The following is a 72089-nucleotide window of genomic DNA, read 5'->3' on the forward strand; positions in this document are numbered from 1 at the left end:
GGTGTACTTCAACAGTCAAATTTTGACAGTGTCTGAAAGATGCTGGATTACATTTCTGATTGCGGGCTTCGATAAACCACAAGTCACATACCTCGGAGAAAGCTTTACACTGGCGGTCTTTTCCATGTTTTGTTAACACTTTTCTCTGAATTGTTACAAATTGCTGAAAAATTAACAGAGCATTGACTTTATGTATTTGAGTGTACATATGAGATGGCTTTGAGCAAGTGGAATCAAATATCAAAGATGAAATGGAAGTCAAACACGGAGAAGTATAATGGAAAAGGTGAAATTGATATTTGTGATGCATTGAGTTATCATGGCAGAAAAAAATATGATTAATTGTTGAGCATCACACAAAGCCATTGATAAGGGCATGGAATGGAAAAGGAAAAAAAAAGTCCCCTAAAAAAACACTAGAGACTGTAGCTTTTGTCAATTGAAATTAAGATTTTTCTTGCCAGAGGTGAATGCCCTATTTATAAAGTTGATGTAGTAAATTAGGGACCCTCGTAGTATTTTAGAGTGCTTAATTATAAGTGTAAGCTGTATATATTAAAAAAGTGCACCTGCTACCACTGTCATTAAGGTTAAATATTAAACATCCCACAGGCTCGTTTTGTGGGTCATGACTAAATGTTTAGGGGACTTGGGTCAATTTGATAGAAATATTGTTCGTCTGTTGGGAGCATTTCTCTTTTTAGATATCTAAAAAAAAAAAAAAAAAAAAAGAAGTGATTTCAGTGGTATTGGGCTTTTGTCTGAAAATAAGATGGTGAATATTATCATCACAGTACATTTATGTGTATACGGAGATGATTAGAGAGCATCTCTGTAAATAGACTTGACGGATAACACTTTGCACTCCATAAAAGGGAAATATGTTCATTAAAAACATTTCTTTTCCTGAATAATCGATACAACATAAGCCCTGCAAAATATCTTTGACGTCATTTTCAAACAAGACTTTTATATATATATATCAATTTCTAATCAAGAACGGCATCTGTGTTAAAAAAAAAAAAAACAGCCCTATATTCTTCCGCATTTATAAGCTCCGGATTGATGCAAGCAGAGTCTAATTGATTGGCTGACATAGGCAAGGTAGAATGCATTAGCTGGAAATGAATGATTATATTTCGTATTAAAGAATGACAGATATATCTATATTTATTATATATTTGCTGATCAAATCATTTTCCAACACAAGTCAAGATTTTTTTAGCTCACCTGAGCTGTCAGAGCTCAAGCACAGAGTTGTCTTAATTTTTTAATCTCTGTCAGACATATGGTGTGACGAAGTCTGATGTTCCATCAGACCCAACAAAGTTAAATATATCTTATATTGAACAGTAAAAAAAAGTGAACTGCAGCAAAATGTCTTTTATTAGATTAGAGAGTTCATAATAAGCATAAATTAATAAATGATTTATATATCAATTAACCTTCACAAATTTGATCATCCCCCATATCGAAAATAAATATAAAAATAATAGATTAAAATAATACAAAAATAATACAAAAAAAGTATATTATTAATGACCAAATTTGGAACCCTTTTTATCTTGGTTCCAAATTAGGTCAAAAATAATACACTTTCTTAGAAATGAAACACAAAAAAATATATTTTTAATATACTTTATTTCTCAGTAAAAATACAAAAATAATACACTTGATGTATTTTTTCTGTATTATTTGGAGCACCTTGAAAAAAAAAGATAGGAAAATAATACAAAATGTATTAATTTTGTATCAGTCTATTATTTCTGTATTATTTGGAGCACCTTGAAAAAAATAGGAAAATAATACAAAATGTATTAATTTTGTATCAGTCTATTATTTCTGTATTATTTGGAGCACCTTGAAAAAAAAAATAGGAAAATAATACAAAATGTATTAATTTTGTATCAGTCTATTATTTCTGTATTATTTGGAGCACCTTGAAAAAAAAAAAAATAGGAAAATAATACAAAATGTATTAATTTTGTATCAGTCTATTATTTCTGTATTATTTGGAGCACCTTGAAAATTAAAATAGGAAAATAATACAAAATGTATTAATTTTGTATCAGTCTATTATTTCTGTATTATTTGGAGCACCTTGAAAAAAAAAAATAGGAAAATAATACAAAATGTATTAATTTTGTATCAGTCTATTATTTCTGTATTAAAATCGCATTTAAAACAAAAAAATCTAAAAATAAAACATTCTGAAAAATACAAAAAAAAATACATTTAGGAGTTCAAAAAAGGTACAAGAATGATAGACAAAAAGTACATAAAAAAGCTTTAAATAATACAAAGCAGTGCCTAGAAAAGTACTAAAAACGTGAAAAACTTTTTCTTAAATGCAGCTTTCAATCAGATTTTAAAGAGAAATGTCTTTAGATTACTGATTTAGTTACTTTTTGTGCAATTATCTTGATCTTTTCTGTCTTACATACAGTATTCACTCTTCAATTGTCCTCATTTCTAAGTCATGTTTTATCAATCTTATTGTCTTTGTAAATTGTACATTTATAATGAGATATGAATTCAAAAGTCTAGATCTTCTCTCTGCTTTGGGGTTTCTTTTGCACAGCACTTTACTTTGTTGAAGAAGTACATCTCCAGTTTTCTCACTGTCATCCTGCTTGGTCCTGCATAATCTACAAAATAGAATATCAAAATGTACCGAGGTGTATCAAAATTAGATGCACAGACACACACAAAAAGAAATCTTCACATGATTAGCTGATATTGTCAATGTTACACACCTGTAATGCCTCAAGGGGTAGGGTGGGAGGGTGGGTGGGTGTCCTATTCCTGTATAACTAATCAGCTTTTCTTCTATGGCTCTGCAGAGGCACTCAAACTGTAAAAGTAATGATGCTGATAAATGTTTTGCAGAACAGGTAGAAATACAGAGCATTAAAAAATGAAAATATAAAACTGCCAATACACCTGATTGGAATTTTTCATGGCAAAATATTCTACAAATTGAGCCATTATCCCCCCCTTTTATTGGGGGGGGGGGGGGGTCATTTGATTTGAAATCTTAAAGTGATATTGGGCAAGGGAAATACAGATCATCATATATTGATATAAAAAATAATTAGTTTGTGCCAAAAAAAATCTTTCTTATCACCTTCTTCTCAAGTCATTTTTGAAATAAATTATAAGTATGCTAAACCATAAATCCATGAAGTTTAGTTGCAATGATTACCCCCCCCCCCCCTTCACATTTCAAAATTTGAATGGTTGTATGCCAAGATGATTTTATCTGTTATTATTCCATGTTTAGGCCTGAGGGATAGGGTGAAATTAATTTTTAAGTCATTTTTGGTCCATGTAAAGAATATCATTTGCCATTGAAAGCCCGTAATTATCCATACAATTCAAGATAAAAAGTAGCATTACAAAACTCTCTTTCGCCACAAATCCAATATATCTGCATTTAATTTGACCTACTATAAGTCGTTTATAAAAGATAACATTTATTAATCTACATTTCACATTTTAAAAATTGAAACTACTGTGCTATTTTATGTAAATTCTTACCGCATATGGCGTTGTTTACACCAGGAAAGCCAGGGCATGATGCTTGAAAAACGCCAACCTCCTTCCGTTTTCGCTTTTCTTTGTTTATAAATGTGATACATGCTAACATGCTGTAGCTAAACATCTATTTTCTACCAATTTCATCGGCGAATATTAGCTAAATTTTATTAAACATCACCAACTCTCTCAATTCGTTTCGTCGATCTATTTTTCAAAATGGCGTGGGTAAATTACCGTTAACCAATCAGAGAAAAGCAAAGAAAAATTTTAAAATCTGACCAATCAAATAGCTCCTTATTTACGAAGATTGCCGATTTTTAAATATAAAATATATTTAACAGTCTAAGGAAATTTTACTTATGTACGAAGTCTAATAAGTAAGATGGAATCAATTTATTAGGAATCATTTCTTATAATCGTTATTTTTGTTTTTAAGAAATTTTCCGATTACAGATGAGAAAGATTTCTGGTCAGCCATATTGTTTTCTTTTTGGTTTTTTAATCACTATTATACAAGTTGACCCGTATAATAGACCATAAAGTTCAAGAAGAAGGGTCAATTTAGTGTTAAATCTAAAGCAAAATAGCAAGGCACAGAGCCATGCCCCCTTTTCTCGGCGCCATGTCCTATTTTCCTAACAAAAAATTAATAAATATTCCCAGTGTAGGCAATATTCCTTAGCTGTTCTGTTTATTCAGTGCATACTGATAATCTCTTGTTTACATAACGCAACCAAGTGTGAATTCACGACAGGAAATCACTTCACGCTTGAACACAAGCACACAGCCACCTGGCTAATTAACATGCCTCAGGCTGTCAGGGTAGAAGATTTAACTTGAGAAACTGTCATTTGATTGCATTGATTATGCAAGAATTAGCCCAAGATCAAAGATAATTAACTTGTAAATTATTAACTAATTAAAATCAGGATCGTTTTTTTTTTAAACTGAGAGTAGAATTAAACACAGAGTTGAAGAAAAACTGATATTTTATCTGAATAAAAACAACTTACATTACAACTACTAGAATAATTAAATTGACGGTACTACTACACAAATAACACAGTCCAAGCAGGTTAGAAAAATTAATACTTCCAAACTTTAATAATTTTTGCACATGTTTCAGCCAACTTTCTCTAGTGTAAATATCTAAACACACTGACTACTTGCACATCCCTTTCTAGACTTAAACATTGTCAGCTCATTTCTTGAAAGTTATTTAGGATAATTTGAATATGATTCCTTCTCTGAGTGAAAAAAATGCACATATATACTAAAATCTGAAGAAAACATCGTATGCATGGTAATAGCTAGTTGGGACTTTCCATGTGCACAGGTAAATCACGTAATTTCTGAATTGTAGTATGATGCAATCATTTGTTAGCCTGCAAGACCACCTGTTGTGTGATAGATGTAAACATGTGAAAGATGTAAACCCGCTGAAAAGTCAATGTAAACCCGCTGTAAAATCTTCATGCCCAAGACGGAAATATTTCTCTGGATTACCACTGATTGAGATTAACATAAATTTTAGTACCAATTAATTATTTAAGTTCTATATAATTGGATACCAAGATTCCTGAAAAAAATATATAATAAAATTTTTCTAAGTACCGGGTATGCTATAAACTTATAAAAAAAAGCAGCAGACATTTTGCAAGGAATTTCTCTAAAATTTATAAAGTTCATAGAGACAAATGTAAATAGAAAATATGTCTAAATTTACCCCCCCCCCCCCTAACAACAAAAAGAAATAGAGACCAAATATATGGAATTTTCTGTAAATGTACTAAAATCAAATTTGATACAAAAAATACTGACTGTCTTTCTGTAAAATTACCAAGTCCAAATTTAATATAAAAATAATACAGTCTAACTGTAAGGTCTTTTCTATAAATTTACAAAGTCCAAATTTAATATAAAAATAATACAGACAAACTCTGTAAAATTACTAAGTCTAAATTTGATATAAAAATAATACAGACAAACTGTCTGTAAAATTATTAAGTCCAAATTTAATACAGAAATGATACAGTCTAACTGTATAGACTTTTCTGTAAAATTACTAAGTTCAAATTTGATACAGAAAAAATACATCTGGAAAAAAATAAGTCCTGAAAAAATACAAAAATAATACACTGAAAATAATCTAAGTCCAAAAAAATACAAAAATAATACACTGAAAATAATCTAAGTCCAAAAAAATACAAAAATAATATACTGTACAAAATCAAAGTCAAATTTTAATACAAAAATGATATACTGAATTTTTTGTGATAGGAAAATAATATATTTTTTCTGTATTATTTTAAGAAAGTACAAAAATGAATGTATTAAAAATATATTAAAAATATACTTTTCTGTATTATTTTTTGATATGGGGGCCATCATCACAATGTGGCTAGCTAGCTCTGCTGTTTTTGTGACCTTCACCTATGCATCCCAATCTTTATCTCTTAAAAATTATTTTCACATACAATTTTTCAAATGGACATTTTGGCTAAGGTTTTCATGTAACTTATTATTCTGGACAATTTTTTACTGGTTAGCCCACAAGACTTAATTAAATTAAAGGAGAATTTACAAATTGTTCACATGAAGGGCCCAGTCCCTTTCCAAGGGGAATATATCAAGAAAAGGCAATAATTGGAAAGAGGTCCTCTGAAAATTATTTTCTTCTTAAGAACCAATGGGACAGAAAAGATTAAACTTGTGTGAAAGCATCCTGAGGAAAAGTAGATTTTAAAAAAAATTGTTCAGGACAAAGATTTCTCTTGTTTTGTGAAATCAGAGTTCTCTTAGAATTAAGAAGCATGCCATGATGTGGTAATTACTTTTCATCGGAGTAAAAAGATCTCTAATATTCTATTGGAGAAAGTTACGTAGGTGAGCATTGTGGCCCATGGGTATCTTGTATTGATGACTAGCTGGAAGGTCAGCTAAGTTTGTTTCTTTTCGTTTAATTGATGTATTATTTTTCTTTGATATAGCCCTTTGATTGAATGTTTTTTTTGTTTTGATAATTCAGTATTTTTTGCCAGGATTTTTTTTTTGCACATTTCACACACTTCACAAGTTGTATTAATTGGACGTCATTGTAAAGAGGAAAAAATGACTAAACTCCAGTATATATTGTATTAGCCCAATAGCTGCTAGTGTTAGGTTACAGGGTGCACATATACATGAATTACATTGTACTAGTTGCTATACTATAGATTGCCATGATAGTCATTAGAGGTGACTTACAGAATGTGTATTCTTAATTATTGTTCTCCCACTTTAGAGATCTATCTCCGGGGTTAATGTCCTTCAGCAATTAATTCTTTGGAGGATTAGATGACACATTATATGTTCACCTTATCTTTGATTGAATATAAACATGATGACCTTGCATGAATCAAGCAATAGCTGTCAATCATGATATCTACTGAAGGCACCCTAACCTAAGTGTACAGGTTGTATGGACATAAAGCAGCATTGTCAGTTTTGAATGATTTCTATCCTGTTTATATTATCAGTAATGTTTTATCCCTCCCCTACCCCTCCCAAATCCCCAAGCATCCCCAATGCCCCCCGCCCCCCTCCCCCCCCCCCCTTCCAAATAAAAAAGGCTGTTTCACTGGAATTCATGTTAATTAAATCAGGATTTCATGTGCAAGAAAGATCTGCAAGTTTGTGACCCTTTTACTACAAATATTAAATGCTTTGAACAATTTTATTCATGATTTTGAATAAATAAATATGGACTGTTTTTGGAGTCACAAGTAATGGCCCAAATATTTCAGATTCACCAACCAAAAGTTTTGATTTCATAAAGGAAAATATACTGAATAGGTCCCTTATTTTACTTGAGTACTTAATATCGCAGAATGACTCACAAATATTAGCTAGATCATAAGAATTTGAATTCATTTGAGAAGTGACGAGAGTTTTTACATGTATTTCAGCAATATAAATATAAACCTAGTATTCATTTTATTTTTTGCACTTTGTGCTTATGTGGTCATAAATTCCATGCATATTTTACATTATATATGTGTGATAGTTATTTTATATCTGACAGTAAATATATTAAAGTATTGCTGAGCAATAGTCCTTGGTTTTGGAGCAACTAATTTGGGGATGGGGGAGGGGGGCAGTTTCGAACATCTATAAGTATAGAGATGCTTTGACACATACAGAAATCTTAAGTTGCTTCAATGCCGGAAATATTTTTTTTTATGACATACTGCAAATATACTTCTAAAAGCAGGTTTCATATTTAAGTTGGAGCAGAAATAAATATGCACTAATTGAAGAATACTGTTGAGAAACCATTAATGAATACAATAAAGAGAGTGGGTATTGTAGCGCTAATTCATCATGAGACCGTCATACCTATTGAGTACCTCAATATACACATAAAGAATACAAGTGCAGATTCAGGATTTTGCATTAGAGGGGGCACAATTAGCTGGTGATGAGCTGAGCAACAATATCATTAAAATCCCTAGTGTTCAAAGACAATGTCTGATATGAGCCTCCATAAGCTCATGTGAACTAGTAATTTTAAAAAAAAAGTTATTTTGACACGAAAATAAAACTGTATCTCAAGTATTTTTCGGCTTAATGAAGAGGGGGTGCACACTTCATTATAACCAGTAATCCCTGTGTGTTTTACAGTATTCAGGATTGTCCCTATAAAGACCCAGAATCCATGGAATAAATCCTTGTCTTTTAGGACAGTCCCCCTGTAATTTTGGTATCCTGGGCCCTCAATGCAAGCTTATTAGCAAAGAAACCCCAGACCCTGTCCCTTCCTATTTCTATTGTTAGGGACTCTCTATAGAAATCAGATATGCTCAAGGATCTTAGTTATGAATTTGCACAATTTCTTTTGTAAATTTCAAGTAAAGTAATTTTTTCAAAGAATGTGAAAGTTGCATTACTTAGACGTTGAAATTGCAGAAGAACATCTTTTATATGATGTAGCATTATCATTACCGTGGTATCTTTTGTTCCGTCATGAATGCACCAGTTACTTGTCAACGAGAATGCTTGTTTTACTTATAAATAGATTTATTAGGCTTTGTTATTGATATAGAGCCCAGAAAATTTTAGGGAGTTGATAGAATTGAACCTGAAGATATCCACTATTGATCTGTTGGTATTTTTAGAGCAGCAGTGCCACTGTTGCTGAGGAGTATAAAGATCGAGAGACAGGGTTCTTTTACAAAGAATGGGAGCTCTAAGACTAAATAAATTAAGCTTCTGACAAAAAGAAAAAAAAAAGTAAAAAAAAACCAACGAAGGAAGTTGTCTCTGTGACCTTGATGAGCTGCCAACTAAGTTTTAGTCTGCAGCCGTCAAAACAAATTTTTTTCGGTGATGTCACTTGAAAACAAGGATTGGAGATTATGTAACATGGAGAAACAAGTGGGCTGATAGGGTTGTGGTCTTGTGTTTTAATGCTCTAGGATCAGAGATAAGGCATATTATATTATTTCTGAAGTCTGTCCATTAAATCAATCTAGGCTTTTAAGTCCTTAGTCGGAAGTGGTAGAGAATGCAGCTAAAAGAGAGGTAGATACACAGTTTTTAACCCTACCAGGGCTACTGATCTCTCTTAGATTTCTCTTTCAGCAGAAGTTGTTTTGTTTTCAAAGGCAAAGAAAAAAAGTAAACTAAGCATTTTGAAATGCATCGTACATGCCCATGATGCTGCCAGAGGAGATTGCACAGAGTTTTGTATACATAGCATTCCTTACAGACTTGGCTGGCTGGTTGAGGGTTAGGCACAGTGAAGATGTGTGCCACTTGTTGAGATAAGGCTCAATGATCTACTTGATGCATGGTGAACTCTCTTAAAAAAGCTTATAAGTTATAAGAACTTTTGTTTTAGTTAAAAATTTTGTAGCAGTTTCAAGTTTTTTGTCTTTACAAAAAGTTTGCATGGTTGTTTAATAAAAGTGTGTACCTGGTAAGATTAAATTTCACTTTTTAAAAAGAAATAGATACTGAATAGATGTATATTAATATACTTTCTTATTCAGTATCAAAAAAAGAAGAAAATTGAATGTTGAGTTTTAAAAAATCATGTATACATATACATGTATACATTCCATTAGAAGGAATTAATTTATACTAAGACTATAACATGGCCTTGACTAACGTCTTTCCCCTGTCTGCAAGTACAAATTGGGTTTGTGAGGCAGTTGTAAGACGTAAATGTTGCAAAATATATCTCTTCAGATGTGTCGGGGAATCATAGGAAAGACGCTGACAGGCAACCTATGTCATTTTTGTACCATGTTTACTCCGGAACAGCTGATGGATGATGGCATTTATTGTGAGGTATAATGATGAACACAAATTAAAGTCATGTTGGCACAGACATTTCAAAACTCATAAAATCCATCATACTCGGTCTGGATAGAATGAACTGCTGTATTATGGCCTGGTGTATTATTGCCACTGTGAAAGGATTCCTGTTGTACCAAAGGTCATGGCCACAAATCACTTAATGTCAGATAGAGTTACCTCCCTTTGGATACTAAATGTAGCCTGTAGTGTTTTTATCTTTACCGAATGATGCAACAGTTTGTAGTTTTATGTTGTTAGCTGATGCAATGTTTACATTTGTAAATAATAGCTACTGGATTGCACATTCGATAGAATTCTGGTCCCTAGAAAATATAGGCCATGTACAAAAATAAATGTAAAGAAATCGATCAAAACAATGACTCATCACTGTATAACTGGGGCCTCTTAGATTAATGATTTGGGTTTATATATATTTTTGCCTGAATCAATCTCATGTTTTCTGCAGTATAGTCAGAACAGATTGGGAGCAATGAAGGACTTAAGATTGGAGGTCAGGCATACTGTATTTTCCGTTAAGAAGGTCACTTTCTACGCAGTCCACTTTGCAGCTTGTTTATAATTTTGTTTATAATGATAAAATGCCTCAAGGGAGAGTTAAAGAGAGGCATTCACAAAGGTGTGTTGTTTACAAAATAAAATGAAATTTTTTATGTGCCACGGGTTAACATGGAGGGCAGAGGGGGCATATTGTAATTTCTGCCTGAAAAAGTTTGAATAATGATTTCTGCACATTACACCGACACAAACTATTTATTACTTTTTTTGACCCAGCGTTTCATGAAGATTGGTAAATATACAAACAGATTTAGCTCAGGAGAGGGTGAAGAATTGTTTTAATAAGATGAAGGTGATGAAATAATTTATACACACCATGAAACATGTGGTATATATATTCTTGATGTGTCTTCATCAGAGATAATTTACTGCAGGTTGCAGATTATCTGACTTGCATGTGAATCAGCTTTGTGCATGTATAAATGTAGGAGCTTCTGATGCTGTTCTCTTAACATGGCAAGTCAGCTCTGACAACAGGTACTTTTGCCTCCTTGTCCAGCTGATATAAGATTTTTAGATTGAACATAACAAGGGCCATATAGATTAAGGTTATTTTAAGTTTTTTTCTATGTCTAATGTCTCTGTGTACCTTAATTGGTTTTTGACACCCGGCCCATTTCAGAAAAAAACCCAAACAGAATCAGGAGTCCTAAAATTGTTTATTCTGGTCAAAATCTTTGGATAGTGTGTCAGTTTTTCTATACATGTATAATTCTCTGCAATATGTCATAATTAAGGAATATATTGAGCATTTAATACCTTGATTTTGCTGAGGAAAAGATCCTTATGCAAGAAAAATAGATAAATGAAATGAAATCCTTTGAACAAATGTTGCAAACATTTAGTTTACTGAAATACCATTTTGATCTGGTTTACTCTTGTATACACCTGTTACATTGAACAACATTCAGCCCAATGAATTTTTAAAGATTTTAAAGGTACATAATTGTTTTCAACAGAGTTTGTTTAAAAAGGTGACATTGCTTTTTTTATATATTAACTAAAAATAGTTTTATTTGTGGATATGTAAAGAACTTCCTACTACAAGCTGACAATTAAAACAAATGCCAACTCATAAATTGAGGTGGAGAAAACTTTTAATTTGTCATCACCAGTTGACTCCTTTTATTTATGTCATGTAATTTTGAAGTTCATTTTCATATTACATCAAAATAATAAACAGTAATCAAGCCCCCAAAATTGCTTAGGGGCAGAGCTAACACAGATCTCCAAATTTTTGTTTTCTTTTTTTTTTTTTTTTTTAGAAATTTCATTACTGTTGCCTATGTGGTGCAGTGGTTTGAATGTTTGTTCCAGTGTTGTGCAGTTTGAATCCCTCTGCAGAACTGGGACTACTAGGTTCCTTGTCACAGTGGGTGCTGGCACGAAAAAAATCCCTCACTGCTCAATGGTTCTCAGTGTGGAATATGGGTCTAGATTTGCAGTCCTCCACCAGCAAGTGGTGGCTTCTCAATAGGAGTGTAAAATTCGGGAAAGAGACTTTAAACAACATACAAACATAATCTATTTACTACGTGCTATACTGTATTGTATTGTGCCAATTTTTGACTCCAAAGACAACAATTATACAACTACAACTTGCTTACATGTTATATAAACATTTTGGTAATAAGAAGTATTATTTCAGCTTACTGGGGTGTTGGTGCCTTTCATTAAGGAAATGTGTCATAACACAAGAAAATAATGACACCTCCCTGCAGGTGGTTTGTTCATTAATTGACTTGATTCTTTAATCTTTTTAATAAAGGCTTGTTTATATCAGGACCTGTAGGCAGCTTGAAGCACCCCCAGAACAAAACTATTGATTTTGTGACATAAGGCCCTTTGATAAAGTGTTATTAGAGGTTTGTTTATGTTATTGAGACCCAAGACAAACCCATGATTATATAGTGGAGGACTTTTCCTGTCTATAAAGAGATGGATCCCAAATGTTTTTGTCCATAGAACTGTAGGGCGTAGAGATTGTCTTGCCAGTGGGGTATATTTGATTAATAAATCCCAGCTTATCCAGCTGCATGGGAAAAATACATGATTGTCAAGATAACAGTATTAGTTTATTTCTTATAGTAAAGTTTGTAAATCAAGATTGTGTATTCCAGTTTGTTGAACTTTGAAAAGAGAGAAATTACACTCCAAAAAATAATAATATCTACCAATACATGTTTATAATTAGTAATTTCATGTCAACAATTTGCTAAAAGACTTCCAAAATCAGCTTTACAAAAATGGATTTACAATGAATTATATAAGCTCCGTTTACATGCCGAAATATACAAGGATCAGTAAATTTACTCATATGCAAAAGTAAATTTGCATCTTGTCTTGAGTAGGTGCAAATTTACAATGGTTGTCTATTTGCACAAATGTATTTTTACTTTTGCAAATATGCAATTGTGTTCACATTTACACGGGTGTCCAGATCAATTTTGCATGCATGCAAAATTTATCAACGAATGTGAATGGAATTCAGTCATGCAATTATAGACTTTTGATTATGGATCTGAATTCAAATTGCTAGATGTAGAACTATGCACATGTTTTAGAAGAGAAACATACTGGGCACAAATTCTGCATTATTCGCTTGAGTGAAAAATATTTGTGTAATTTGGAGACTGAACAAATTTTACAGGTATCTGAGGCTTCCATCATTGGAAAGAAAAAAAAATCGCCTGTTAATTAATTAGCCAGTGTGCCTTTGGTGTCCTGTTATAATGTGATATATGTCTTAATTTGCACCCTTTATTTTCATTAACACCTTCTTTAATTTTTCACAGGATATATGAGAGTTAAATTACAAGAAAGTAATGAATTTGTCTCACATAAAACAAACCTAATTAATAAAATCTTGGAAGATGTTAATAAAGTGTAATGAATATTATGTAATGTTCCCTTCAAGGAAGACCAATCTAAGTGCAGGGAACTGTGACAGGTCATTAATTGACTGGTGTTTCTTTGGTATAGAGAAAAGTTATATAACTTTAGAGATGAGATTTTTGTATCTTTATGGAAGACATTAAGTGGAAAAATCTTCCTCATGTATGTAATTAATTCACCCCAGCTAATCTATACTGTCAAGCTGAATAAATATTTCTTGCTTTGGTAGATGGCGATTGTAAAGGAAAGGCATGAGAACTGAACTCACTGGAGAGACACCATGAGGGGAGGATTTGATGGGTGATGATGTAACATTACCACCATTCTTAACTCCACCAAAAGAAGAGCCAGCTGGAGATCTAACCATTAAGGGGTAATGACCCATGTACTAGAGAGATAAGGGTGACAACTCTGCATGCATCATTAATGGACCCACTTTGCACCTCCCTACATTGAAGATTTCCATTACTGATAGAATAACTCTGACTATAGGCTAATTATTAGGACTTGATGGGCTTTGGACCAAAAGTGAGAAAAACAACAAGTTATTATTGAAACACTCTTTGATGTTTCTTTTTAAATTACAATCTACAGGTATTAATTTTACTTAAAGACTTGGGTATGAAAAAAAGCAATAGATCATTTAAAAGGCTACCTATCATGCTGCATACTGTTTAGTTTTCACTAAAGCTCTGTTTGCCTTTTCGCATGAGGTAAAATAAAACTAGAGGTACTGTGAGCGATGAGCTCACTAAATGATATCCCCCGCCTCCCATATGGTTATAACTGGTGAAAAAGTCCATGTTTTCCTGTGGCCGGGAAACCCAAAATATGTGTCGGATCAAAAAGTAAAATAGGAGGTGCACAATGGCAATATGTAATAAAGATTCTGTGAAAGTTTCATCAAATTTCATTCAGTGGTATGAGAGGAGTTGCGGATAAGAGATGGGTACCCCAAAGCGTAACAGACGGACGGACAGACGGACGTACAGACGGACGGACGGACGGAATTAACGATTACTATATACCCTCCCGCTTTTCAAGCGGGGGGTATAATAATAAAGCGAAATAGTAGGCCCAGAAAAGTCTAGACCAGGCTTTCTTTTAATCTTTCATAGGGTGCAGTGAATAGTAGGCATAGTGCACCATGTTTGTCTAATTTCTTAATTTGGATGTTCTGAAAATATAATTTATCATTGTCAAACAGGAGTATTGCATGAAATCCTGACAAGTTTTCCTGTTGATGATTATACCAGCCAGTAAATATTGTTAGGAGGTGAAGGTCCTATGTATATAATGCTCTGTCCGTCACTCTTGTATTTATCTTTTAACCTAACTGTCACTCATTCTACCACTCGGAGCTGAAAAGTGACGAAACTAATAATGCTTCATTTGAATAATTGAATTTGTATATCCTACATGTGTGGAGAGCATTAGAAGAGGCCAAATTTCAATAGTATTTATTGATGGGTCATTAATTGACAAGGGAGAAATCTATTTTGTATTGGACATGGGGTCCTGATGTTATACTAGCAGAGAGGTTGTGCACAAAAGGCAAGATCAGAGTAAAAAGACATGAGAAGCTATGTGATGTGCATGCCAATAAATTTGATTAGGAATTTTCTTCATTCTTAATGTATGAAGAGATAGCAAGCCTTTCAGGGAAGGGAGCATTATATTCATAGTTTGAGATAAATAATAAAAAAATGTATTTAATATGTTAATTTACATGTTAAAACTTTGTCCTCATATTCAATTAATTTGGTGACACTGAGTTTCTAGCTGCTTTAGGTCAAATGACCATCAAAAATATAGTGACGTGCGTATGTGCTTTGAGATTTGAATGCTTATGTTTATTGATTTAAGGCAGATTTTAATAAATTTGTGTAAGGAAAATGCCACTTATCAAAAATAACCCAGAGTCTGTCTGAGAGGCCAACACCCCTATCAGTGTTTGTTAGTGCATATTAACTTGTAGAGATCTTTTATGGGCCATCTTCACATATATAAATTTTATGGATTTAAACTTCTTCCCAGTTTTAAGCATTATATGTCAGAATTTTGAAAAATAAATGCTATAAATTTTTTCATTATTACAGTTTTTAGCAGTATGTTTAAAGATAGGCAATTTGATTTATGTATAGTTCTGTTTTTTGTAGAGGAACTTTGGTATTTGGAAGTTCGATCTTGTATATTCCATGGGTATATTTCAAACTGATCTGGAAGTCTCAACCGGTAATTCTTTATTATGCATTTTACCCCAACATCTTGAGTCCTTGGATACAGTAAATCACTTTTTATTCGCGAGAAATTTATTTTCGTGTAATTACGCGAAACGAAATGCTCGCGAAAATTTCATTCTCGCGTATTATAGAATTCCTTAAGATTATATAGAGCAATGACCACAATGCGTGAAAATTTTGTCTCGCTAATAAAGAGTCAATGGCTATCTCGCGAAAATAAGGTGTCGCAAAAATTAAGTGATCTACAGTATATCTCACATTTTTTTTTTGCAGTCATATCAAGTTAAAGATAACAAGATTTAACCATAGTTGAAGATCAATCTCTCTCTTACCCCCCCCCCCCCCCCCCCCCCCCCCAAAAAAAAAAATGGATAAAATTTTTTACTGGTTTTTCTATTTTCTGTAAGTATTCATATACATCACAAATACGGTACATAAATGAATATTGATAAATTACGGAAAATCTTCCATTGATAGATGGTGCCAGTTACAGATCGTTCCCACACCTCCCTGTATTTGAGTGCAGTGTAGTAAATCTACCAACTGTCTCCTCTTATTCTTATTATCAGTCAGATCCAGAGAAAAAAAAGATAACGGCCTGTCAAAAAGATAGAAATCTAGCAGTCATTAAAGAGATGACCTTAATGTGCAGCGTTAACTTCTGTGCACACTTCATGAACCCTATAGTCTTTTGTGCAGTTTTACATGCACATTCAGCAAATGCAGTTTTATTGCTAGTGGAACAGAATTTTAATTAGTTTGATCGATCTTTTCTTTTAATAGTCTCTCAAGTCTGTCTTTTGTCTTGAGTTTTCATAAAAACGGCTTTCTGATGCATACAGGAATGCATTTAAGTTTTCTTTAGGTGCATGTTAAGAAGATATGCAGATGCACTCTGATATGCAGTATCTAAGTATGATCTACTTTGTGGTTTATAGAAATGTGTAGCAAGTAACAACATTTTGCCCTCTAGGCTACTAAACTGTATCTATTTAAAGACTTAGCCAATATTTGAAGATTTAATTTTCTTCTTCAACTTAAATCGAGGGGAAAGTGAGTTGTAAACTGAGTTTGACACATGATATGATCATAGAATAATAGCCTAAAAAGGAGGAAAAATGCACAAGCCTCATTAAACACTACATTGCATCAGACAACGAAAGTGTGTGAAATCGAGATTCCAGATAACCATTTAAGAATTTGTAAAATCTATTGTCTAAATATTTTTTGTACTTTGCATGTACCATAGGGTCACTTTCTAGGTCGTGGGCCCTTTGTAATCTGTGTAATTCTATGAACTTTGTGGACACAGTGTAAGGTGATTGTGTGGAGGCTAAGGCCCTCAGAACTCCAATCAAATATCAGGAATCAATCACAAGTAAATGGAATGCTACCAGATAGCATTAAAAGTCCCTTTATTCTCTTTACTTTGTGGTTTGAGGGATTCTCTTGAATTCCTTTGTATTTTTTTCCTGCACACAAATTACTTGGAGCAGAAAATAAGTGAAATGCATTGAGCACTTGATTTTTGATGATTCAGTCAAATCTTCCATTTCTTGATTTGCGATTTCTTTTTTGTTTTGCTGCCAATGAAGTGGAAACGTGGTTTTACTCTCATTACTAAATTACCAATTAAATGAAGACTAATAAAGTGTTTGTTGAACAGAAAAAGGTCACAATTCAATGAAACCCTCACAATGTGACAGATCGCAAGTAGGATGACAATTACATCTTATGCAAGAGAGATCTTAAACAAAAAAGACAAATGTTAAGTTGATCTTGTTGCAAAGAAAGGTTCTTTTATTATTGCCAATTTGCTTGAAGGACTGAACTGAATGCAATGAAAATGAGACAACTTCTCGGGATTGGCTGTGATGAGTTGTTTAAACTTGTTCGTCAAGGGCCACGTGTCCATCAGTTTCTATCTTTTCGACTTTTGGTGACCTTTTGCTAAAATTAGTAGTTTCATTTCCTTGTATTTCTGGCTAAAACTGACATCCACTGCCTTGACAGGCAAGATCAAATGCGCTCGAGCTGATGCATATTTTGTCAATTCCAAAGTTCCTCTAATGTAAATATTTTGTTCTTATGTGCCTTGTGTCCTGTTTTGTTTATAAGGTAATAAATATGAAAGGCAATTAAGGTATTGATAAGTTGTTTGAATTATTAATTAATTGGTACGTAATCCTCCCAAGAGTGTTCTGGGCTATGAACTAGATCCACTGTGTTAGATGAGTTGGTGTCTATATGTCACAAGAAAAGGTAATTAAGTACTCTAATAGGTAAAAATACTACCAAGTTATTTTATTATGATGTGTACCACGTACGGACTTAAAAAAGTATAATATGTATCCTGATATTGCCTTCACCCACATATCTTGATTTCACCCGCATATCGAGAGTTGCCGGCATGTCACAGTGGTAAGAGCATCTGTTCAAGAGTTGGAAGTAAGGAGTTGATCCACATGTTGCGGGTTCGAATCCCACCGTGGGATGTGGAGACAGTATAAACCGAGGTTCTGTGTTGCAGTTGGTGCTGGCACAAAAAATATCCCTCACTGCTCAATGGCCGTAAGTGCCGAGTATAGGACAAAATTTGCAGTTCAGCTCCAACAGCAAGTGGTGGTGTGCCCATATGAGTAAAAAAAAATCTCGAGAGGGACGTTAAACAACATACAATCAATCAATCACATGTCTTAATTGACTCTAAAATCATTATTGTTGACATTTTACATTTTAGTTGCTTTCTCAACAACACAGAATGTTATGATTTTCATGTTTTTTTAGGGCCTCACTTTGTGGGTACATTATATTGACTCAGTCTGTCTGTCCGTCCATCTGATTGCTTAATTGTTTTATTGGAGCATATTTTCTCTTTCCTTGGGCTGCCAATGGATTCAAAGTTCACGCATTGACAGAGTTTCTATTTTTAGAGGGTGTGCAATGTCCTTCAGCCAAGTTTCCAAGTTAGTCAAAGGTCAAGGTTATAAGAAGTCTGTTAAATTCTTTTATTGAGCATTTTTTCTCCCATTGGCGCTATCTCTGAAGGTCGTAAGAAAAAGTGCCTTCCATCATGTCTTTTGTCAAAAGTGCATAAAAGGGCCCTTTGAGATATTCCCATCTTAACAAATTCTAGTTTATTTTTAGCAGCAAGATGCAGGTAAATGTATAATTGTCGTGTTAAACATTTTCTTTATGAAATAAAAAATCCAATCTAGTCTAATGATAATCTCTACATTCTGTCAAATCTGCAAGAAAAATTTAACTTACATGAAAAAAACATAAAACCTATAATGTAGTTGAAATTGGTTAGAAAAGAAGAGATCAAATTTGTTTTAAAGTCGATACAAGATGTGTTTCAATTGATCAAATTTGGAATAGGTGGTTTGAGGATTAAAGTTCTCTGTAGAATGTTCAAAGTTGGCTTTTGATCTGCAGATGGGATTTGTTTGTCGTTATAATAACATAAAATACCTACTATTGTCATATGCTGTTTGTCAAAGATTGTAACTACAGTAAATTGGCCATATCGCATTTCAACCACAGAGTATTAGAGGTATTGTGTACCACGCAATCATTGTAAGTTATTTTGAACTAACATTTGGATTTTATTTGTCTGACAAAACAAAACTGTTTGAATCATAGGACCATTCAAGACTTGGATAAATTGTCCAAAATCAGTTTGCAAGGAGAGTTGAATTTGAGTCATGGGAATGTTAAATTGGTCATTTATAAACAATTGGCAGTTAATTTGTAATGTGAGGTTATCGTTGACTATCTTGACCCTGTCACATTTTGTGTTGACGCAGCACAATTTTAACTGATAAAGTTTCAAGGGAGATGTCAACACCTCTGAATTAAAGTTTTTCTAGGGTTGGAATAGATTTAAAAGTCCTTGTGATATATGTGAAAATCTTGTGACATGGCTAAAGGCACTATTGAACTTTATTAAAGTAAACCCATGTCCTCTTATCAGTAAGAATAATTAAACCACTTTGATGTGTAATGAGATAAAACTGATTCGGTTGGTTGTTTTTACGATGGATCTTTGGAGCACACATGACTAAAAATATTTCTATTGGCAGGACAAAGAATCAAATTCTAAATATACGACTGTTTTAAAAAGATTAAGTATAGCATTTCCTCTGAGACCCAAAGAAAGGAAGTATTTGTTTTAAGCAAAGTATCTTTACTCAAAGTCAGTAGGGATTAAAGGCGAATGTCGGTTAAGAAAATTTGGCTCCCATCTCATGCAACAAGGGTCATGGGCATGAGGTGAACATTTGTTCTATGGGTTTACATATTCAGAGGCCAAGATTTTTATCAAATCAACTTCAAACACATGTCTGATGGAACATGGAGCCCATACAGCCTTTATAAATTTGTATTGGTTTGTTCAGGTTTTATGGTCAGCTCCATTATGAACGTATATAAAGGTGAATTGCGCAAACTTGCTTGGTATTTAAACTCTGCTCTCTTTCATACTCTTATTAATGTTTTTTTGGGAGAATTAAACACTGAGAGCTCGCAAAGTTTATAAAACAATAAATATAGAGACCAGTAGCTGAACTTCTGATGGACAAAAAAAGCTATAGGGAAAGACTAGATGTTTATCTTGGCCAGCTCCCCATTTGTTCATAGCGAACGTCTTGAACGGTGTGTTTAAAAAATGCAAATCTCAGCAATACATAATTAGGCTTTCTATCTGTTTCAATCTCTCTCTCTCTCTCTCTCTCTCTTACATACACAATTTTGGTTTTATCAACATTTTGTGTAAAATTTTGTTTTTCCAAGTTTAACCAAGTCGAAATATTTGAATGGCGAGATTCATACCTCTATGTACTGTTGCTAACTACATTTGTTTAATAGTTTGATATAAAAGATACACAAATCATATTTTCTATGTTACATAAACAGCATTCAAGTTTCATTAGCAAACGCATGCAAAGGTTTCTGACTAGAAAGCACATAAATCTTAATAGCTTTAAGTGAATTAGTGGATTTGTTAGGTGTAAGAAAACACAATTGCCTTCGTATCTTTTATTGTGGTTTTGTTTGCACAGGTAATTGCGGATAAGATTTGATTTACCTGGAGTTCTAATTTTAAAGCTCCTCTCCTTGACATAGCCGAATTGTGCACACTAGGTGTGAGGTTACAACTGAATGCAAGAGTAATGTTCACAGTTGTGAGAGATTACTTTTTTAATGCAAGTATGAAATTGGAGCACTATCTAGTATCTAATTTAATAACGTACATCACTTCTGGAAAAAAGGAATTTAAGGCACCAATTGTAAATTAATTTCAAGGGCAAATTTCATATATATACTAAAAGGGACTTGAAATGTGTTTGATTTAAGTTGTAAAGAAAAACTCAACTATTAATATACTCTGTGTATAAATAAAATATGCTGCATTAAATAACTACACAGCAAGCAAGAATGCTTTTACGATAGGGCTACGAAGTTTTTGATCTTTTCTGAAAAAAAAACTTGGTTGGAAGAATTTTTTTTATTGGAGGAAAAGAAAATGTGCTCACTAAGAACTCCTTATAGCTATCTCTGTCTCAACATTGGCTGAAAAGTTTGGAATTCCAGCGGAGTTGTCTTTGAATGTTTTCGTGGAATTCATTAAATTGTTATAGAATCTTTTTTTGTAGCTATGTAAATTTGAGAATACAAACAACCTGTTGTTCTTCATGCTGGTGCACATTGCAAGACTTTTTGTGATTTTTTTACTGTGCATGTATGCAGGCATGCATCATTGTCGAAAAGAGTAAGCAGATTGGAAATTGATTCACTAAGATTATGCAAGACTTAAGTAGACTAAAGTTTTCTATGTACACAATACCCATGTCTCGCTATTCATGTAAAGTGTGATATTTTTTGTTTACACCAACAATTTTTAAGAAGTAAATTCCTTTGACGTATGTGTGTGTGTGTTTAGAAGAGGTAAATAAATCAAACAGGCTGTGACCTGGAAAGCATTTTAACTGTATGTATACAGGCTTTACCTAGTTGGGTCACCAAGTTGAAAATCTATCGGTCATTTTGCACGAGTTCTTGATTTATAAGGTGTGTTGATCAGTAATCTAGGGGGTCTTAAGGCGTCCAAATAGTGATGATCTTGAGCATTAATAATTAAAAGTACTAGTACTTACTACTTATAGTAGGATAAGAAAGAGTCTTTGGTTACTAATTCTAAACCATTTGTTGTTAGCAGCACATCATGCTGTACATATATTGAATTGAAGAAAATCTCATGTAATTGAAACGTGGTGGTAGTTGAAGGGAATGGATGTCTTCAATTTATGGGGAAAAAATGCTATGGGGGGAAAAATCACAAAAAATATTGGCAAAATCGACAAAGGTGAAGACTGAAACTTACCAGCTGTTAGCTACTAGGTAACCTAGGGGTACAGCTGGTCTGTCCTTCACATTTAATTTTTATATTGCAGGAGTAAAAAATTTAATCATTAGTAAGAAAGTACTAGTAGCTGGGTTTTTTTCTTCAAAAGAATTTTTGATATTATTATTTAATAGCATGTGTATTATTGAACTTAATTCTGGAATCAACTAAATTTTGCAAATTCTATGAGGGATATTCTGTTTCATAATGTCTGTTTCTTTTTAATTCAAACTGTTTTGCATACATAATGAAAATCAATTCAATAATAATCGCTTTAAGAGATGATTGGCATGAAGCACTTATAAAAAATTACTTATTTACATACTAAGAGATATGAACATTTTATGCCTCACCGAAGTCAAATATGATCCCATAAACATGATAATGGTAGCGTGGACATTTATCAAAGTGGAGGCAATTTTAGCGACCCAGTACTTGGTTGTCAAAGGTAAACAACAATAAGCATAAACATTCCTCATGTTTACAACAGTAGATTTCCCATTGATTTATGTAGAATAACAAAAACAGGGCTTAATTGTGTGGAAGAGTCATATGTGAATTCATTGACCAACATTCCATGATGAGTGTATGTAAAGGTCGTTCCCATTGGTTAAGACAGAATGGAGGGAGGGGAAGAATGGTGTTTTGTTTACATCATTGGAACCCCCCTATAGTGATACATGTACTTCTGAAAGCTGTTGTTACCATGTTTACTCCCACACTTCTGTTTGCTTCATCTAGATAATTGCTTGTCTTTTGCTACCAGCATGTTCACTTGATTGCATTGAGAGAGAGAGAGAGAAAGAGAGAGAGAGAAGCTATCAATTGCTTGTCCTTTGCTACCAGCATGTTCTCTTGGTTGCATTGAGAGAGAGAGAAAGAGGGAGAGAGAGAGAGAGAGAAGCTATCAATTTATTAAATTACATGTATTGATTTTTATAGGACATGAATTGGCCAGAGGTGGAACACAACTTGCCCAGCTTTGTCCACAGACCCACAAAATGAGGCCTTATTGGAAATCCATTCATCTCCTCTAATCAGCATGGTACAGATAAAGCTCCAAATGATTATGCAGGTAATTTTGGAAACAAAGCTCTTCCATTAGTCTCCTTGGCTGCATCTGACCCCCAGGCATTTTTTCTGTCCTGCTTTCAGAGATGGACATCTGGTCCAAACCAGGAAACAACTTTACATCCCCATTGTTCAAAAGAAGAGGATTGATATAAAATACGGGGAATTGCTAAACCTAACGTGATATATCATTCAAGCATGTATATATTGAAATGGCTTACATTAAAATTCTACTTTTGTTTTTTTAAGCAATTGAAATTTTTGGTTTCTGTTGAGATTGAACAAGTGCAGAACAAATTGTTTTGGTAAGTTTTTAACGTCAGCTTATCATTTTGGAGATCCTTTTGAAAAATGACTGGTTTATCTATTTAATGAAACCGATGCAAATAAACAAATGTTTGAAGCTTCAGAAAACCTAATTATATCCTTATCTTTCTAAAAATAAGGTTAGGGAATTAGTGCTACGGGAGTCTGCATCATGTTTATGCTACAACAAAATTGTTTGGAAAACATTTGGTCAGGGCTAATCATAGAGTGCAAGTAAACATCAGATACTAAGGCTTATAGCATCAAGGAATAACTTCAATAGATCTAATTCCTGGAACATATTACCCTTCACGGCTTAACTCTAGTGTCAACATGCATTTCATACAGACCCTGTATAAGGGGGAATTCTGTATATGCTTTGATAAGGCTGAAGAAAGATTCCTTCCCTTTGGTTTTGTTGTGAACAAGTTGCCTCCTTTGTTAGATAGTGGTATCAGTTGCTGTTTTTGTTTACAGTATATTGGCAGTATGAAGATTAAATACCTTATGGACCGAAGACTACAGAAAAACTGGCTATCAAGATAATCTTGTTTCTTTTGGAAGGATTACACTGAAATGGGTGTCACAGTATTATTTAGATACACAGATTTTGTTTTTTTCTTCCATCCATCCTCTATTGTATGGTGCTGATGCACTTGAAAACTTCACCTACAAGCCCTGCATGGTCTAGCTCTTCATAAGAAAATTTGGAAATATCGGGAAAGAATGAATCCTTTGTCACATGGATGAGTTTTCCTGTCACTGTTAAGATTTGTGTTTATTTTTAACAAAGGCACACATTTTATGACCATTTTAAGTAGGGGAATTATTTGATCAATTTCAATTCAATTCTTTATTCGCTCAAAACCAGATCACTGGTACAAGAGGTACATATATACATATATACAAGCAAAAAAATATTACAGTCAAGGGTCAAGAGATAGACAAGTACATTGAATATATAGAAACTCGAAAAGAGTGAAAAAAAAAAAAAAAGACTGTAGTCATCTATAAAAAACACACGGAGGAATCAAGAAGGACAGACAGTTTTAAAAATTTTCTTTATAAATAGTGATAATGATTTTTGTATCTCTGCATTATTACTACTCATTAGTTCATTGAATTTGAAAGTGTTGGGATTATTACAAAATCTGTTTGGGAAAAATATTTCTCTGTCTTTTGAAAAGTACTTACATTCCATAATATAGTGATATTCATCACCAACAGTTTTAAAATCACACATAGTACATATTCTTAAATTTCTGTCAATATTATGCCATCTACCCTTTTCAATTGGCAAATGGTGATTACAAGTTCGAAGTTTTGTAAATGTAACTCTTAAATCTTTTGGTAAATTCATCAGATAGTTTTCTAAACCAAAATCTGTTTTAAAAATTCTATAATTAATACACTTGGATGAACTATAAACAATGCTTCTCCATTCTTGTTCGAATTGACATTTTAGGGTATCTTTAATGATTGACTTAAGCCAATTATAACTAATAAATGATTGACTTGTCCATACATAGGACAATCCACAAGAATTAAGTACGTCTTGTACACATTTTATCCATGGATGTACAAACGACCCATCATTATAACATCTATAAAAATATGAATAAATAACTTTTGTAAGCTTACTTTCGTGAGCTGTTAAAATTTTTGCCCAGTACATAACTATTCTTAATTTTATAAATGTAGACAGAGGGTATCTACCTGTTTCTCCATACACCATACAATTCGGAGTACTAGATTTAAGATTAAGAATAAATTTCAAAAATTTCAAGTGAACTTTTTCTATTATGTCTAAATTTTCGTATCCCCATACTTCACACGAATAAAGTAAAATTGGGTTGATGACTTTATCAAACAAATCTAACTGACAATTAATTGGTAAATTAAAATATCGAATTTTACGTAAGACTCCATACATTGCTTTTGATGCTTGTTGGGTTAAATGTTTTTTTGCATTGTTAAACTTCCCACTTCTTGACAGGAATAAACCCAGATAACAGAATTCTTTAACATTTTCAATAGCTACACCGTTATATAAAAATTTACGCTTTGTCATTGGACCTTTAGAAAAAATAAGGACTTTTGTTTTGGCTATGTTAACACGGAGTTTCCATACATCACAGTATTCAGCAAAAACATCAAGTGACTTTTGTAAATCAGAAGCAGATTCAGACATTAAGACCGTATCATCGGCATAAAAAAGTATACACAGTTTTAACATAACAAACATATCATCTTGCGTTTGTTGACTAGGACATGTAAAACCATTAATTTGATTTCTTGTTAAATAATCTTCTAGGTCATTAATGAACAATGAAAATAAAAAGGGTGATAAATTTTCCCCTTGTCTAACACCAACATTACACATAAAAAAGTCTGATAACTGATGACCTATTTGTACTTTTGACTTAATACCATTATACATATTTCTAATAAATCTAAAACATTTTCCATCAATACCACTTTGTAGAATTTTAGTGGTTTGAACATATTTTATTGTATAAATACTATACAAATGGTTTGAACACAAGTTCTAACAACTTACTAGGTTCTCACCATACAACTGTCAATATATATACATAGGGAAAATAAGTGAAAAGGAATATTGATGTACAAACAAGTTTGTTAAATTGAAACATACATTTGTTACATAATTATGATAAATATATAATTATATAGATATATAGAGTGTAAGTGTTAGGCAGTAATAGTTAATTAAATCTACCAGAATCTCTTATAAATTTATGAACTGACTGAAAAATATATTTATTGATTTCTACATTTTGTGACTCATCTCCCCACAGAAGTAAATGACAATCAATAATGTTCAATTTGATATTTGGTTTCGTAAGACACAGTAAATCTCTGAATAGCTTTTCTCTAGCATATTGGTACTTATTGCAGACAAAGAAAAAATGATATGGGTCTTCTGGTGTACCACATGAACAGTTAGGACTCTCGATAATGTTTCTTCTATAAAGATCATAATTTAAAATGCAATTGTGTCGTAGTTTAGTATGTATGATATTAAGTCGTCTATTACCATGGGAGAAATAAGAAGGGGGGTCTGCTGGTTTTTTATGTATGTTATTTTTAAAGCTGCTAAAAGATATGCTGTTTCTAGTGGTGATACTCAGACTATTCCATTGGTTTATTGTATCAGGAACAAAAGATTTCTTGAATATTTCAAGTCTACATCTAGGAATAGTGTAGTCCTCTCTATTGCGTGTATCGTACTTTGATTCATTACGTCTTGTTGCGGGAAAAATACTTTTTAAATAATCGGGTACTAAGTTATGATGTACCTTGTACATAGTATTAAGTTTTGCTACTTTTCGCCTATCTGCAAGAGGTTCCCATCCTGTTTCTAAATATAATGCATCTCTTGAAGCGATAATTGGTAACCCTGTAATAATTCTTGCAGCATAAAGCTGTACCATTTCTAATCGTTCAACATCTTGTAAAGAACACCCGTCCCAAACTATAGAACAATATTCAAGTAGCGGTCTAATGAATGTTATGTACATTTTAGATAAAGTTTTTCTACCGATATTGTATTTCAGCTTTTTTAAAAGACCTAGTCTTTGGTAAGCCTGTTTAACTATATTGTCTATATGATCAGACCAATTAAGATTTTGGCTCAAAAGTAAACCCAAATGCTTATGAGAGGTTATGTATTCTAGATTACATCGTTGAAATTGTAATTTTGGGAGATAATAATTGGATTTTAATGTAAAGAATAATGCTTTCGTTTTAGATGGGTTAAATTTCATAAGCCATTTGGAAGACCACTTGTCAAGAATATCTAAATCATGATTTAAAGTATATTCAATAGTTGCAACATTATAAGAGGAACTTTGCAACGAGTTGTCATCTGCAAACAATCTACACAATGAAATCATGTTTTCTGATACATCATTCACATAAATCAAAAAAAGTAAAGGACCAAGAACAGATCCTTGTGGTACACCAGCGTTAATGTTTCTGTTAGACGAAAAAATATCTTTGTACATAACTTTCTGTCTTCTATTACATAGATAACTCTCAATCCAGGTAAGAATATTTCCACATAATCCATAAGTTTTTAATTTAAAAAGTAAACCCTTATGCCATACTCTGTCGAAAGCCTTAGACAGATCACAAAATACCATGCAACAAAATTTTCCTTCGTCGATATTCTTAATTATAGTGTGATAAGTTTCAAGTAGTTGGTAAACGGTTGAGTGACCTGGCAAAAAGCCTGCTTGAAATTTGTAGAATAAATTATTCTGATGAAAGTAATTGTACACATGTTTAAAAACAATTCGTTCCTTAATTTAGAATTTTAGTCCACAGACCATGTCTCCATACCGTATCAAAGGCTTGCTTAAAATCTATAAAGGCACAAAATAATTTCTTTTTATTATTCAGGGCATATTTACTCAAAAAATCAATCACAAATATATTATCAGTAGTAGAATAACCTTTCCTAAATCCTGTTTGAGATTCATTGATTAGCTCCACTTCATCAGCAAAAGTATTTAAACGGTCACAAAGTATACTAGTAAAAAGTTTTCCTAAACAACTAAGTAAAGTAATTGGTCTGTAATTTTCAGGTTGGCTTCTATCACCTTTACCTTTATAAATAGGTTTAACTAATCCTACTAACCAGTCCTCTGGTATTATGCCACTATCAAAGATAACATTGAATAATTCTACATACAGCGGCAGAAAGCTTGAAATAGTTGTTTTCATATACTCATTCAAAACATAATCACCCCCTGGCGTTTTATTGGTTTTTAATTTATTTACTGCATTCTCTATTTCTTCACCTGTAATAGACTGATTAAGGATACGGTCATTACTTAAGTCTACGTTAAATTCTATGTCATCATCTGTGAAAATACTTTCATTTGTTTTCTTTAAAAAATCAAACATAGAATCTATATCAACACTTGTTTTATTTTTTGTATTTGAGCTATTTAAAATATGCCAATATTCTTTCGGTTTTCCATTTTGTAGTGATTTAAGTTTATCTGAAATTCCATTATTATACTCCTTAATATATTTATCCATGACTCTCTTATATTCTTTACTCATAGTCTTTAGATTCTCCTTTGATTTAGTTGACTTTTCTTTATTATTTAAGCGTTTCGCCAAATGAAAATTTCTTCTAGCTGTGCGGCAGCTATTATTAAACCATGGTTTATTTTTGTTTTGTGACTTAAAGGGTGGGTGATTTCTTCGTCTTAAAGTCTTCCCCGCCGAATCTATAAATATGTTACAAACATCTTTAGTTATTTTATCTATATCATGTTGATTTACAGACTTCTCTTTTAATTTTTCAATACTTCCCAAAACGTCATTTAATGTGTCCTCACTAATATTATTCTCAAATTCAGTAGCCTTTGAAGGATCCCAGATGAATAGTTTTGATTCTACCTTTTCACATACTTGACTAGATGTTTGAATATCTTTAGATGTAAGGTTTAAAAGTTCGAAGGTTATTGGACAATGAACATCGGAATATAGATTACAATGATCATGTATGACAAATTCCTTAATTTGCCTTAATAAAAATGCATTACATATTACATAATCAACAGTACTACTATCTTTACAAGTTAACCTATTATTTCCTATTCGACCATTTACAAGAAAAAGGTTGTTATTTTTACATAATTCAATCAATTTGTATCCATAATTATTGCAAATATTATCACTATTCATTCTTTCCAGTGAAACGTTTGAATTCAACAATACATTAACTTCTTCTAAAGATTCTTGTGTTTCTTCGTCCAACATACCATGGTTTACAAAAAAGTCATCTAAGCATACAAAGTCTTTTAATTTACCTGTCCGTGCATTAAAGTCACCCAATAAACAGATATTTTCTGAATTTTTAGAAAAAAATAACAGTTCTCGTTCAATGTCAGTAAAACTATCAACTGATGTGTATCTAGTATTTTCTGGAGGTATATACGTAATTCCAAACAATATATTTGACTGTAAATGTACAACTTCTTTCGATAACTTAAACCAAAATACATATTCACAATTTGAGGTTATAACATCAACATATTTAACTAAATTTTCTCTCACTGCAAGGATAATTCCTCCTGATTTAACTTTTGCAATATTGAATCTATTTTTCATATATACAACGAACCCTGGTATATTTATGACATCAGTGTTATCCGTTTTTGTCTCGGTAAAACATAAAACATCGTATTTACAAACAAAATTTAAAAATTCAGGATAATTCAACTTTTTACGTAGTCCACAGACATTTAAAGATAAGAATGTCAATGCCTGTGCCGCCTGGTCCCCCTTGTGTCCCTACAGTCGGTCTGGCGTCGATCCGTAGCGTGGTCTTTTTGTCGACGGCGCGGCCTGTCGATCAGCTGGGGCTCCCGAGTTGATCGCGTTACTGTACGGTGGTCGTCCCTGTTGCATGGGTTGTCGAGCAGCTGGGGCTCCTGAGTTGGTCGCGTTACGGTACGTTGGTCGTTCCCGTTGCGTGGGCTGTCGATCTGCTGAGGCTCCCGAATTGATCGCGTTACTGTATGATTGCCGTTCCGGTTGGGTAGATGTGTCTCTGTTCAGATGATATAGTTCACCGTTAATATAAAGTTGATCTCTCACTAGCTTAACGCGCTTTCTGTCCATTTTTGCCTGCCTCATGATGGGATATAATTTCTTTCTGCGCTCCTCGATTTCCGGAGGGAACTGTTCATTGACCCATACGTTAGAGCCGTTAAGTTTCTGCGGGGCGCGTGTCCTTATTAATTCCCTCTCTTTAAAGTAGGTGAATTTGGCAACGATGTTTCTGGGATATTCGCGATATTCATTCCATTTTCCTACACGGTGAACTCTTTCAAATGAAATATCGTAGTGTAGTCGGAACTTCCTCCTGATGAATTCTTGTAACACGGCCTCTGTATCCTCTCCTTCTTCTTCATATATTCCCGTAAACACAAGATTATCCCTCATGGACCGGGCCTTCAAATCAGTGACACTTTCTTGCAGGTTTGCATTAATTTCTTTTAAATCAGTGAGCTCTTTCTGTATCTTCGAATCAGAGACTTTCTGTAGCTGCGTGCACTTATCGATATCGTTTCTGTTTGCTGTAACCCCACGTTTGTTTGCCTCCGCTGTCTCCCTGACAGTGTCAAAGACATTTCCAAGAGCATTCATATTACAGTCTATTTCTTTTAGGTCATTTCTTACTGTCTTAACGTCACTGTCGAGCATATTCACATGAGATTTCACAGAACTGACCACATTACTAAGTTCATTAAAACTTGCAATTTTCTTTTCAATTTCACTTAACCGAGTTTCAAGGCTGTCATTTTTAGCTTCAATATTTGAAAGTTTTGTATCCATGTGTGTTTGCATATGTGAAAGTTGCATTAACACATCGTGAATTGATTCCAGTGTAATACGTGTGCCACCACCGCCGTCATTATGTCCTCTACCTGCATCACCGTATATGACTGCATTACTTTCAGATACAATTTTGGCAGTGTCGGCAACAGACATACTGATATCACTTTGCATACACGAAACACAATAAAAGTTACACACGTGTAAATTGACATATGCAAGGCTATACAACAATGGCAATGGCTATGGCTGAACTGAGTAGGTACTCATCGAACTGTTCAACTTTTAATTTCTGCAAACAACCTCTAAATTATACTTAAAACGCACTGTAAACATAGGTCATCTTTTCAGAGTTCTTTAGGTACTTGACTATTGGACTTAGAAAGTTCTTAAATTATTAAAAGATGACAAAATTATGAATACACACCGGAGCCAATGTGAAACACAACCTACCGGTTCGGTGACCCTTGACATTCATCCAATTCATCCCATTCAAATGGCAGTTTGCGAAATGCCCATCTGAAAGAGGCCAGCTTCACTTGTGCCAACAAGGTGTGCAATTAAATCGAAAATTTTTATAGAAACTGAATCCCATTATGTGTGATTTACAGAACTTTTTTTTTTATGCTTGCATGCCTTCCTTTCTATCTTATCATTAATTTTGCGTTGTTTATCAGTGTTCGGCTTCTGAGGTTGATTCTGTTAACAAGCAATAAATGGGGAAATGGATCAATGGGGAAAAAATCTATCTGTTACGGTGACCTAGTTTCTGCAAGAGACCCCAATCAATGGAAGCTAAAGATATTATTAGATAGCTCTGAATTCTAACACAGATGGTAACAGTAAACAAGACAGCAGCTGAAAGGTGAAAAACAAAAGTTCCAGGATCAATATATACTTATTATGCAAATCACAATACTAGTTAGGACACATTTAAATGGTGCAATTATTTCACTCCATTACCCTGCCAATTCTGAGTTTATTGCTATTTAATTTTTTTGGGCCACAATGAGCAGTTTGTTGTTGGTGTCTTTTATAGAGAACTGGTTTAGGGTAAACAGAATGAGATACTGTTTCGATATACCGTAGATAATGGCTAGATTACAACATTTTGGTGTCATTTTTCAAGGTGTTAACTTGGCACACTTACAAAAGCAAAAAAAAAAAGGCAAACAAAATTTCCCAGATCAAAAAATAAGATTGATGCAAATTTGATCTACATAATGAAACACGTTTTTTAAAAAAAAAGGGGGGGATCCTTTTACATATAAGTGACCAATGCACTGTATCTATATTCATAATGCAGAATGACATTTAGTCTTGGACTCTTGGCTCAATATATGATGCATTGATAATCACTTTCATAGCCGTTAAATTTTGTTTGTTAAAAAAGGTTCCTCAGAGCAAAATTATTTTTAATCAACACATCTCTCTCTCTCTCTCTCTCTCTCTCTCTCTCTCTCTCTCTCACTCTCTCTCTAAAGGTGTTGCTATGTCAATTTGACCCAGTACAATGTCGACCCTATTGATTTTTCCTTTGCCAGTGAATATTGGCTGCTCAGTATAGCACTAATTATGCTGTGTATCTGTACTTAACTTTTCCATTTATTAATACACTTCTGTCTTGTTGAAGATTTTGCTACCACACAGTTCACAGTTTCTGCAATATCAGATAGTTCTGTACCTTTGGTGTGATGGAGAGGGTGGGGATGTCATGTTTAGGCACATATCTGAGAAACACATGGTTTTATATTGTTAGTCTATAATCATGATAAATGGTAGGACATTATGCTTCAGTTGCAGAAGCTAGTACTTAAAAAAAATAGAAGCATGATTTTGGGGTTTTGCTTTTTAAATATAAAGTCAACATTTTGTTGCTGGAGTGCTTCAAATAAAAAAAAATCATGGCCAGCACATTTGAGTTGCAAGATAAAAAACACTTGCAGGATTTCACATTAAATGAGACCCTTGTTTGCATTGACTGTTCTGCAGCTGTTTTAAGAGCAGTTTAAAACAGGATGATGCTAATTTTAGTTTGTGAACTTGAAATGACTTTAGTATCCAGAAGAAAGGCAAAAAAAAAACCCATTGCATAAACTAAGGGGATGTGGAGATTGTATTCTCCTTGAAACTGAGAAGAGGTTAAACAATTATTGTCTGACAATAGGTGATGGATAGCAGTAATGAGGGAACGCAGCAGAAGTGATTGGTCCCTATGTAAAGCTATAAACTTCCTATGGTGTTTACTCAAAAATTTGCCTTGTTTACTCTAAAAGCAATTTCTCTGTGACCACTTCGTTGTGTGGTTTTCTGGCTGAAATTATCTTCATCTTGTTTTTCCTCCCTGTTTTTACACTGATCCCCTGCCCTTTGGTCATTCTGCATGGACAATATTGAAGCAGCATGGTTTCTTAGCTGGTGGTCCATGAAGCCTTATCAGTTGGATCAAATGACCCTGCATTATCACACATTGCAAAGACAAGCTCATCAATTTTCTTTTGATGAACATAAGTCAGCAAGCTCATCTAATAATCCTCTAGCTTTGGTGAGAGGGCTCATTAAAGAGTGTCCCTCTCCAAACAGAAAGGTGGGAACGTGGCCCTGTGTTTACTTTGAAAGACTAACCATCTGCTATCGTAACTGTTAAGAGATGCAAATCTTGCATTGTTTATTTGGCTTTTTGAGTGGAATGTTTGCATTTATTATCAGAAAGTGTGCCGATTTTAGCAGAGTATACTAAAGTACACACCATTCCCCAGTACTGAGTGCACATGAAAATTAATCCACATTTTTTCCCCCTGCCTTTTAAATTGAAATCCTTCCTCTGAAATGAAGGGCATTGTGTTTTATATATCTTACAGTCTTAAGTGAATGTGAATAAAATTCTATAGATTCTAAATTTTTCTAGGCAATCCAAAAATTAATCAGTTTAAAGAATTTATGAAATGAAAAAGTCACATGAGTTTCATGTGATGCAATTAGTACAAAAAATTTTAAAAATTAATTTTGGTGAATGCAAGAAAGTTTTCTATAGCTCATCAGAACACATGTAGTGACTAATGAAGATGCACAGAGATGTTAATTATACAGCTTTTAGAAGTAGGTATTAATTATGCATCAAGTGATGAATACTAATTAGAGCTGTCTGCTGAAGTATCACTATATAGGGGTTTGATCCTCATCAAAGATAATATTCTCTGGGGAAAACTGAAACAATAAAGTGGAAATTATTCATAAATTTTGGTTAAAATAAGCCATAATGGATGGGAAAAGGTAATAATGATAAAATTAAAAAAAAATAGAAAAATGAGTTCTTGCATATGAAGAACATAAAGGAGAACAAATGTATTCTGTACATGATGCATTATTATTGGTTTGTGATATATAGGCCTCCATTTTTAGCTCACCTCAACGAAGTTGGGGGAGCTTATGTAATACCCTCGGCGTCGATGTCGGCGTCGGCGTCCCAGGTTAAGGTTAAGTTTTTTGTAGCAGTTTTCTTTTTAAGTACTTCTATGTCCTATATTGATTAGACATGCATGGAAGATGGTTCTAGTGTGTTTCATTGTACCAGTCAAAGTTTCAGATGCTGCAATTTTAGCAAAGGAATGACCAGGTTAATGTTTTTGGAGCAGGTTAACATTTTTGGTGCAGTTTTTGGTGTAGGTTTCATTTCCAAGTAACTATAAGCCCTATGTTAACCAAACTTGCATGGATGATACATCTAAGGATGCATACTACCGGGCTTGCTTCGGATGCTGAATCTGACCTACTTTTTCAGGTTGAGTGAACAGGTTAAAGTTTTTTGGTGCAGGTTTCATTTCCAAGTATCTGTAAGTCCTATATTGACCAAACTTGCATGGATGATACATCTAAGGATGGATACTACCAGGCTTGCTTCGGATGCTGAATCTGACCTACATTTTCCGGTTGAGTGAACAGGTTAAAGTTTTTGGTGCAGGTTTCATTTCCAAGTAACTATAAGCCCTATGTTGACCAAACTTGCATGGATGATACATCTAAGGATGGATACTACTGGGCTTGCTTCAGATGCTGAATCTAACCTACATTTTCCAGTTGAGTGAACAGGTTAAAGTGTTTGGAGCAGGTTTCATTTGCAAGTAACTTTAAGCCCTATGTTGACCAAACTTGCATGGATGATAAATCTAAGGATGCACACTACCGGGCTTGCTTCGGATGCTGAATCTGACCTACATTTTCCGGTTGAGTGAACAAGTAAAAGTTTTTGGTGCAGGTTTCATTTCCAAGTAACTATGAGTTCTTTAATGACCAATCTTGCATGGATGATACATCTTTGGATGCATACTACCAGGCTTGCTTCGGATGCTGAATCTGACCTACATTTTGTGGATGAGTGAAAATGTTAGTTTTTGATGTATGTTTCATTTCCAATTAACTATGACCCTTATAATGTGCAAACTTGCATGGACGATACATCTTAGGATGCACACTAAATATAAATGGACTTGCTTCGGATGCTGAATTCGACATATATATTTTTCAGATAATAGACCAGGTTAAAGTTATGGTTGCAGGTCTATTACCAAAAAGCTTTAAGGCTTTTATAACATTGTATAAACCAAACTTGCACAAATGTTGCATCAAGAGATGAAAACTCAAATTTGCTTTAGATGCTGAATTACATTTTCATGAAGAAGAACTACTTTAAATTTTTTATGTTGGTCTACTTCAAAGTATCAGATCAAAATTGCTTAGATATTTTCATTTTTGGAATGTACATTTTTTGTTGGTTAATTGTGTGACTTTGCCTTATTTAAAGACAACATTCGTTGAGGTGAGCTCTGTAATCTCTGATTACCTATGTTAAATAAGTCACTTTGCTCTAGGGGGAGTATTAATGCCAGGAATTAACAATGGGAGATGGAGAGATGCTAGGGTTAGGAGAGGTCAAGGACCCCAGAAAAGAAAGAACTATATATAGAAACATAGCACCAAAAGCATGCAAGGCCTTATTGCAATTTAAAATAATATTCTTCCTAGTAAACATGATAATGAGTAGTAAATTAACCCTTAAGATGTAAACTGTATTAAAAATAAGTAGCTTTTGATCTTCAGAAGTTATATTTTGGAGGTAATTAGGACAAGGCAGCTAGATGTGGGGTCTCTTTTATGTGCTGTAATAGGTGTATCCATCTGTTCTTAACAGTTTTATATGATGTAATAACATTTTAAATCTGACTTCATTTTCACTTATTAATAAGGGATTGATGGTAAGGAGAAGACTTTATAAAGGGGGTCACAAAAAAATGCCCATTGTAAGATAATATTTTTTTTTCAAAACATGCCCATGGGGGATAAGATGGAGCTGCAGTGGTTGATCAAAGTGTTACATAGGTATTTAAAGGGAAAAATGTATGTTGCCTTGACGAAGAACAAAATAACTCAGGTAAGTATTGTGGCCAATGGGCCTTGTGTTTATATGGGAAAAAAATTACATACTTCTTCTTTTAAATTTCAGACCAACTGCACTTTATTTGGATAGTTGGACAAGGCCATCTATAGATTGTTGGGTCATTGATCAAAGGTCAAGGTAAGGATCAGACTCATTGAAGTGAACTGCAATGCAGATTTATTTATTTTTGTATTATAATAATTCAGTATCTTGAATATCATTTAAGGTGCCTGCATGAAATATAGGAGCCCTATGTAATCTGCATGAGCTGTCTGTCCATCTTTTGGTGTGTTTTTAGCTCTACTGGTCAGAGACCAGAAGAGCTTATGCGATAGTAATGCGTCCGGCGTCCGTCCGTCTGTCCGTCTGTCTGTCTAGCTGTCTGTTTGTCTGTAAACAATTTTTCAAAATGCTACTCCTTTTACAGTTTTGATCTGATTTCAATATAACTTGGCACACAAGTAGACTACACTAAGATACATAATTCTGTATATCGGTTTTTGATTTCGCTGAACGGTGGTGCCGTGGTAACTAAAAATAGAAATTTCTGTGAAATTCTTTCAAAATGCTACTCCTCCTACAGTTTTAGTCTGATTTCAATATAACTTGGCACACAAGTAGACTACAGTAAGATACATAATTCTGTGTATCGGTTTTTGATTTCGATGAACGTTGTTGCCGTGGTTACTAAAAATAGAAATTTCTGTGAAATTCTTTCAAAATGCTACTCCTCCTACAGTTTTGGTCTGATTTCAATATAACTTGGCACACAAGTAGACTACACTAAGATACATAATTCTGTGTATTGGTTTTTGATTTTGATAAATGGTGTTGCCGTGGTAACTAAAAATAGAAATTTCTGTGAAATTCCTTTAAAATGCTACTCCTCCTACAGTTTTGGTCTGATTTCAATTTAACTTGGCACACAAGTAGACTACACTAAGATACATAATTCTCTCTATCGGTTTTTGATTTCGATAAACGGTGTTGCCGTGGTTACTAAAAATAGAAATTTCTGTGAAATTCTTTCAAAATGCTACTCCTCCTACAGTTTTGGTCTGATTTCAATATAACTTGGCACACAAGAAGACTACACTAAGATACATAATTCTGTTTATCAGTTTTTCATTTGATGAACGTTGTTGTGGTGGTTACTAAAAATAGAAATTTCTGTGAAATTCCTTTAAAATGCTACTCCTCCTACAGTTTTGGTCTGATTTCAATATAACTTTGCACACTAGCAGACTTACACTAAGATAAAATTCTGTGTATCGGTTTTTGATTTCGATGAACGTTGTTGCTGTGGTTACTAAAAATAGAAATTTCTGTGAAATTCTTTGAAAATGCTACTCCTCCTACAGTTTTGGTCTGATTTCAATATAACTTGGCACACAAGTAGACTACACTAAGATACATAATTCTGTTTATCAGCTTTTGATTTCAATAAACGGTTTTGCCGTGGTAACTAAAAATAGAAATTTCTGTGAAATTCTTTTAAAATGCTACTCCTCCTACAGTTTTGGTCTGATTTCAATATAACTTCGCAAACTTGTAGACTACACTAAGAACATAAAGAGACTTTATCAAGGATCATTATTCTATCTATTGCTGTTGTTAAGTTTCAATTCCCAACTGCTGAAGTACTTTTCTCTTCCTTTGCTATAAGTACAAACCAGTAGAGCTTCAGGTCCCGACAGACTTCTGGTTCCATCTTGACCTTTTTGGCTCTTTCAGTCAAAAGTCAAGGTAAAAAAAATATCTATTTCTCAGTGACTAAAAAATTCAGTGTATTCTTCATGCAAGCTAAAGCAAGCTAATTCAGAGAATCCCCCCCCAGCTTAAAGAAAAAAAAGAACAGCATGCACTGGTCTAGAGGTACGGTCAAAGGAGGGACACTTTCAAAGAAAGGTTTAATAGAGGAGGCATGGGGAGTTATGGTATGGAATAAAATTTCAGTGCAAAAGCTGCTTGAAATAACCAGGAAATGAAAGTTTTACACACTGAATGTATAATAATGACCTGTTCTTTGCCCTTAAAATAAATAGAGACCTAGCTTCCTTGACCATAGGGAGTTTGGTATAAAATTTCATCGCAAAATCTCAAAGGCTGCTCAAGATATTGTGTGGGAAGGAAAGTGTTGAAAACGGAATATATGAAATGTGATCTTGACCTTTGACCTGTGTAAAATTTCATTGCAAAAGCTGTGTTCAAAGTTTCTTTAGAAATCGCCTTGAAATGAAATGAAAATATATGAATTTAAGACCTTCACCTTTTGACCTCAAAATCAGTAGGGGTCTTCTTCAGGGCATAGGGAGTTGTTATGTTAACTTTCATTGCAAAATTTGAGCTCAAAAGCTTGTAATCACCAGGAAATGAAAATTTTTACACACAGTGAGAATTATGAATTTAGGATATGACCTTTGACCTTTTAACCTTCAAATAAATAGGGGTCTTCCTAGTAAGAAATTGTGTAATTATATTTCACTGCAAAAGCTGAAAGGCTTCTTGAGATATTGTGCAGAAATAAAATGTTGAAACAGACAGAAGTTATGAATTTATATCTTTAACCTTTGCCCTTAAAATCAACAGGGGTCTTCTTCAGGCCACAGGGAGTTGATATGTAAAATTTCATTGCAAAAACTCAAAAGTTTCTCAAGACATTACATGGAAATGGAAATGAAAGTATTACAGAGAAAAACAGACAGAAGAACAGACTCAAATCATGGATATTAATATGAAGCACACTATAAGGCCCTAGATTGAATAGTGTACATTTTTTACTATGTATTTATAAGAAAAAGTAAGATACAACTGCACTATATATATATTTTTTTACTTATCTATGATTTATTTAACCTAGTTAAAAACTGCAATATGACCATTTCACACAATTGATTTTACAGTCAAATCTGATTATCTTGAGCTTGGATAGAGGAATATGCCAGATATCCGAGGATTCAAGATGTCAAGAGTTAAATGCTTTAATAAATTGTTGTTACTTCTAAATCACTTTGACATATCCATAGTTATTAGTGTTTGAGAAACCCAAGGTCAGCTGTATATGTGCCTCTTTAGTTCCTTGTGGGTTTCCTTGATAGTTTTAACTGTCATATTATTACAAAATATTTCAGTATTTGTGATACTTCTAAAGGAAATGATGTTTCTTGAAGTAATTCTACAGATCATAAACCAGGATTGGAAATTGGACTTTCCAGCATATAAATCGGAAAAGGCATGGTTTTAACTGACTAGGTGTTCTATTGATTTCAAATATTTCTAAGGGGAATAAAAAAAAAAATTTGATGATTTCTACCTTAGGCAGTATGTTTATTTTGTTTTTCTAATGTAAATGGATCTCCTCCAGTGAAATTTCATTAAATCATATTAATTATTCATCAGTTATTCTTATCTCTCCAAGTTGAAATAACTGATTGCGGTACATCAAAGTTCAGTGCTTTATAGCACAGGAGGACAGGTTAGATTCAGGTCTGTAATGTTGTTGGGTTTCAATTAATATTTATTTTTTTTTACGAGAGGAGGGAATTTCTATTCATGGCTCATAAATCAGGAAATATAAAGGGTCGATTGGAGTGATAAAAAAAATGAAGATTTACAGTTCAACTTCACTGGACTCACACATGTTGCGTTTCCTGGCAATGTTTTGATTTGCTGCTTTGTCCTCATGCAGATTTCTGGTTTTGCACGAGTAGGCATCTCATCCTTCCTTTCTTTACTTGAATAAAAAATAAATAATGGAAGTCCATTGATGTATACATGCATGTGGTACTGGTGCATACTTTCTACAGCTTTTGGTGATTTGCAATGATAGTATTTAAACTTAACGAAGGCCAAAGGTTAATAAAGTCATAAAATGTGGCTCAAGGGACCTTTAAATAATTGTGATATTTTGTTTTTTAAAATTAACCTTTTCTCAGAAGTTGATGTTATTTTTATACCATATTGAAAAGAACAGGAAAAATTATTTACATATGACACATATTTTATTACCGGTATGCATTTGATGACTACCAAAATGACAACACAATTTATACATACTAAACTTTCACTTGAGTTAAAGGACATAATAAGCCAACATACATAGAAAGGGTTAGTGTCCTCTTGGCATGAAGAGTGCAGAGTTTTTTTATATAATGGCCACACAGGCTCCTATGCATCTGTTACTTACAAATCATCCTGAGGAGGCAATAGAATTTGACAGAATTAAAGCTCTTGTCATTTTCTGGATTACTTGAGTGTTACCAAATGGACCATGTAAAATGAGGAGCCTAGCAGAACTGCATAACTGCCCTGATCATTAGCTGGGGCTTGTTAAAGAATACATTCTACACAATTTCATTAGGACTTGTCGTTGTGTTCCTTCCGTAAATATATCACAGTTGGCAGACAACAATTTTGTCATGGTCAATAAAGATTTTGACATTGCCAGATCCATTACTAAATTATACGTCAGCTTGGCATTCTTTTAGCTCAGGGTATACATGGATTTTAGCTTTTCCACTTCTAGATCCAGTTTGATATTGATGAACAGAAGTAATTAGTCTAGTGATAATAAATTTTGTAATTTGATGTATACACATAGAAGTAGACATTTTATCAAGGAGAGAGAAATGAACATTCAACAAAAGCAATAAACATTTGAACAACTTCACTTAAAATTTCTTGCAATGCAATTTCAAGTTTGACTTGTATGCAAAAAGCTATTCAAAGAAGAAATATTGTCTGCATCCATAACCGTAAAATAAATAAATGTCATGTTCTTTTTGAGGATTCTGCCATTTTATAGCCTAACTAATGGCGTTGAGTTGATTAGTGCAATTCTGTAATGTAGAATGAAATTAATGGACAGTCCTTCCAGTTAACACAAATTCTGATTTAAATCTTCAATCTGAATCATGTTCCCCCCATTATAACTACGGTTCTGGATAGTGAACAGATGAAAGGGAACATCCTCTAACTCGATTACTCTGGTACTGCCAAACAGATTCAACTGACCAAAACCAGGCTTGATCCAATAAAGTCCAGGAAACGCCCGGTGCTTGTGTCCAGATATCGAATTATGTGTCTTTTAACACAAAGATAGGACCCTGTGAAACATAATTACATGGCTATAATGTATGGGAGTGATAACCATGTGAGCTTTAACTGTAGAATCCTTTCTTGTCCTTGGTAGGACTAGATCAAGATACAGAGGATGTCAACCATATTTATACTGAAATCAGTCATCTGCACATATGAACTTCTTTTATCTGTTTTTCTATTTTTAGAAGAAGAAGTGGACAGTGGCAAAATGATTCTGAATAATAAAACTTTTTGTATTTGTACTTCATTTTATAATAGGGACCATGATAAATATGGAAGATTCTTTATCAATTATTTAAGGAATGTTTTTAAGTTTTGTGTGAGTTATTGGTGTGTGAATCACACAGACTTGTCATGTAGGCATATTTCAAAAAGCAGGCTAGCGCTTCATGAAAAATATGCCTATGTGCAAGTCTGTGTGATTCACACACCAATAGTTCACACTAAACTGAAAAACATTCCTTATATTTACATTTTACATGTTTAGAGGCAACTAAAATATACTCAATATTTGAATTTCCTCGCTGTCCTATTTCGCACATTTTTACTAACGTCGCTGCAGCCTCATTGTGACGTCACGTTAACGTACGTTTCTCCGTGTATATTTCTATGCGTGAGTATGCATAAAAATGACTTTCAAATCAATTTCACAGTTGGCTTAGTAGAAAAACACAGCCAATGTAAATACAAATGAATGAAGAAAAAATCCCTGCAGGACAATACTAGTTGAAAATGTAGTTTTCTCTCCTATACAGGTCCTGGGTTTGAAATATTGTCTGCATTGTTGCATTTCTTAAAAAGCTTTTGATACTTGGAATTGAAGAATAATGTGAGTATAAGAGGTGTCATGGTCACCTTAGCCTGCATGTGCAGACTTTCTCCATCTGCCACAAATACTTAAAATTGAGAAAGTACAACTTTAGTGGAAAAAAAAGGAGAAAGTAGGACTATTACGAGTTACGTGAAGAATCAGCCTCTCACAATAGAACAAGGGGCCTTTTAAAATTTACAAAAAAAAATATGATGAAGACCAAAAACTTTTATTAATTGTAAAATTTAGCAGAATCTATGAATCCATTTGAAATTGCTAGCATAAAAACATCTTGATAATTTCTTTTTAAAAAGATTAAAACCATTTTCAAATAAATATGAAATAGAAAGTAATAAGCAGAATTAAATTTTGGTCTTAGTGTTATTTTTGTAAAACTGGCCCCTGGACTTGAAGTCCTAGAGAGTTTCCAAGGACAATCAGAGGTCAGGATACTGATATGGATATTTAAGTGGCATAATATTAGAGTAAATTAGGTTGATGTACGTGCTGTATTTTTTTTTTTCAAAGAATAATTGATGGAAACATGAACTGATTGATTGTTTTATGATCGAAACATTTCATAATCAAGTTTTGGGAGTGAAAGACTGCAATTGAAATTTGATTTAAGAACTCATGTAAAATCCAAGTAATTACTTGTTCCATTGATTTTAGTTCAGTTGTATTTGCTGAAAAGTGGAATTGATGAAGTAAATGATGTGTGAAACCATATATTTGAGTTATTAATTGATATAATGAGAATGTTTAATGTCTCGATCTGTTTGTCAATCCCTCTTAAAATTCATGCATTCAGGAAAAATTGATGATAAGGTGGCAAATCCAGTTAACTAATTATTCATGATAGTGGGCGATCAATTTTTCATAGAAATGGATATGGAGCTTATACTTCTCAAATTTTCACGGTATTTTTTGCACACCTTGATGAGAAGTGATGTAAGTTGAGCTTCATTCTCTATATGCACAGTTTGTAACGATGTCATTTTTATAGGAATAAAGAGCATTTCACCATCCTGGTTTCACTTAATTGCATACAGTCAAACATTTTCTCAAACATCATTGGGACTGAGAAAGAAAGCTTCAAGATATATATAATGATTCAAGACACCGAGGACAAAATACTTGAAGAATAGGTGACTTGGGCTTTCAAATCACTTTGAAATAACCATGGTATTCAAGACATCAGTTTTTGGATGATTTTGAAGTCAACTTTATTCCTCCCTCCTGGATCTTTTTAAACGTGAAGGATGGACAATTGGTTCACAAAAAATTCTTATCTAGCTCACAGTAAACATAATGGTGCATGTGCTAGGATTGGACATTCAGATGAATAGTTATAATCAATAAATATAGGTGAACAAAGGTTCTACATTCATTCCATTATGTGGGAGAATTTCTGTAAAGAATTGGGAAATGTATAATTTATTACATGTATTGCAAGTAGGTGTTGATTAGGAAAAGTCAAGGTTCTAAAAGTTCTTTCCACCCAGTCTGTACACTCCATAAAAGGACAGAAATGGGAGTCAAAAAAGAGAATCGGCAGTATAACTTTGATCTTTTTCTAAATACAGGTGCCTTAATTTCCCATCCTTTTGAGTAGATCTGCTGACATGACAGATTTCCCTAATGCTTTCAAAAATTTCTTCATTTGTAAATTGAAAAATATAGCATTAATGTACAAATGATTTGAAATTGAGATGATGTGTGTGATCTTATTTTTAATTATCTAAAAGAATAGGTGAGTGTTGGCTTGGTGTAAAATGGGGAGGATGGAGGCTCCAAGATGGAGTGTCACAGAGTGCAAGGGATGGAACCTATTGTGTCTTATTTATTAGATCTGTCATTTCAATTTCTCAGTGATAGAGAATTTTTATTTTCTGGAATGGGAAGAAAGATACAGTTATTGAGGACATAGACATCTACAGAACGTATATGTAAAACAGTCTCTGACGTGTATACACGTAGAAAGCTAAATTGACCGGAGAAAGAATAGCCAGATAACAATCTCATTGTTAATTCTGTTTTGTGAAAAAAGATTAAATATATTTGGCTTTCTATTTTGGGCTTGAATAGAAACTAGACAGTAACACAGGTATTTAATTGGAAAATAAACAAACATACATCAGCTATTTTCTGGTAATGACAGTAGGTTTTGTTAACAGCACAATGGCAGAGCTTTAAAATTTTCTCGGTAAAGACACCCCCAGCTATGTCAGATCTTGATGTTTGGAGATGTGAAACACCGTAAATGCAAAAAAATCGGAGAGAAAACTCAAATCTATCTAGATTAAGTTTCAGCAAAAAGACAGTAATTATGGCTTTGCTGGCAAGGCAGAGAGCAGAAGAAGAGTGCTCGCTATGTAAAAGCTGTTTTAAATTAATGTTGAAACCCTCATCTGCAGGAGAAAATTTTGTTTGAAAAATGTATGCGGTAACAAAATGACAGGCGGTAATAAAAAGAAGATGGATAAAAATCGTTTAAAGCAGTAGAACTTTTTTTTTGCAAGGGGGACCATCTGTAAATGAAACATAAGTATATGATCCAACAAGATAAAGACTTAATTGCTGCAATGTAAATAGGATGATCAGTTTTCAATGAAACAAGAAACTGCATCAATGCTTATAAATTTGTTTAACAATACACACACATTCTCTCTCTCTCTCTCTCTCTCTCTCTCTCTCTCTCTCTCTCTCTCTCTCTCTCTCTCTCTCTCTCTCTCTCAGAGAAGGGGGAGGGGGAGATTAATTCTAAAAGGAAACAGTAGAAGTACCTGTATAACCTTGAGATTTCACATGGCAATGACTTTTTGGAGAGGTAATGACAGATCACTGCATAAATTGAATGAGTTTGATTTGTCATTGCTCCTTGCAAATTTCATAACTATTTTTAATTGGAAAGACAAATCAAGGGTAACAAGCTGAATAAGAATGGGACCACTAATTATATACAAACTAGAGATACTGTGAGCACTGAGGTCGCTAAATGATACCCCCCGCCTCCCATATGATTATAATGGCAAAATCCATGTTTTGCTTTGGGAAACCCGAAATAAGTGTCAGATCAGTAAGTAAAATAGGAGGTGCACAATGGCAATATGTAACAAAGTTTCTTTGAAAGTCTCTTAAAATTTCATTCAGCGGTATAAGAGGAGTTGCGAAAAGAGATAGGTACCCCAAAGCGTAACAGACTGACGGACATACAGACAGACGGAAGTACAGCTAGACGGAGATACAGACGGATGGACACCCCTATCACTATATACCTTCCCACTTTTCAAGCGGGGGAGGGGAGGGGGTTATGATTAAGCAGTTCTACTTTACATTTCATCAGTTTGAAGATGTGGATGTCATCTATTCTAGACTCAAAAAAATAAGTTTATAATTTTAAAAAGTGCATGAACCTGAAATATTTTTTATTTATACCATAGAATATGTGACATGAACCTTAATATTAATTTATACTCTGTAAATATACTACAAAGATCAGATTCAACACCTAGAATTTGAAGCTGATCAAAATTCCCATTGCCAGAGCTGTTCAGTGACTTGTATGACGTATGCAGCATTATTTATTGCTAATTATTTCCTTTCAGAATTTTTAAAAAGAAAATAATACTTCAGAAATGCTGAAACATTAAATCTAAAAAAAATTTCTATAACTGGAACATATATCTCTGGGAAGAATTTATTGTGGAAAAAAGAGAAAAATTCACAGTTGTCTTTAGGTATATCTTGTTTCCTTCAAAAGGTGCTGACAGTAAATCCTATAAACTGCAGCTGAGATTACGACAATCTTGTCACGGCCATGATGTATGTCAGATATTTTGTAGAATCGGTGACAGTGTGCTTCTAAGGGATTGTGACAAAGCTTATATAGACAGAATTCATTCCTCTATTCTGTTCTGATACTGAATTCTTCAACGTAAGACCATGGATCACAAAGGTTTATGAAAGATTTATGATTTCTGAGTTTAAAAGCAGCAACACCTAACCAGAAAAAATTTAGAAATTCTTTATTCCGTTTGATGTAGGAACAGTACACATATGTTCCATCATTTCTTCTGAACTGTCTTATGAATGGTATAACTCTGCTGACCTTTTCAAGTATCTGTTATTTATAGGACAGACTAGATAGGACTAGTTTTGTGTTCTAACAGAAATTCAGTGCATCTTTATAAAATCTCTCCTGCTGTGTCCTCTTCACCTTGAGTAAATCTACTGGATTGTAAGAATATTAGAGTCAAAGATTTCCCTTATTATTTCATAAAAGACAATTTAAGCACCCTCTAATTTACACAGCACACTAAAGAGTTCTGATTGAATAAGGTTATTTCATGCAGTTAGAGTGTTCTGCCCTTTGATCTAAGCTGAAGTCTACAGTAAGGCTGTGTATAAAATGACAAAAATCATCATATTTCAGAAAAATATAGCAGTATTTCACGTGTTTTATGTAGATCTCATTCTGTTGAGCTTTATTGTGTAGTTATACTCTATTACAGATTGCAACCCAAAATTCTTTTCATATTAAACTTGGAATTCTGACTTGAAGCTTGCTTGTGAATTGAAAGATGTGGCATCTAATGGCAAGGCTGTCCCTAAAAATTGAAATAGATGGGAATATTTTGGAAAATAGAAGGGAATCTGGACATTGGGGGTTTAGAAGGAATACCTAAAAAATAAAACCAGGGATTACATTATATAGGCAGGGAAATTCCACGGCCCATGGGTCCAAGGAACAACCCTGAATGGGAAAGGACTTTTCATTCTGATGAAGAAAGAGTGGTTAGAAGTTAGAGACTGGTGTTAGAATGCTTTAGGCTTGAGATTCCTGCTCTTTTGAGATCATCTGTTAATTCTCCTGACCACTTTTATGAGAATTTTACTGCAGCTTTGTAATATGATTATTATCATACAACCTTTATAGCTTGCTGCAAGCATTGGCATTGATGTCGTTTAGTTATTCATATGAATTTCCTTCATTATTTTACTATGCGAGAGTAAATAAATGTTTTAAGCAAAGAGCAACTGTAGACATTGAAGAACTCATTTGGGGGGGGGGGGGGTCAAAGACTTCTAGAAGACCAGAAAAGATTGGAGTCATCAACAGTTATGTATATCAATTGTTGAAACCCAAAGATAGCTAGGTCACAGAGACCTTGTTATGGAATTTAATATTTTACATCATGTTCCCTTACTGTACTTGCATGAGAAATGAGAGCTAGTTGAAAATAATCTTGTCAGGAAGTTGTAAGTCAAGACAATAACAATCAGTAGGTAGCTCTGATTTATATAATGAATTATGTGCTTGTTGGCCTTGAGTACTCAGATTTTGTAATTTAAGATGTAATGTAGAGAACCACTATAGCGAGTTGAATTTACAAATATCACCTGGCTTTGTAGCTATTCTTTAAAAAAAATCATATTCATCTATCATATACTGTATGTGTAGTTAAAAAAAAAAAAGGCTCAATATTTAGGGGCCTTGGAGCAAACATTGATGTGCTAATTCATGAATATTGCAAAAAAACCCTAAAATTAATACAATGTACGATGGGGAAGTGTAAAGCACTAGTTCGTGAATACACCATCAACTCAATACCTGGTGTTTGAATACACCAATTTATGCCTATGATGTCGTTTTCCTTGGAAAAGAATTGACAATTTTCAAAATGTAATTAATATGTTGTTTATTTTTAATTATGAATGAGAATTATAACTGTTTGAACATATGAATGAATATACCTTTTTAATATTTTGTTCAATATATTTTTTCAGATGAAGTCAGCTGATGGTTTCGCTGCAGGTGCTCCTTCTGGTTTCTGCTGAATCTGCTGCTACAATATGTTTTACAGACTCTATATAAGCCTCAAACTTATAAAAGCTGGTAAACTGTAAACATTCCTGTTTCATTTCCTGGTGAAAATGTGTTAAAGATGTGTTTATATATATTCATTTGTACTTCTAAGTTTTTTTAGACATTGTATGAACCTGTTGTATGTTAAAATGAATGTGTTTTATTTTTATTACACAAACTTCCAATCATATTTTCTGCATCTTTATTAATTTTGTCAGCTGTTTTAACAGGTTACCAGGCAGTATACATTTAATGCTATACATGTATGTAAATTTTCGCTGTTACCAATTGTCAGTGCAAGTGCACAAGAAAATATATACATATTATACATTTATAGCTGTCCTACATAAATAATCTGCTCATTTCATTTTCCACATTCATGGTTATGTTAAACCCTGATCAGTTCTTATGTAATGATTTATTAACCAAGTCCCTCAGCTAAGTAACATTTAGAATTACGCTTAGTAGAACAGATATCTATAGTCCAACATAATTAGTCCCAATCTATGACTGTGTCTAGATCATTATCAAAGACTTGTTTGTTCATTATGGGTCTGCCAGAATTAGGTACGGGGCCCTGTGATGTGTTAATTATTGGAATAAAAGGCATGCTGGTGTAAAAAGTGTGCACATAGAGCATTTGATGTTTATGATTTTGTACATATGTGTGTATTGCAAAATTGGTGTTATGTTTGAAGTATGTGTGCCACTTTGTTTGAAATTGAATGAATGTGCTTTAATGACTTCCTTATTATTAGATGTATTGAAGTGGTTAGTTGTTCCTGTTATAAGCTTTTTATCTGACCTTGCATTAATTATTTTATTTTATACAGAATTTGGAGAAAAAAAATATATGCAAGAAAATTATTTACATCTTTGTTCTTGATTAAGAAGTAGGACAGTTTGTAGAAAGAATGTGTGTGTGATTTAGTATTATTTTTTCGCCTCTGTCAGCAAGAAATTGAGTAACATTGTAAGTAGATTACACCATTAGGTAATAGAAATCCCTAATGTTGTGTTAAAGGGATTGCACTCTATGACTGGATTTTACATAGATATTATAGAGCCCTAGTGACAAATTGTGTATTAAAATCAGCTGATTTCTGTCAGGTAACAGATGCATAGGCTTGTATTTCAGTACAGGTTATTTGATTTTGCTGACCAAATACGAAACGGTTAATACATCCTCAATTGAAATATTTTTATGTATAATTACATGTACAAGCATCCATGCAGGGTGAGGTTGTGTATTACACTAGCTGGTGTCATGCCACAGTTTATTTATTAATCCTGGACTGTTATGTTTAGGTAGACGTACACATGACATTTCCTTGATGTGAGCTGTTACAGTATCTGCTTGTTTGACATATCATTTATATGCTGCCTCCATTAATAACACAGCTAGTTAACCGTTGTTCTATGATTTATTGTGACGAAACATAACGAAACGAAACGAAACGAAACGGTGAAAAGATTGTGGGCAGAGTAAACAACTGTAATAACAGTATGACTGTACATGTACTGAGTAAGGCGACGAGTGCCAGAAAAATCTCGTGCAACACGCACGGAAATAACAATTACAAAACAAAAAAGAAAACCAAGGCATGCCGGAAGAAAAAATTCCGGACTACAAGACGGCACACTCCTCGCCTGATATTAACAATATCATCAAATTTCAAAAAAGATATTTAAGATAATGTAAACATGTAATAAATTAAATTACAGTCCATTTACAGTCTCTTGTATTATCTGTTGCACTGAATGACAGAAATGTTCACTGTTCCACAAGAACGATAAGTTCTGTAACCGGACGCACATAAGTTTTAGGTTCACCATTCGCGATTATACGAATTATCACTTTACGCACTAAATCATCATCACTTGGTAGAGACTTGACAACGATTCCCATTGGCCAAGAATTACGGGGTAGTTCTTTATCGCAAAGTAACACCACATCACCAGATGATAGATTTCTTTGGGGTAGATTCCACTTACGGCGCATCTGAAGAGTGTTCAAGTATTCTGTCTTCCATCGTCTCCAGAAAATAGATGCTAAGTGTTGTACCCTCCTCCACTGTGTCTGTAACAACTCGCTCTTGTTAACATGATCAGAGAACAGTTTGTTGTCTTTAACACTTGTTTTCTGAGTGAGTAGAGTTGATGGGGATAACACAAATGAATTCTCAGGATCTGTAGGTACCGACACAAGGGGTCTTGAGTTGATTATGGATGAAGCTTCTGCTAGGAACGTAGTGAGCACCTCATGCGTTAAACTCCTAGATCCGTAGTCGAGTAGCATAGCATCCAGTATACGTCTGGTGATCCCAATCATACGTTCCCACACTCCTCCCATGTGAGAGGAGTGGGGAGGGTTGAAGATCCACGTTGTTCTCTGCTCGTTGAGAAAGTTGTGGAGATGTTCATCCTCTACATTTATCACATTGACCTTTAACTCCTTGGCAGCACCAATGAAATTTGTTCCTCTGTCAGATCGAAAGACGTGAACAGGCCCACGAATGGCGATAAATCGACGGAGCGCATTTATAAATGAAGATGACGTCATTTCCTCTATGACTTCGATATGTACAGCCCTGGTAACGAGGCAAGTGAATAGAGCAGCCCATCTTTTACTGTTTGCTGCGCCACCTCTGGTACGTCGTGTGATGATATTCCACGGTCCAAAAATGTCAACTCCAACGTTAGAGAAGGGTGGTTGTCCTGGTATGAGACGATCCTCAGGTAAGTTAGACATTTTCTGGTATTCTGGTACTTTTCTAGAAGCTTCCTGCAAGTGACGCACTTGTGAAGGACAGATGACACAAGTCTTTTACCTCCGACGATCCAAAATCCAGATGAACGAATATGACCCTCTGTAATATGACGTCCTTGGTGTTTGACATCTGAGTGAAGTTTCCTGACGATAAGAGTAGTTACATGATGTTTTGCGGGTAGAATCATTGGATTCTTGAATGAAGCATCAGCACTGAGGTTTCGCAAACGACCACCAACACGTAAAATGCCTTCACTGTCAATGAACGGGTCTAGTTTTTGAATAGGACTGTTTTTTGACAAAGGTTTAGAGTCCTGTAAGTTTTCAATTTCCTCAGAATAGAATTTCTGTTGAATGTCTCTGATAATGACCATTTCAGCTTTGCACAGAAGGTCAACATCACTCATCATGTTCTCTGCTTTACGACACTTCTGAATAAATCCATAAACTTTAGCAACCACTGCTACAAGTTTGTTCCACTTTGAGAATTTTGTGAGGAAATCATTGCTCAGGCCGTAAGCTGATTTTGTCTCAATGTCAGTTTTGTTACAGCGGATTTCCTTGTCTTCCTCGGGACTCACAAGAGGAAAATGTTCTTCAGAAGTTATGTCTGTTTTTTCTAGGTTAGAGATCCAGACACAGTTCTGCATTTCCCTCGGGAGAATTCCTCTCGTGCTAACATCTGCTGGGTTGATTTCACTACGTATGTAAGACCATTGTGACGGATCACTAAGACTTAGGATGTGAGCAATACGATTAGCGACGTACACAAAAAATCGTTTCTTAGCATTGTTTATGTATCCTAACACAATCTGACTGTCACTAAAATATTTCACATCGTCTATTTCTATCTTTAGCTGTTCTTTTGCTGTTTGTCCTACATTTACACCAAGTACCGCGGCACAAAGTTCTAGTCTAGGGATTGTATGTCCACTGACAGGGGCCACTTTCGCTTTCCCTAAAACGAAGCCTTGAGAAGTAGAACCATCGGGATAGTGCACCTTTAAATAGCAAACAGCAGCTATGGCTAGTTCGGACGCATCACAGAAAATGAGTAGTTCTTTCCTATGTGCTTCACTCAGATTAGGAACAATCACTCGAGGAATTTGTAACTTTTCCAAGTCGGGTAAGTCATTCTTCCATTTCTCCCATTCTTCAAGTAGGTAATCAGGTAGGGCTTCATCCCAGTCTGACGTGTCTGACACTACTTTCCGCAAAATGATCTTGCCCTGAATAATAACTGGGGCGATGAATCCGAGAGGATCATAAAGACGGTTCACAACAGAAAGTACACCTCTCCTTGTAGACGGTTTGTTTTCACTAGAAACTTTGAATCTAATGGTATCTGTCTGTAAGTCCCACAGAAGTCCAAGACTGCTTTGAGTTAAGGCATCCTTATCGAAATTCAGGTCAACAAGGTTCTTGGCAAGGTCATTAGAATCAAAGGCTTCCATAACTTCTTTGACGTTAGATGCGAATTTGTGAAGTCTTATGTTACCATACTCCTTCATGGCATCCTGAGTTTTGTGTATGAGGCTGACTGCCTCATAAGTAGTTGCACAAGATTTCAAGCCGTCGTCTACGTAAAAGTCGTTCACAATGAAGTCTTTCACTTCCTGTCCATGGGTCTTAGCAGCTAGCTCACCAATGCGACGTAAACCATACATTGCCACGGAAGGAGAGGAGCGATTGCCAAATACGTGAACTTTCATGCGGTAAGTAACCAGTGGTTTTTCAAAATCATAATCCTTGTGCCACAAGAAACGTAAATAGTCACGATGGCCTTCATCCACCAGAAATGAGTGAAACATGCTTTGAATGTCAGCAACTACGGCTACTCTTTCCTTCCTGAAACGAATGAGAATTCCCAGGAGATTGTTTATGAAGTCAGGTCCTTGTAACAGCTGTTGGTTCAAGGACACACCCTTGAATTCCGCTGAGGAGTCGAAGACACCACGAATTTGATCAGGTTTATGAGGATGGTAGACTCCGAAAAGTGGAAGGTACCAATGTTCCTTATCCGGTAGTATATATGGACCCAATTCTGCATGATCACAGTCAAATATTTTCTGCATAAATGTAGTGAAATGTTCCTTCTTGACGTTGTTTTTTCTTAAGGAGGCATCAAGACATTTAGCACGAAACAATGCTTGTGAGTAGTTGTCTGGAAGTTGTTCACGATTTTGCCGGAAGGGCAATGGAGCGGTCCATTTTCCTTCGGTTGGATCAAGATGAAACTTGTCGTCCATAATCTTCAGAAAAGTGCGATCTTCAATCGAGAGGCCGAGTTTATTGTCATCTGGTGTTTTCTTGAAGATATCTGTTTTTCCGATGACAGTCTTGTTCGTAGTGATGACAGTGTTCTGTATGTTTAACGTTTGTTTGCAAGGTTCCAACATTGTAGGTCGACCACTTTTATTGATAAAAGTTCTGTTGACGTGTAATGGTGGAATGTGTTTTCCAGACAAACAAACATCTCCAATAATTGTCCATCCTAAAGGAGATCGTTGAGCAAAAGGAAAACGTGGTGGTCCTAATCTCTGATCAATAACGTGATGTGCCTCTGGAAGATCCCGTCCGATAAGCAGGAGGACGTCCATAGATGGATCTAACGGATGTAGGTCTCGAGCAATATCCTGCAGGTGTGGATAATGACGAGCGATATCCGGTGTAGGAATTTCCGTCTGACTGTTTGGTATGTTATCGCACTCCAAGACAGGTGGTAATTTCAACTGATGATTGTCACTGATTGGCTCGATGACAAGGTTGTCAGCAACACGCCCACTACTGGTAACCTTGCCTGAACACGATTGCATTGTGTAGTCAACTGGCAGAGTTTTGATACACAAAGAGTCAAAAAGGTAACTTTTACCTAGAGTTTTGTTGCTTTGGTCATCCAACATAGCGTAAGTCACAATCGATGCTTGACGTTGACCTTGAACATATACGCGCACTGGTACAATCCTTGCACACGACTTTCCACTAAATTCACCACAAATATCAGTACAGTTAGAAGAAACTGACTGCTTCACATTTCCAGAAAGTGAGTTTTCCTCCTCGCCATGGTTTAGTCGGGAAGAAGAATTCCTGGACATCTGACGGTTACTAACATCCTCATGAAGAGCTGTACAGTGGTAGGTACTTTTACACACATCACACAAAACTTTGGATTTGCATCGATTAGCGAAATGATCTGACGTTTCACAACAACGAAAACAAATGTTATGATCTCGTAGAATGTGTTTGCGTTCCTCGATACTTTTGGTTCTGAAAGCTTTACACTTGTTTATAGTATGTCGAGATCCTTTGTGAATCAAACACTGATGTCCGCTATTCACTGTTTCTGATGAAATGTCAGTTTTGTGGGTAAATACGGCAGATTTAACTTTACTTTGTCCTTTGCGATCAAGGCGGTTCTCCTTATTAGAATCATCAAATATCAACCCAGGATCATTTCTGATGATGCTCATCTCACCAATGAATGTCACAAACTCACTGAAAGGAGGAAAGATTACACAGTGTTCTTTCTTGTAATGGACAACACGAGTTATCCACTTCTCCTGAAGATAACGAGGAAGTTGTTGAACAATTGGTTTTAATCCAAGGGATGAATCAAGGTATGAAAACATCACACTGTATTCTGGAATAGCTTTCACGGCCTGCACCTCGCAAAGTAGGTCATGAAGTTCATATAACTTCTTGTGGTCTGTGAAATCTGTTATAACTTGCAGACGAGATTTCAGGCTTGATTCTATCAATTCAGGCGATCCGAATCGTTCATCCATACGTTTCCAGATATTGAATAAGCATAGTTCTGGATTACTCGCACATGAAGCTCTAAGACTCATAATCAGTCTGTTAGCTTCTGAGTTTTTGTTTGTACAATTGGTGAGAAGAGTTAATTCTTCCAGTGGTGAACACCTTATTTCTGACACCATCGTCTTAAACTGTGTTTTCCACACTACATATCGATCTGGTTTGTCATCAAAACGCTGTTGTTGAAAACTTTCCAACAGTAAGTTCTTTTTGAGAAGGAAATTCGAGGCATCTGAATAGTTCTGTGATGGTAAATTCACGGTAGACTGCGTTGGTATCTGTAGCAGCGGAGAACAATAATTGTCAACATTTCTGTGAAGATGGTTTGTACGAGTTCCACTATTGAATATGAAAGGCTCAGCATTGGGGTTCAATGTGAGATTGTCAACAAAGTTTCTTGTTTTCTGCTCACCAGATACACTAGGAACACTGGGTTTTAAATCTTGATGTTCCGTGGTTTCTTCCTCCTCTTCAAGTTCAAATTTAAGACGCATATTTGCAATGTCCAGTTCTTCCTGTTTTTGCAGTAGATCCAATTCCACATCTATATCTTCCTGTTGCTGTTGACTTTGAGCTTTGTGGATTTTGTCTTCTAGGGTAATTTTGGACTTTTGTTTTTTCAGTTTTGCAGACTGTTCAGCAATTTTAAGGCGGGTTTTAGCTTCCTCCACTTTCTGTTGTGAACGTCTACTAAGGGTTGATGATTTAGAACTTGCTGTCTTATGAGACGGGTTAGAGTTCACTTCCAACTGGACCAAATCAATATCATCTTGTACTTTCACTAAAGCGTTTTGAACCTTCTTATTTATCTCGTTAAAATTCTTCCGTATAGTGTCTAACTCTTGTGTACTATCAGCTGTATGTTTTCTATCGAGGTAATCACCAAATTCTTCATGATAATCTTTGTAACGCTTGAAACTGTCCTCAAGTTTTTCTTTCACTGACTTTAATGCGTAGATCTCTTTTGCAGATGAAGCACATTCTATCAATACACTTTCAATATCCTCTGAGAAGCGTAAAAGTATGTCTCTATACCTCTGAACTTTTTCTTGATATTGTTCTTGTGCTTTCTGTGTGAGGGTGTGCACTCTACGTGACGTATCTTCGTCCTCTGTAGAAATCTTCCCCAGGTTATGAGCCATGTCTGTGTAGTTGAAACTCTGGAACGTTTCACCAATCTTTTCACTATGCTGCCTCCATTAATAACACAGCTAGTTAACCGTTGTTCTATGATTTATTGTGACGAAACATAACGAAACGAAACGAAACGAAACGGTGAAAAGATTGTGGGCAGAGTAAACAACTGTAATAACAGTATGACTGTACATGTACTGAGTAAGGCGACGAGTGCCAGAAAAATCTCGTGCAACACGCACGGAAATAACAATTACAAAACAAAAAAGAAAACCAAGGCATGCCGGAAGAAAAAATTCCGGACTACAAGACGGCACAATTTATGTAATATTTGACAAATATCTCCTGTTACTGGCATGTGGTGATCTCAAATGTTTTGATTGAAAAATTAAAATAATTCCACATACGAAAAAGACTTGTTTTAAAAATAAAAAAAAAATAGTTATACTCTGTTCTTTTTCATTTTTTATGAAGTTTATGTATGTTTGTCTATAAATGTTATTGTATAGATAAAAAATGTCCTGACTTGTACCTGTTTTCTTTTCCATCATATTTGTGGTTTTTGTTGTGAATTTTAATTGGATGTTGGTATTATTTTAACATACATCATCTTAAAATAGCTTAAAGGTCATTGGACTCTTTTTCAGTTTTCATATTTCTTATTTAATTTATTCACTGAAGAGATAGCTACAATGACATAGCAAATCCATTTAAGTTAACTAGAAGCTACAATAATCTTACTGCCAAAACAAAACACAGTTTAGGGGTTTGGTTAATTACCGGTATATTTCACCTGTTTTAAAATCGCAAATTTATAGCGTACAGAATATGTGCGACTATCACATAAATTGGACAAAGAGAGAGGGAGACAATGGATGTTCATTGATTTTAGCCCTAATCAATGGAGGGATACGCTTGCTGGCTATATTAATCAGCTGTTGGGTTAAATTACTTCAGAGTCCTAGTTATGATATTTACTTTGTGTGGAGAGGACAGGTATTATATTGATTTGTTTATGTCAGAAGTTTCCAAAACCTTTTGTCCCTCATTTCAAAGCAAGAGAGAGAAGAAGACATGCTTGAAAAGAGCTTTTTTAAAAAAATTTGCATAGCTGTCAAAATTGCAAGTCAAAATTGGTGTATGCAAAATATGAGCACCTATTCTGAGAGATTTTTCAATATTTCCAATCAGTGTAAATGAATAGGCTCTATGTACCTCATTTGTTATCAAGCACTAGATACATGGATGAATTATTTAGCTTGGGCAGTTGGGCACCTATTAGTTTATGGTCAAGTCCTACTCCCCACAGGATACATATTAACAACTTTGTAATGTGGCCTTTGGTCATGTCTATATAGCTAAAAAATGTGTAGGTCTTCATTCATTACACATACTTGCCAATTTAATGCTGATAGTATTAATAGTACCAAATATAACACTACCTGTACAAGTAAGGTAGCACTTTAAAGTTGATTAATTACTCTGCAGATTAAGAAATCTCAGTATAGGAGAATTCAGTATTTTTCATCCCTTTATTTTGTTCAGTCCTCTCAATATTGGACAAATTGTCACTAAAAACCATCGAGTGTGAACAATTACAAAAATGTCAATTGGTTTTAAGGTCAAATTTGATATATTATATGGTAATTGAGCCCGCATGCAATGTACATATACTAGTTTAGGTAACTGTATTTATTCCCTTTTATTGACCTAGATTTACAACTCTGTTTACAAAATTTTTCAATTGGACTTCCTGACCTAAATACGTGAACGTAAGCTGCAGTACCTGCACAGGTGTGTATTAAAAGTATACCTATGTGCAATGACCTTGTACAGTGGTGTATTGTCCAACAAATGACACATTGCTCAATATGGTGCATGACCAGTGTGTTTGACTATTGTTTCCGTGTATAGATAAAAAAAAAGGAATATGCCATTGTAACTTGGACACATATGTGCTCAACAGAGCATGGTGACCTGAGATTAATACAATTTCAAGTATATGTAAGCTACAAGAACTGTATATTGTGGTTATAAATGACCTCAGTCCAAAGACAGAAGTTTGATTCCAGTGTTATCAACTCTTATATGAATAAATTTACATTATAAGCAGGCCAACTTGGATGTGGCTGTGGTGTAGCAATTGTGTAAACACAGTGTTAATTAAAACCCTTAGTACTTCTTAACCTATAAGAATTTCCTTCGCTCTACTAGGTAATAATTGTACATTTATTTAAAATGCTAATACTAATATGTTCCGATTTCCTGCAAAAACCTACAATTTGTTTTACAAGTCGTCGTAGGGTGACAGACATTTATTATCACTCATTATAAACCATTTAGTCATTTGAAATGTTTCTTCCATGTTTTATAAATTCCTCCCACTTTGTTACAAATGTTTCAATTAACAGGTCAATTTATTGAATCCCTTTATGATTTTTTTTGCTCAGGAGTTAGGTATGAAGTTTAATTACATAAGCCATGAGAGGGTATGAGCAGCAAGAAGTCTGGTGTTGACAGGCTTTTATGCCCACAGTAGCAGTTGGTGGTATGCCTGGAGATCAGGCACTTGGCATATGTATTTAACCTATGATTAGTACATGTTACCCTAGGTTGCTGCATATTACTACAGTAAACATAAGCTAGACTTGGGTCAGATAAAAAAAAAAAAGGTTGTCTATAGATTCTAGTTTTGCCTGACAATGATAGTGATATTGCACTCATCCTGTAAAATCTACTGGGTATGCAGATCAACAAGAAATGATCTGAAAAAGAAAGCTAATCTTGACCCACAAACCGTTTCTTGAAAGGTTTTAATTGCAGTGAAGTTCATTTGATCTGCATCACCTATACAAATCCGACAAACTGCAGACTTGTAGAACCATATCATCTTAGTTAAATTATACAGATAAAAAAAGGTTGTGCACTGAACAATCTATTCATTAAGTAAATATTCACTGCTTAAAATACTTCATATATACCTATTTAGGTAATACATGACGTAGTTTCTTTACATCAGTCATCGTTATAATTATACAGATGTGCAGTCATCTTTTCTTTTTCCTGACTCTTCCCATTGTCCACAATAATATCAGCTCAAGATTTTCCATTCATGTTTTTAATTGGAAATTATACAAAATGTGTAGCTAGAATATGGCAAAATACAATGCCAAACTTTCTGCATATCCTGGTGCCTAGTTATTCTTGTATACATACATGTATACTTGCTCTCCAAGTTTCTTAAAAGTGAGCAATGCATGCATATCAATAAAATACTTCGCAAGAAAAATGAGATCAGGTTAGATTTCAATAGAATTTTATTCCCCATTTCTGGGTAAAACAATAATGGACAACTTGACAAGTATACACAATGATTTCTATGGGTTTGAACTAACTTACACATTGATCATTCTTATTTATCACATACATACAATATACATACATGTACATGTACCTAGTGTCCATCCACTATATAATAACAATTCTTTTTTTCAGCTTTTTTTTATGTAAATAAATCCTTAAGTCACACAAAAATGACTTTTTTCTCCATTTGATCTACCTCTTTAGTACACAGATAAAAACAAAAAAAAAATCTGAACAGATTTTGCAATAAAATCTTTGTCCAACTCGGCAGATCAAAATGGCCACTGTACATCATCACCAAGTCTGCATGCATGGTACCTCAATTGATGAAAAAAACAAAATATGCAACATATACAGCCAAATATACTGTGGGATTTTTAAATCCCGGTCTGTTTACAGATTTGCCATCAAATGACCTAGTTGGTAAAAATGATGTTTTCAAGTATGTCAGCATGTTAATACACAACTCCTTTTTTTTCTTCAACAAGCAAGTTCATACAATCTTAATACTTGTTCACTTTGCACCAAACTTTTTCTGTTCAATTCCAAGTGCTTTGTCACAACATATCTCATATATCTCGAGATTACACATTTTTTTTTAACCGGGAATGGCAAGGAATTCTTTATATAGATATACATGGCAGAAACATACAAAAATGACTGCGTCTTTCTTCACATCACCACTGGATTTGGTTCACAAATATATATATATTATATACACATGCATTATTTCTTAAACTGCTTTTTGTTCCTGATTGTCTACTAAAATATCAGAGATTAGTGTTTCACAGAAATTTAAAACTTGTTACTTGGATCATGTTTTATAACATTTCTGATACTTTTTTCCCTTTTATACATATTGTAGATCAATGTTCTTCTAGATATCGCACCAAATTGTCCATTTTAAGGATAGCACAATAAAACAACATTTAACTGTCAAGAGTAACAAGTTTGATTTGATATCATTGAGTAAAAAAAAAAAACTTTTTGCGTAAGTAGCAACCTCCAAAACTCCTTACTCTGTTCAATTCAAAATTGTGTGTGGTATAATTCTTAAGGCTTCCGATGATTCACACTCTTGTATACAAAAAAAAACCACAAACAAACAAACAAACAGTAATAATCAAATAACTGAACAGAGAAAAGGATTTTCCATCATAATATCTTTCACCTCCATTATCACAGTAAATAGCTTTATTTCATATAATCTTTGTAAAACTTTTTTCAAGGATAAATAAAAATGTTGATTCATGAGAAAATATCTTGTCACTACCACTATTTACACAAGTTTTTTCCTCCCTGCCCTGTTCACACTACAGAAATATCGGGCAAGACAAAATCCGTCTCATGGGCCAACATTTCCACAAAAAAAAAAGTTTTAAAAGGCGCAGAAGAAAATGCTCCCTTCTACAAAGTTTAAAAAGTGTTTCAATAAGTTAACTTTACAGGATAAAAATAAATTATTTATATACAAATAGGACAGGCAATACAATTACATAAATATATTATAATTTTTTTCAGTAAAATAACCCCGGACCTCTGTCTTTAAATTTTTTGCAAACCTTTCATATGCTGCCTTGGGGAAAATTCATATCCAAGTCTTCCCAATTTTGGAATTTTTACAGAATTTGCAAAAATCGTATTTACAGAAAATCCAGTTAAACTATTTCTTTGAAATGATACATAACTTTCACTTCTGGAATAAAACCCACACTAATTGCACAGGTAAACCAAACACATAAAAAATCAACAAAAATATTAGAGAAAAAATGCTGTATATTCCTATGAAGTTCCCTATTTATTGAAAACTGGGCACACCGGTTACATCAGAAGACTTAGGGTGGACGATAGCTTCCTTAGTTGGCCTGATGTGTAATATCATAGAGAGCCAGCGCAGAGGAAAAAATCCTCGTATCATTCAGCAACTTTACACAAGACAGCTTTTTTTCCCTCTTTGAGATCAATATTTGCACAACAGCAAAAAAATAACCCTGAATATTTAACAAAGCCAATTTGGTAAAGAATATTTCTTATCCCCTTAAAACAAATGTATTTCAAGCAGTGAAATATTCTTTAATAGTGCTTTACATCATATTTTGCGTAGCTATTATTCCTGATGATCGTAGAAGAATATATAAAATATTTCACCCCTTAACTAAAAAGTACTTTCCTTCCAAAAACTTGGCAAGACTTCTGCAGTAAAGCACATTCTGTACCCACGTACTGAAAAAATAGCCCATCGACATGCAAAAACAAACTGAGTATTATCAGCTAACCCAGTTTTTCAAATTCAATCAGACTGCAGTAATAGGTGTCTCTTTTTTTAAATTGTCTAGGTCACAGTTACTGCCTCTAGATTTTCCTTTAAAAACAGGTTAAATATGGTACTAAAAAGTTCTTTTGTATAAGCTTTGAAAATTCACTATTAAATAAACAGCAATAGATTTCAGAATTATAAATGTACACTTGATTAGACTTAAGCTGCAGAAAAAAGGCTAAAGAATATTGTCCACTGCTCTTTGTACAACATGGGAAAAAAAATTAAAATGTCAGAAATATAATATTTGGCTTCACGAGAGAAAAGTTACAAGATATGACTATATTTCGTTTTTTTTCATTCTCAACTCCAGAAAAAAAATTGCATCCCCTTCTTCAACAGCATACACAATCCAATTCTTTGTACACTATATATAACAGATCTTTAAAAAAAAATGTTGAATTTCCTCTACAAGTAATACATTCATACACATATATTTACACAAACAAACACATATTTTCTGAGAGTAAATTGAAAAAAAAATCTTCCCTCTGTCTCTTTGACATACATGCAGACCTCACTTATTTTCATAGGGACTCTGGATATGGAGAGGAATTTAATACTAATCGTTTGGAATCATAACCATCGCTGCCACAGCTCTCATCCGTATCACTTGTTGAACTTCCATACCCTAAAATGTCAACTTCATCTGAAATGAAAAATTTACATTCATATTTTACTATACGTGATTTCATTAACACAATTTCATTGAGAGGTGGTTAACTTCCTGTATTTGCTTGGTCAACAGTTATGAAAGGGTTACTATTTATATATTCATGGAAGTAAACATTTCCTTATCACTAAAATCAACTTGTCACTTATAGAAGCTGTGTCTTGGCCTCTTGAATCCTACATCTATCAACAAGTACAACCACGTTCAAAGGGTAGATTTTAAGAAAATTTTTAAATTTCAAGTCTTCCCATTTACTTTTTTTTTTAAATTTGCTATTTCATGTGTGCTTTAACATCCCAACTTCCTCCTTGCTTATCTTCTTTGTTTTACACAAAACAGCAAACTGTATAGCCCCTCCCCCCCCTAAAAAATCCAAGTAGATTGCGAAATTGAAATCTGAGGAAATTATACGCACCGGTTTCAGAATTGGAGGAGGTAGTTGAGTTGGTGGTGGCACTACATTCACTGATGCTGCGTTCCTGTCGCCTGTACTGGCCCTGCATAAGGGATTCTAATCTCTTCTGTAACTGTTGCTGTTCCCTTTTCAATTGCACTTTGGCTGAATGACTTTTCCTTTCTCTGTCTTCTAACATCTATAGAAGAAAAGGCAATAAAAAAAGTAAAAATAATAAATTCCTCTAAATAATAAATAAAATGAATACTATTAGATAAAAAAAAAACCTGCAATGTCAACATGCACATTTTTTTCATAATATGCATCCCATTCATTTTTCACCTTGAAATGTTTATATGACCTCTAATATAAACAATAAATAAAAAAAATTAAAATTTATTATGCCATTAAAAATTGAAGCACATGTACTTGTACGCACAATACTGTTACACAAGTGTTCTGATATCTGATGAACAGTAATATCTTTCTAATGATCAAAACCAGCCAGCATGAGATAAAAGAATTTCACTATTAGTTCCTATTTCCTGGAGGCATCATGAATAAATCAGCCTTTGTTATTACATATGTTTACAACTTACTGTTAAAAAAAAATTGATGTCACACTAAGTGAGATAACCCTTTGAAAAAAAATTCTGATTACTTACTCTGATAAAACTTTTAGCCTTTGTTAATAATCCCAAGGTTGTGTGTCTGGAGGAATCACCACCAACGGGCACAATATCTTTTAATTTCTCCAAGCAATACCTCAAATGTGCTCTCCTATTGATGAAAAAAAAGTTGTCATTGAAGGCAAAAAAAAGAGAAAAATTTACAACCAAGAAAAAAAAAGAGTAAAAAAAAAAATCATTAACTTTTGAACTGTCAATAGTATTTTACAAAGTATGCACACACAGTGAAGATCTAATCTAATCACATTCATATGTTATTTCAAAAAATATCTTTGGCCAATTAAAGCTTGGTAATTCCCCTGCATTATTTACTCTTCCTTGGTAAACATCAAACTTCAAAGGCCAGCACAGCTGATCATGCAGATTTCGGTGCATGACCACATTTGTAGGATCATTACATTTTTCCCTGCCAATTAAACTGGATAGAAAACAGGCTGTATTTTCATTTAGCCTGCTCAAGGCTGGGTCACTCTAACCAAGTCCTCCATCAATTACTTGATAAGGCCGTCAACAAAAACAAGGCAGTTGGGGCTTGTGTATTTATATACTATTTACTCCCATAACTGCATGTTCATAAATATTGACTAGCAGCTCTTACCGTTTCACCAGCCAACAATACACAATACTGTTGATTAAGTATTCTGAATTTCTCCAGTACAGTTACGCCCACTTGAGATATAAAAAGAATCTGGGTCAAGTTCACTTTGTGCTAAACAGCTTTTGGCTAGTAGGGATTTTTTAAATGTTTTGATCATGTGATCTGCCACACACTATCAGATTTTTGTAGTTTTGGCCGACATGCCCCACATAAACCAGCATGTTTATAGTTTCCAAGATGATTGTAATTTAACTCACCTATTCTTTTCTAATTCGTTGTGTGTAGATCTGAAAATAAAATTTTTGAATTAAAACTTCAATGTTATATAGCCTCAATAGACAGATTTCACAAGGAGTCTTTTATCACTGACCTATCATTTCATTTGCTAAATGCAATTTTTCCAGAAATATCCCATATTATTGAGATAATTGAGGGTCAACTATCCAAACACAACAATAATCAAGTCTGCAAACCACCACGTGCATTTTCTGCACATGTACACTGCATTGTTTGTGCACTCTGAATCTGCATACTCTTGCAGAAAAGTGCACATACTTGATTCAAATTGATGTTTTCTGTCTTTTAGTTTTTTTTCCTTTTAAATTAATGGTTATTTATTCTGATGCCATGTAAATTTGGATCTAATATTGGAAATATTCAAACACCTGTCCTTAGCAGCAGATGGTTGTGCTATTTTGGCGGTTTCTTGCCTACTTGCGCTTTTTTCCAGTAAATAATAAAAATTATATATAAAGTTTTGCACCGTGTTTAAATGATTCAGTTTTCAAAGAAACTTTATACATTTTTTGAATATATAAATAAGCATGCATCACATTTTCATGTGTGCGCCTTTTTCCTAAACGACCGTTACTACGTGTCCTAATGGTTGGACACCGCACAGAGTTTTTCTCCATGTTTTAAAAAATCAGAATAAACTCCAATGCGGTTTAACTTTTAGAAATTATATTAACATATTCATTTCTTTAAAAATCTCAGTTGTAACAAATCTCATATATATCCCTATCCCTGTTCAAAGTTTTTTGTTTTGAATTTTCGTGAAACCAAGATGGCGAAGTAGGTCATATGAACAGTCAGCAGGAGGCTACTATAACTAAAAAATATGCAACAAGCAGACGAGAACGAGCAAAACTTCTGAAGGAAAATAATTATTTGAAGTTTCAATGAGCTAATTATAGATGAAAAAATATCATCGGATCAAAAATACCACAGCAAAAGGAAATAAAACTCAACGACTATGTCAGCTGATTTCAAAATGGCGACTGCTTTCGTACACGTGAAAGCTGAGTAATCAACAAAATCGAAAGAAGAATTTCCACATACCGATTTCCCTGAGATTTCTTTGGTTTTGTTTTCTTTTTGCTAGCTAAATATTCCGGCATAGGTGCAGTAGAAGCATAACCATGCTCAGCCTCTGAAAAATAGATAAATCCATGTGAACTCACACGTACTCCTCCTTGTTAACTGTCAAAAATTAAACACTTCCAAATGACGTGGCGAAACACAAAATCAACATTTTTTTTCAATATTTACCTCTCTCTCTCCTTTCCAGATACTCTGCAGCTTGAATTAATTGTTCAATATTAAAAACACCGCTATTCTCCATCTTCAAATTCAGACTGTGTAGAAACACTTGTTATCGCTTTGACAGTTCTCGTTTGTTTTGCCAGCGTACACGTTGAGGCAGTCAACGGAGGGTTTGTTTACCTGCTAGCGCAGTGCGTCAGCAAAAAGAATTTCATTGGACAAAAATACGTCGTGACCCTTTCATAAACCAATGAAAAATTGTGTTACAACAATGGTCTTTAGGTCGTAGAACCACGCCCCTACTTCCATTTTTGGATGAATAGGAGTTTACAGTAGAAATATACGCAATCGATTTGCTTAAAATATGCAATCGTGAAATTGTTCAGTCAGGAAGAACGTGTGTAAATGCATGAAAGACACGCAATAAATTAGCAGGTATTTGCATCAACTATTGAAGGAAAAAATAATAAAGGGAAGATGCCTTATTTTGATGCTAACAGGAACCTCCAAAATCCTTTACCTTGGCACGTAACATTGGAAGTAGGAGGCCTGGTCCCTCAACTTTTTGTTAACAGGGTTTTTCATTAGGTTGGTAACCCCTTTCAAGATGTTGATGACAGTACAGTGAAACAAACATATGTACTTTTCAAAAAGAATTTGTTTGTGAAAATAGGATCTTAGAGACTTTGTGTTAAATTAAGTTTTCTCAAAAGATAATTTGCCCCCCCCCCCCTTAATTCTGACTGCCTTTCCAAAATGATACTTCTTGTACGTTACTGTAGATATTCTATTTATTCGTGTTATTATGGGAACCGGGTAGTGGTGGGGTAAAGAAGAATCAAAGTCCGCGTCAAGGAAATAATATTATACGTTTCACTCGCAATTCTATTCATTAATTTTACTCAAATTATTCCTTTTTTCGTCATGTTGAATCTTATTCTGAATGTTATTAATAGAATAAACAAATCACACTTAGCCTACTCTTATAGATCAAATTGTCATACTATTGATACAGATGGCTCACCAGCATAATTATATTTAGTACATTTTCAGTGCAATTAATACAACTATGGAGAAGAATTAAATTGATGTTGAATGAGCAACATTTAAAAGATCCGGCATTTTATATATACATGTATCTATATAAATTATATTAAAGACGGATGACGTATTTTGATAAATAATTGATTATGATTTTGTTCATTTCAAATTGCACACAACTTCATCAACGTATGCATACCAGCGACCTAAAGTATATAGCATCTATTTTAAAATACATAATTATCATAGCACAATGAACACGTAGGGAACCGTATCATCACTTTGATTATTACTGGGTAACATGATATAGATTTTCCGCTCTAACTTATTAATTGATTCTGTAGTCACGATTCTTTTCCTCTACTAACATATTTGATGGTATGTGTATATTACTGAATCTTTAATTACTATTATTCACTTTTAATGATAGTGTGACCCAGTTTTCCTATCTGTCGATCAAAATATTTTTATAATACGAACGGACAGTCCTAATTTAGCTCTGAGCTAGGATATGCATATTGTGATGTAATTTAAGAAGTACAACTTATTTTCTATATATTTCAATGCCTGAAATTTATATTTATATTGAAAACAAGCTTTTAAAATACAGATAAACCATATGATACGTTGATAATTTTAGAAATATTAGAAGCATGTCTATAGTGGTAAACATGTATTTCGCCATTTCAAAAATAAACACTGTAATAATTTCTTCTCAATCAAATTAAGTTTAACAGATCTTCTGATAAGGGTTCAAATGTACCATTAAAATACAAGTGTAAAAATTTGCAAATTGTTTATAAAATAATTAAGATTAATGCAAGACTCCATTTGCAGAGTTTATATCACGAAAGCTTATGATGATCTTTATGAGGAACTTTCTTGGAGAAACATCGTGCGTGCTGGTCAGAAATGGTGTGATTTCCGACACGCATAACGGCTTATGGCCTGGTGAAGTGCATAAATGCCACTGAAGCAAGAACCTATGAATGAATTCTCATGCCGCATATGAAGTTTGGTCAGTTGAAGGTGGCTGGGTAAGGCCCTGTAGCTAGGCCCGTACGTGTGACCTGACATGAACCTACTGTCCGTAAGATATACCTTATTAAAGTATTAAACTATTAACAACCCCCACATGTTTGACTAGCTAACTGATACCAAAAACCTTAACATGAAAAAATATTTTGAGAAATTGAAACGCCATCTTCGTACAAAGATTTGCAAGATTTATGTAAGGTTTAGAGGATAGATATTAAGTAATGGATATATGCCGAATACTGTTCTATATGTAAAATTATCAGACTGTTTGAGGCCCGTTAGGGCCGAAAACTGTCTGATAATTTTACATATAGAATAGTATGAGGCATATATCTTACTTAAAACATTGCCATTTAAATGTCCAAAAGTTACCTGGAGGAGTCCGATAATAACACAATAGGAGTTTACGCAGCCATTGTTTTCTACCCGTCTGATAAGTAGATAAAAGAAATGAGACAGTAAAAAAAAGTGAGTGAACTCTTGTTCCATTTCACTCATTCAATGGCAGTCGTTTAGTTTAGCAGGACAGGGGTCAGGTGGTGAAAAATTTTTGGGGGAACAATTTTATTTATGATGTGCATAAATTGACAATGATACCGACATAATTTTAGTTGATATTATAACCATCACCATGGAAAGTAAAAATGTGGATTTTTACCCTGAAGTTTTAGTTTAGATAATGGAAATATTCTCAGGTTTTAAAAGTGTGGCCATCGGGGAACAAAATAAGGAGATTTGCAGACTCTTTTGCAGAAATGGATTTAAATTCGCTTATTCAAAGTGCTGTATCAAAAATTCTTTTAAAGAGTGGAAAGTATTAATTTTGTGGAAGGGTTAAACTTGGATTTTTTTTGTCATGGATTTGCTTTTTTGTAGCAATTTAATTTCCTTGCGTTTGCTTTCCCAGAATTTGTTTCCTAACATTTTTATTGGGGGGTTCTGGACATATTTAACCTTAATTTCACTCTTCTTTTTGTTTTTTAAATACCGTCCGATTTTGTTATCATTGCCGTCCGATAATATATTATCAGACTGGTAATTATTATTATCGGACGGCTACAGGTAAATTTTTAGACTGCAAGAACAAAGGCATGACGTCACAGCAATGTTTTAAGAAGTCTTATTTTTCATTCTCCTCAGATCCACAGAATTCTCCCTAAAATCAAAATGACCAAGTAGCACATTCATAGACGGCACATTTTAACCTCTGAAGCAAGGCATCCTGGGAAGTTGTAGTGTACCGAAACCTGAGCTAGCGTTACACAAAAGTCCTATTGATAAAGTTTGAGGTCAGTAAGGAATCTCTTCACCTTAAATGACCCCACGCCGACACGACTTCAATTAGATAACCAAATATTTTCTGAGCGTACACATGTAAAACATTACCTTGTTCTTTTTAACGATTTGATTTAGTATGATTTGGTTCAAATGGATTACAAAAGTATCACGAAAGCCAGAAACTCGTTACACTCCTTGGGCACTGACCGCCGAGTTAGTACAGAGCCACTGACCGGTTAGCGGGTGACCGCATTGGTCAGGGGAACTGATTATACCCGAACCCTTATAACCGCATACACTGCATGCAATAATGTACATGTACAGTGCATGTCACCTGAGCATTGCTTGTCTAAGAAATGTTACCATAGAGAGTTCGTAAGTTTTTGGTGGCATAAACGGGAATCTTCTCACTTTGCAGAAATTGTTCAATTTGAAATTCTAGAGACTCACGCTTTGCTTATAATTTATCGGTGTGTCATCATTTGTTCAAGGCCAAAGTCACAAAATTCATGTCTCTAAGGTAACTCACGAGGCCCTTGGGTAAAAGAATAAAAAGAGCTATTGTTTTACTTTTGAAAATTTCTGCATTTTGTCCGCTAACAAAACGGCGCAAAAAGGTGATTACCATATAATTTTAAGGGTAACATAATGATGAATACGACAAAATATACCCAAAAAATGATTACTTCATAATCGGCAATTTTACATTAGTTACTGATGCAAAATTGATCATATACGAAGCAATCCCCCGCTCAAATTTTTGTCATATCCATTATCAGTGTCCATGTTTTGCTATGTTGGCCGTTCCAAAATATGCCACAAAATGCAAAAAGTAAAGCAAAAGGAGGTGCAAAATGGCAATATGTAATAAAGATCCTGTGAAAGTTTCATCAAATTTCATTCAGTGGTATACGCAAGTCAAGGTCATTTGTTCAAGGCCAAAATCACAAAATTCATGTCTCTAAGATAACTCACGAGGCCCTTGGGTAAAAGAATAAAAAGACGGCTCTTGTTTTATTTGAAAGATGCTTGTTGTCCGCTAACAAATCACAGTATCAAAAAAGGTTTGTCATGAAATTTTAAGGGTAACATAACTTATTCGAAGACTGTCCAAAATATACCCGACAATTATTCGATCATGAAATAGTAAAATATATAGTGTATTGCAATGCAGAGTTTTATGGGCTAGCTTTAAATACTAAAGCTCGTGTTGCGAATTTACAGGGAAATAGAAACTTCAACCTCTATTAAATTAATATACTTTTGGAAAATAAAATTTTCCCTATTTTAGATTTTTATAAAAATCTGATTTTTAGAATTAATTTTTATAATATGATTAAACTGAAGTTAAAAAGGAAGTACGCAGCACTGTTAATTTCCTTATTTAATTGCAATTATCAGCATTTTCATAATTCAAAATCATCTGCAGATTCAAGCTTTCAATATTTAAATTAATTACAAGTTTGTATAACTTAAGATATCATATTGAATACTTTATTCATTAACATTATTACTTTCCTGTCCTATGCATTCCAAAAATGACCTAATTACATGTAAATGAAAAAGCTTTAAAGCAAATGATTGGGGAAAAAAGCTGGATGCCTGGATTGATATTTGAAAATCTTTGGAACTATATTAATTGTAAATGATGAAAATAAAAATTTTCGAAAATATTATGAGATAAAAAAAACTTTCTTTGATTTTCAAAGTTTTGTCTTTAAATGTCACTATTATAAATATCCATGCAATTTTTTTTTCACTTTGTAGGACATTACATTGAAACATGGTATTAAAAATTAAAATCTATGTGGTTAAATTAACTTAAACACAAAATAAACTTGGTTTTGTGGTTATTTTCATGATTCTAAAAAATAAGTTTGTTTTCATCAACTGTCCTTAAATAAATAGATTTAATAATGTGTATAAAGGTCTCATTAAGCCGTTGAAAAACACACGGAAGGAACAATTAATCCAAATTCCTATTTACGTCAGCAACTGATTTCATACATAATGTTACTTATGTACGTGTATATCTACATGTGCAAATATTCTTAATCTTAGTACAGTTTATTTGCATAAATTTGCATCTTTGAATTTAGAAGGTAAAAAAGAACATTTATTCTCAAGCTGGATTGAATTGTTTTATTTATTTATTTTTAAAAACAAACCAGTATTACAATAAAGACTAAAGAAATAAAAGATAATGATTATTGCTATATATGTGCCCTGCCCTTTTAACCTGTTTTTCATGAACAACCATTGTGTATTGCCGTTATTGCGTAAGTTACTATCTTGCTTTACCAAACTTGACCTAAATTTGACATTTATTTTTAAACACAGGTAATTCTGCACATCTATTTTAAGATTTACCTTGAAAAAAAGAGTCATAGGTAATTTATTTCTCGTAGGTGCAAATTTGGAAGCTCTACAACCACGTCAGGTATACCTTAGCACTTGACGGAACTAAACACTGATCTCTGTAAATAAAGAAATCACCTGATGTTGACTCATGCCAAAATAAAATAAAAAGAAATTTTGAAAAGGAAGAGTCGCTGAAAAGATATTTTTTTCTCACAAAATTATAACATGTTTTTCATATTCATAAGAGATATATTTTGACAATGGGTTAATAGACATTATCTGTTAGCATTCACTGTTTAGATAAGTGTTGCAAAAATATATACACGGAAATTATTTTCTAAGGAGATAGAAAGTCAACATTTTTATTTCTTTACTGTCATTATTAAAAATATATAGAACTACTGTGATAATTGCACGACAATTTTGCTTACAAATGGTATACAAATTTATTTAGCTGATTAATTCATTTCTTAAATCTCAAAATCCAAACAATAAATGCTTGAAATAATGACATGTGTACATGCATCAGGACTTTCAATTACAAAATCGATCTGTAAATTCTTTGATGTATCTGTATAAATTAAGTATTGATATTTGGAAAGATGTTAATGAGGCTTGCAAAAATAATATGCCTTAATACTCTCTTTGCTATGCATAACTTGAGTAAATGTGAGATATTTTGCATTCTTTTCTTACTTAAAACCTTCCTCATTACGCCCTGGTCCCAATAGACGTTCTAGATATACGAGAACCAGTCAAGAATCTTCACCTTGACCTTTTCCTTGACCTTGATGGCTAGCCATGCAGCCGCTATTGTAATCTATAAGTACCTGCTCCACCTTTTTATCAAGATTTGTTATCTGTATATTAGTACATGTACGACTGGCATGCCGAAAAAGCAGTGTATTGTTTTGATAATTGTATAAAATCTGGGGGCGACACAGATCTAGGTCGCTAAATGCGAAATGAGGTCACAGAGGAGACTAATTTGCTCTTCTTCATTATTGAAATTAACTTTTATGGTCGCACCTGTCATTCTGATTTCTTTAATGAATTAAAAATGTGATTTTTTTTTAACGTGACATCCTAGCTTCCTTCG

At 33.9% G+C, this 72089-nt stretch overlaps 1 protein-coding gene and 2 long non-coding RNA genes across 3 annotated transcripts; 1 reads left to right on the forward strand and 2 right to left on the reverse strand.

Annotated features, from left to right (window-relative positions):
• Positions 1-2019: 2019 nt before the first annotated feature.
• LOC134260982 (uncharacterized) lies at positions 2020-3811 on the reverse strand. Its single transcript, XR_009990693.1, has 3 exons — positions 3541-3811; positions 2757-2854; positions 2020-2648 (listed from the first exon to the last, which is right to left on the reverse strand). It is a non-coding gene; the product is annotated as an uncharacterized LOC134260982 (long non-coding RNA).
• Positions 3812-13630: 9819 nt separating this feature from the next.
• LOC134260989 (uncharacterized) lies at positions 13631-49346 on the forward strand. Its single transcript, XR_009990695.1, has 4 exons — positions 13631-13726; positions 22945-23077; positions 36260-36331; positions 47895-49346. It is a non-coding gene; the product is annotated as an uncharacterized LOC134260989 (long non-coding RNA).
• Positions 49347-58992: 9646 nt separating this feature from the next.
• On the reverse strand, positions 58993-65439 carry LOC134260990 (max dimerization protein 1-like). Its single transcript, XM_062743486.1, has 6 exons — positions 65279-65439; positions 65069-65159; positions 63985-64014; positions 63106-63220; positions 62462-62639; positions 58993-62022 (listed from the first exon to the last, which is right to left on the reverse strand). Exons 1-6 carry the CDS (start codon positions 65349-65351, stop codon positions 61901-61903), a joined length of 609 nt encoding a protein of 202 aa, XP_062599470.1. The 5' UTR covers positions 65352-65439; the 3' UTR covers positions 58993-61900.
• Positions 65440-72089: the final 6650 nt, after the last annotated feature.

Source organism: Saccostrea cucullata, unplaced genomic scaffold (assembly GCF_032062105.1).
Source record: "Saccostrea cucullata isolate Sc308-1 unplaced genomic scaffold, CSIRO_AGI_Scuc_v1 ctg603, whole genome shotgun sequence".
NCBI classification, from domain to species: Eukaryota; Metazoa; Mollusca; class Bivalvia; order Ostreida; family Ostreidae; genus Saccostrea; species Saccostrea cuccullata.

Coding starts and splice junctions, on each gene's coding strand:
- LOC134260990 (XM_062743486.1), bottom strand. CDS start 65,351: ATGGAGAATAGCGGTGTTTTTAATATTGAACAATTAATTCAAGCTGCA. Junction 64,015..65,068: donor AAGAAATCTCAGGGAAATCG/GTATGTGGAAAT, acceptor TTTTATTTTCAG/ATCTACACACAACGAATTAG. Junction 62,023..62,461: donor CTCCTCCAATTCTGAAACCG/GTGCGTATAATT, acceptor TTTTCATTTCAG/ATGAAGTTGACATTTTAGGG.